This window comes from Dermacentor silvarum, unplaced genomic scaffold, assembly GCF_013339745.2.
Source record: "Dermacentor silvarum isolate Dsil-2018 unplaced genomic scaffold, BIME_Dsil_1.4 Seq435, whole genome shotgun sequence".
Lineage (NCBI taxonomy): Eukaryota > Metazoa > Arthropoda > Arachnida > Ixodida > Ixodidae > Dermacentor > Dermacentor silvarum.
The window spans coordinates 1-60,001 of NW_023606231.1; the positions used below are offsets into that span (position 1 = coordinate 1).

Sequence of the window (60,001 nt, forward strand, 5' to 3'; positions counted from 1 at the left end):
TTCGAGTGAACACCCGCAAAAATCTACTAGTGGTCGATGTCCAACACGCGGGTGCTTTGACCACTCTACGCAGCGTAACCGACCTTGATGGCATTCAGGTGTGCTCCTACATCCCTCTGGGATCTGATATAGTCATTGGCCTTATCTACGACGTCGACGTAGCCATCCTTAACCACGACTTGCCAATTCTTGTCAAGCCAGCTAATGACGAGGTCATTGTTGATGCTATTCGGATAGGCAGCTCACGCTGCGTGAAGGTTGCATTCAAGGGTAACCATCTACCCTCGCATGTTAAGGTGGGACACTTCAGACATGCTGTGCGGCCTTTCAACCGCAGCCTCTTCAATGCCGCAAATGCATGAAACTGGGGCACGTGAGCAGTGTCTGTGAAAACCAGGCAACATGCCCCCGCTGCGCGGAGCCCCACGATGCAGATAAATGTGGCGCCACTGTAATGAAGTGTTCGAACTGCAGCGGGTAACATGAGGCTTCATCGAAGAATTGCCCACATATTAAAAAGGAAATTACCATCTTGAAAGAAATGGTGAGAGATCATTCAACTCATCGAGAAGCCGCCGGTAAGATCAGGAGGCGACGTTCTCGTCGCCGACGTTCTTCAAGGAAGGCTGTTGCCTCTACGGCGCGTTTGCCACTTCCTATGACAACACCTCCTCCTCTGCCGCCCAGACCATACAATGCGGAAAGGACCACGAAGGACAAAACCACTGAGAAGACGACATCTGCCGAATGTTGGCCGGCCCTACCAAAACGACAGCAAGCACCAACAGGAACGCGGCAAACTTCTGAAGGACAACCCTCGGCGTCTACTGTCGGTGATTTGTCCGACCAGGACAGGCAAGTGACTGTAATGCTGCAGTCGCTAATTAATACAATCCGCATGATCCTGAACAAGCTACAAACACCTGCAGCTCGCAAATACTGGATGCACTAAATCCAGTGCTTGCTAGCGTCGTCTAAGCACCATGGCTCGACCAATAGTCGCCTTCCGCACTGAAGTTAAAGGTGCGTCAATCTTCCAGTGGAATGCCAGAGGTCTCAGGACCCGCAAGCAGACTTTCGCCAATTCGTTTTTACAAATCGCTTCCCCATACTGGTCATATGCGAACCAATTACATCGACTCCACTAAGACTGTCTGGTTACGAACCTTTCGCCTCGTCCACGTGCGGAGCATGCAGCAAAGTAATCGTCTACATCCGCACGGATCTTACGTATGTCGCTCACGCGGTAGAGCCACATGACGACAACCAATATGTCTGCCTGCATGTAAAAAAGAAGAATGTGTCATTTACACTTATTGGAGCCTACATATCCCCAGCGGGTCACTTTGATGGCAAAAGGCTCCAGAAAATATTGCAAATGACCAATGGCCCCTGGGTTATCACAGGTGACTTTAACGCGCATCACCAGCTATGGGGAAGCACTAAAATTGATCCCAGAGGCAGGAGTCTTGCCTCCTTTGCTGCCGACCATGATATGTGCTGTGTAAATGATGGCAGCCCTACTTTTCTGCGAGGCACGACCTATAGGGGCTTCACGACGCATACAAAAGAAAGTTCAGCGTCGTATGGATAAATTGGAAGACAAGCGATGGAAGTCTTTCTGTCAGACGCTTGATCCCCGAAGATCGCTCTCACACATATGGAGAACGGTTAGGGGTCTTCGCTCATGCTGCTTAGACTTGACTTTGGTGTCACGACGCTTCGCCTCGAGCGTCCAATGGTTTACTGACATGGAAGCGACCATATTCCAACATACATCATGATTAGTGGAGTTGGGCAATGCTCCTGTACAGTCTTGCGTACAGTTGAGTGGTCAAGGTTTAAGGAGCATATGGATGACGCATGTCGGGAAGGCCTTTCACACAATATAGAAGACGAAATCGCGGACTCAATGAAAGCATTCATGTGCTCGCTCACAAGGTCAGCAAGGCGAACACACTTCGACACAGAACTGGAGAGGCTGCGTGCGGAACGCCGACAGGCGGAAAGAAGGTATCGGTGCACGAAATCGGTTCTAGACCTCAGGGCTTCACGACGCATACAAAAGAAAGTTCAGCGTCGTATGGATAAATTGGAAGACAAGCGATGGAAATCTTTCTTTCAGACGCTTGATCCCCGAAGATCGCTCTCACACATATGGAGAACGGTTAGGGGTCTTCGCTCATGCCCGCATCAAAGGAAGCCCTTTGCTGCTCTGGCCCTCTACCAACACCGCTCGCAGTTTGAAGTGGCTGAAGAGTTCTGTGTGCGGGTTTCTGGATCCGTGATCATCCCTACTGACGCGGCACTGAATGGCGTCCCTGAGGCACGTGTACCAGAACTGAACGTGCTGTTTTCACAAAGAGCTCAACGCTGCGTTAGCGACCTGCAGGCGTTCTTCGTCACCAGGACCAGATGGCATCACGTACGCTGCCCTATGCCACCTTGGACATGATGCACGTAGTGAGCAGCTCAACTACGACAATGAGTCTTGGCGAAACGGCGTTGTTCCTAAACAATGGAAATCGAGCCGCTTGATCCCCATTCTGAAACCTGGGAAGTCTCCGCTTGATTTATCATCATATCGTCCGATTACGCTTTCGAGCTGCGTCAGCAAAGTGATGGAAAGAATGATTCTTGCTCGCTTGGAATGGTACCTCGAGCGATTCAACATCTATCCGGATGCCATGGCTGGCTTTCGTCGAGGTCACTCATCCATCGACAATGTTATTGACCTCGTTACCTGGGTCCAAGAACAGAAAATCCTCAAGCGCCTACCTGTTGCACTTTTTCTCGATGTCAAAGGAGCATACGACAACGTCGCCAATGACGCCATACTGAACTCACTTGAGGCTGTGGGAGTTGGTGGCCGGATGTATCAATGAATTCGGGACTATTTGACCGAGAGGCGGTTTTTCTTACAGACTGAAGACGTCCCAACTTCGGAACATTACATCTGCCGTGGTGTGCCGCAGGGTGGAGTGCTGAGCCCTATATTGTTCAACCTCGTCTTGGTAGGACTTGTGGAGTGTTTACCGCGGCCAGTTCATGTCTCTATATACGCCGACGACATTTGCATCTGCGCCTCTGCCGTGACTCGGCCTCAGGTGCGGGCCAGGCTTAAGCGGGCGGCAACCATGACGGCGTCTTATCTACGAGAACAAGGCCTCAGTATGTCTACAGAAAAGTGCGCATTGGTTGGCTTTACGCGCAAACAAATGTCACTGTATCCAGTTTCACTCAACGGTCAAGCTGTGTCCTATGTTAAGACGCATCGCTTTCTGGGTGTCATCATCGACCGTAACCTCTCGTGGACCCCTCACTGCGTCTACCTGAAGAAGTTATTTGCTATTGCACAGGTATTTAAATTTCTCTGCGGGAAAAACTGGGGTGTACCAGTCCATTCTATGCTGCAGCTGTACAGGGTACTGTTCCTGGGACTCCTTCGTTACAGTCTGCCAGATTTGTCAAATACATGCAAGATGAACATTCGCGCTCTTGAGAGCATACAAGGTCAAGCCCTACGCACGTGTTTAGGGCTGCCTCGGTGCACCTCAACAACAGCAACAATAGCCATCAAGAGAGACCATACGATCCAGACACACGTAGCTACCGACTCCCTCAGAGCGCAAATTCGTCATCTGTCAAGGATCCCCGACCATCACTTAGTTCCCTGCCAGCGCAGGGACGTCAAGCAACCTTTTCAAAAGTGATTAGGGCCTATCAAGAGTGTATACCGTCATCGTTTACACCGGCGTCGAAGCCTTCATCTCCCCTGTGGTGCCTGCGACAGTATCAAGTGAATTTTTCTATTCCCGGAATCACCAAGAAGGCCAATCATCCATCGCTGGCTCTGAAGCAACTGACGCTCCTATTAATGCACCAGACATATCATGACTACATACATATATATACCGACGGCTCGACCTCACCTACCAGCTCAACTGCCGCATTCGTCGTTCCAGCCAAGCAAGTTGCAGGTAAATTCCAATTGACACATATGACTACATCTACGTCGGCAGAACTTGCAGCCCTCCATGCAGCTGTGACCTACGTCACCGAAAAGCCGGCACAGAAATGGGTCATATTCTGTGACTCTAAGGCAGCCCTTCACAGTATCAAGTCAGCCTTACATCACAGAACTTACGAGCAGATGATATCCGACATCAGCGAAGTACACACCATGCTTTGGAAACAGGGCACAGCATAGTCTTCCAGTGGATTCCTGCTCACTGTGGCATCATCGGCAACGACATTGCTGGCAGGGCTGCCCGATCTGCCCACGAAGACACCCAGACGCGTACAATACCTTTGACGAGGACGGACACTGCCAGGGAACTTCGTCTGCTTGCACGCAAAACGTCTCAAGCTTTATGGCGTTCAAGTGCCTCCAATTGCCGATTATATAAGTTGGACCCCTTGCTACGGCTACAACTGCCATCTAGCCTTTCCCGCGGTGAAGCAACCTTGCTGTGCCGCTTGTGGGTGGGAGTGGCGTTTACGAACGCTTACTCACATGGTATGGGAATGGCCGAGAGCCCGATGTGCGACTCCTGTATGTGCGAGGAAACCATCGAGCACCTATTGTGTACCTGTCCTCGCTACGACGTACAACGCCTCTCTCTCAGGACAACTCTAAACCGGCTGGACTCAAGACCGTTCTCTGAGTCAAAGATACTCGGACCGTGGCTACACCCGTCACTGGCGCAAAAAGCGTTGCGTGCATTAGTACTGTATTTGAAGTGCAGCGGTTTAAGAGACCGCCTATAGTGTCCCTTTGCATCGTCGCACGTGTACTCAGTGCTCATTCTCTCCCTATTTTCTCTCTCTATTTCTCCTTTCCCTTACCCCTAGTGCAGGGTAGCAAACCGGATGCTCTTCTGGTTGACCTCCCTGCCTTTCCTCTCCTTGCTCTCTCTCTCTCTCTCTCTGCCCAGTTCCATGTTTAAAGCCTTACCAATCTTACGGTACTCCACGCACTTTTAGACGGTCAACTATGTTTGTCTCAATGTTTGTCTTCATGTATGTTTCTATCTAACCGTTTTCCTGACTACCTGGGTCACTGGGTATATTGTTTTGAATGAGTAGCACATAGAGCTGCTGTGTGGAAAGAACCGGGTTTGGAACCAACCATCGGAGCAAGTTCGATCACTCAGCACATGGCAATGTGTACATACGTGCCGCTCTTCAACTAACTTATTTCACGCCGACGTGGGTCACTGTGGATACGCGACTGGGACGTTCGAAGAAGCTCTTTGACGCCGACTTGGAGCCTGGGTAAGTGCCACTCAGTCGGTGTAAGTCTAGAATGAGCCTATTTGATGCCAACTATGGTCACTGGATGTGTTCCAGTAGGTGTGTACCGCTCTTCGATGAACGTGACTGTCACCAACATGGTTCATTAGGTATGTGCCACTGGCAATCTTCCATTGTAAAATGACGAAAAATACCCCTCCGATTTCTCCTATGCTGAGCGGAAGCGAGCCCACGCCTCAAGGCTTCCTCAAGGATAGCCACGTGACACATCAGAAGTCTGCGTCACCAATGCACTGAGTGCACTGGTGACGTCAACAATGCACTGAACCTCTCCCCGACTTGGGTCAGTGCCACTGAGCGTCTGAAAAGCGAGAAGCAATTCTCAACGTTTGCAGGCACCGGTGCGCCGTGCTTCTCCTCTCAAAGGTCACGCGGCGACTTATCGGCAGTGCGACCAAATGGCGCAGCGTGCCGAGAGAGGAGCCCGATTCCCGCAAGACGAGTTTCTAAGCGTTTGCACGCCCCGGCGCGCCATGCATTTTGAGGCCACTCTCAGGCTTCGCGGCGGCGGTGCTAGATGGCGCCAAGTGTTTTTAACCGGAGCTGTATATTTCTACCCTCCCATAGATTTTTCAATGTCCGCGCCTCAAAACTCCAGCGCCCTGTATGAGGAAGCAGATCAAACCAGTAAGGCATGTGCTGACACCTGGCGTAGCAACAGGGAAGCTAGCAAACGGGCGGCGAGTAGCAACGAACATCGTGCCCGAGAGATTGTCAGTAAGCGATGGGCTCGACAAGAAGACAAGTGCCGCGGAGCGGAGAATGCGGGGAAGCGACGCAGGTACCACGCCAGTAAATTGGACGAGCAAAAGGGTGTGTATGCGCAAGTTTAGAGGCAGTTTATGGACACAGGCATTTTATGGAGAGAATCGATCATTCGGTGGGACAGGTGATTGCTAAAAAGCCATCTGCTGCATTTCTGTGCCTGCGCAAAGAACCGAATAGGCAGTTAGTATATTGCGTCTGCTGGTATGGGGAGGCCGCGTTTAATGCGTACTACCGAAGAACATCTCCTCTGGTAGAATACATTAGAGTGCATAGGCTGCAATTGCAACGGATGCTGAAAGAACGATCGCGCTGCAGTACACACCTTACACATGACCCGTTTCGACGGTAGCAACCCGTTGGTTTGCTATATTGACAACCCGGTGGCAGCACGGTGGCAACACGTGCGCATTACCGGTGGCAGTCTCTGTGAGATGGGTTCCGCCCCTTTTTTCTCCTAATGTCAACTACACTATCACCTCTCCCTATTTGCACTGTGATATACACCACTGTGTTCTTGTCTCTTAAGGTTTTTTGTTCCCTCGCTCTTTGCGCAGTCCTTAATTTGTTCTCGACCTCCCTTCGTTAACATTCAAGTTCCTGTGCTATATAATCATCATCATCATCATCATCAGCCTATATTTATGTCCACTGCAGGACGAAGGCCTCTCCCTGCGATCTCCAATTACCCCTGTCTTGCGCTAGCGTATTCCAACTTGCGCCTGCGAATTTCCTAACCTCATCATCCCACCTGACTTTCTGCCGTCCTCGACTGCGCTTCCCTTCTCTTGGTATCCATTCTGTAACCCTAATTGTCCACCGGTTATCCATCCTACGCATTACATGGCCTGCCCAGCTCCATTTCTTCCGCTTAATGTCAACTAGAATATCGTCTACCCCCGTTTGTTCTCTGATCCACACCGCTCTCTTCCTGTCTCTTAACGTTACTCCTACGATTTTTCGTTCCATCGCTCTTTGTGCGGTCCTTAACTTGTTCTCGAGCTTCTTTGTTAACCTCCAAGTTTCTGCCCCATATGTTAGCACCGGTAGTATGCAATGATTGTACACTTTTCTTTTCAACGACAGTGGTAAGCTCCCAGTCAGGATTTGGCAATGCCTGCCGTATGCACTCCAACCCAATTTTATTCTTCTGTAAATTTCTTTCTCATGATCAGGGTCCCCTGTGAGTAATTGACCTAGATAAACATATTCCTTTACAGACTCTAGAGGCTGACTGGCGATCCTGAATTCTTGTTCCCTTGCCAGGCTATTGAACATTATCTTTGTCTTCTGCATATTCATCTTCAACCCAATTCTTGCACTTTCTCGATGAAGGTCCTCATGAAGGGGTGCTATATAATAGCTACTGTGTAATGCAATGATTTTACGCTTTTCTTTTCAACAACCATGGTAAATTCCCAGTCAGGATTTGGTAATGTCTGCCGTACGCACTCCAACCCATTTTTATGCTTCTGTAAATTTCCTTGTCATGATCAGGGCCCTGTTGAGTAATTGACTTACTAAACGTACGCCTGCAGAAATTAGAGGCTGACTGGCGATCATGCATTCTTGTTTTCTTGACAGGCTTGTGAATGTTACGGTTGTCTTCTGCCTATCATTATTCGACCCTACTCATACAATTTCTTGGTAAACGTCCTCGATCGCTTGTTGCAATTCATACTTAGTGTTCCTGACTAGAGTATTGCCATCTGCAAACCGAAGGCTGATATATTAACGCTTGGTGTCACTCCTAAGCCTTCCTGAGCATGAACACTTCTATGCATGCAGTGAATAACAATGGAGAGATCGTGTATCCTTCCCTCACCCCTAACTTGATAGGTAATGTTGTACTTTTCTTGTGGAGAAGTAAGGTAGCTGTAGAAAATTCGTGTATATTTTCCCAGATACTCACATATGCCTCCTGTACTCTTTGATTACGCAATGCCTGTATAATTGCTGGTATCTTTTCTGATTTAAGTGGCTTTTCATAACTTAGGAAAATTATACAGAGAGGTTTCTTCGCAGATTTCGCAATTATGTGATTGGTGACATGGACGTATTGCATTGAAGGCTATCATTTCCTGAAGCCAGCCGGTTAACTTGATTGACTGAAGTTCTGCATTGAATCTATTGGAAATTATGTTCGTGTATATTTTATACATTAAAGAAAGCGCGAAGCTTACGGCGTATAATTATTCAATTCTTTAACGTCTATATTCTTCTGGATTTGTTTAATGTTGAAATTCTTCCAGTTCTCTGGTACGCTTGAAGTCGTTAGGCATGTCGTGTAAAGGGCTGCAAGCTTTTAAAGCATATTATTTCCCTTATTTTTGGTGAATTTGACTCTTCCATCTTCTGCTGACGCTTTTCCCCGAGACATGTCTTGCAAGGCTCTTCTAACATCATCGATTGGAATAAAAGGAACCTCCCTATCCTGCCCATCATTATGTCCAATGAAGGTTGCGTGGCTGCTCTGGGTAAGGTACAGGTGAGCATAACATTTTTCTGTGAATTTTACTCTATAATCGAAAGTGCCGATGACATTACCCTGATTATTTCTCGCTGTATATATCTTCCCTGTGTAATGTCAAGTTTGGTTACACTATATATATATATATATATATATATATATATATATATATATCAGTAAAGTAAAGGATAACAAGAGCCGGCACACAAGTAGTTCGAAAAATAGAAGCACGTAGGAAAAACATAAAAGGACTTTACTGACGTTTCGGCCGGGGTCCGGCCTTCATCAAGATGAAGGGCGGACCCCATCCGAAACATCCGTAAGGTCCTGTTATGTTTTTCCTACGTGCTTCTATTTTTTTAACTATATATATATATAAATATATATAGAGAGAGAGAGAGAGAGAGACATCAGATAGCCCACCTCTACCTCAGCCACGTGACCAGCTGCTCACACTTCAAACAAATACACCTTTTTTTCCGACTTTGACACTCCCACTGGTCACATGCATTAAAACAGCAAGGTTACACTGAACCGTATCATGTAACCAGAAAATTGACTGTCTAGTACAGAGAATCGCGGCGCCGACGCAGAGAAAAAGCGTCCGCTCAAGCAGTCCCTGTCGATATAGAGCCTCAGTTGTACTCTGGGGGCTTGCAGTAAATGTTCTTGTGAAATTCCTTCATATCAGAACACAAGAATGAAGATGTTAATCATGCTGCTGTTTTAGTAACCAACCTTCACCACACCGTGATTCTTGTCATTGTAATCCTCCATCCCACTTTCTTTGCACTTCTGAAATAGCCGGTTAGAGTGCAATAGTTAACGTTCAGTTCTAATGCTTTTCATAAATAAATGAATTTATCTATCGGGAATAATGCTTTGTTTTTCTTATATATATTTACCTCCTGATGGCCACAGTGCTTGCATGCCTGAAGTTATTGGTTTACTTACCTCGTTTTTCTCACTAGCGCATTTGATCAGTCTTTCGCTTTTGAGCACCACGATTCATAATCAGGACCATGACAATGAATGTTAAACAATCGCAGGAAGCGCAGCACGTTTGTGATAAATAAGTACTAGAAAATAGTTATTAACGCACCTGAATGTCGTCGAAAAGGCAGTTGGGGATTTAGCGAAGCGGAGTGCAGCTGTGAGGCTTTCCTATCGGTATCTACAACTCGCTATATATGACAGAAGGAACAAGTAAACCTTCAACACTAATCGACGACGGAAATTGCTAACAGCTTCAGCTGCCATCGCATGATAAATGCGTTTTTGTAATGTGCGCATTGTCGGTGCGCATTTTTCATTTTCAGTAAAGGTTACTAGGACACTAAGAAGGACGAATACAATTAACTTGCAGCGGCATTCGCTTAAAGAGAACATCCTCATACGTGCATATGGTAAAGAGAACAACCAAGACTTGTACAATTTTTATACATGATTACCTCAGAAAAGCACTCCATTTACAGCCGACGTAGCACAATACATTGCAATGTCGTTGCACACTAGTGCCATACAGCTTTTAGGAATTTGCTTCCCAGATACACACTGGCGTCGCCAAACAATGCGCTGGTAATTCCTTTTTCTGGAGTTCTTAGAATCGGTCGTCTTCCTGCGAGGCAATAGGTATCTGTAAACAATGACCTCGTTGGGGCAACAATCGCAAAGTAAAGCATGTTCCGCAATGATTATCGATGGCGCGCCTGCGCTTTTCTTGCACTTGGGAGCGAAGGTGCGCAAGTTCCTTGAAAGCGCATCGAAATGTGGCGCACATGGGCGTCTTTACAAAACTAGCTTTAGCGGCAGCCAGTCTCTCTAATACTTTGTTGGGTATTTGTGCATGCATACAAGATAACCAATGATTGGCCGTAAAATAATTTGTCAGCGCCACTCACTCCCAATGTGGCGGACGATAGCCTTAAACCACAGGGGCCACGTAGTGCCTACTAGAAACCGCAGGGAACTGGACGAAAAACGAGCCTATCTTACTGGATGAGCGACTGTTTCGTGTGTGTATGTGTGTGTGTGTGTGCCACGTTTTTCACAGAGTGAGTTGGAAATGTTATACAATTAGGGCAGTTAGGTGCTAGTTACAACGTAATCAATTCTCGACGATTTCACACAGAAAAAAAAAAGAAATCTGAAATTGGCAGTGCTTGTTTTTATGTGAACAATTTTTAAAATTGCTCACAGAAAGTCGATTGTTAGAACTACATGCAACTGAAATAAGCGATACACATATTGCTTTATCATTGCGACCGTACTACCCACGCGTCCTACTATAGCATCGCCGTGAAGACGAATAAAGTCTTAACTTCATAATACTCGTTTCCCCTGCCCCGGTGACGCTGTTCTAGCAAAGGAGATATCTCCGGACGTCCTTATGGAATGCGAAGGGGTCCACCAAGTGAGACCCGTGAACACAAGGGTACATAAACTCTCAAAAGGAGAATATTGTTGAAACACCCTTATTGCACACTTACTTTCTCTGAAAACTTCGAAAATGGGTGCATTCGCGAGTAGAACACCTTTACTGCACCCTTTTATTAATTTCAGAGTGCTAAATGGCGTTTTGCTCGAAACACACACGTTCATGAATTTAAGGAAGCTCGCGCACTTCAACATTTCAAACAAGTAACAAGCCTTAAAGCTCAATGGTTTGGGCCATGTCCTTGCTCAAGGACGTTATACGAGAAAAGAAGACTATGAATGTCAACCTGCTTGTAATACTGTGGTGAAATAAACTTCAAACTTCACGTAGATAGCGTTCCCAATGGTTAAGTGGAAATATACGCATTTTTTATTGATCTCTTATGTTTTTGCTTCTTAACGCGAAAGCGTTAATAGCCGCATGCCGGAAAAAGTTCCGGCGTCGGCACTGCCGCTGATGTCGGCGTCCGTGGCGGAGATAATCATGCCAACCACCCAGACCGCATGGCCCCCCGCGTGGCGCAAGGTGTTAGCGAAGGAGAAAATCATCCGGAACCACTTCGAGCGCACAAGCCCTCCATGTGGTGCAAGGTTTTGGTGAACGAAAATTCAATTTCTCACAGTGAAATGCGTCAGCAAAATAGTAAAGTACGACTTAACCACAAATTTACAGACATGGTGGCATCGGATTGTAATTTGATTGTATTTAAATTGGAGCTTCGCCTGCCTCACGTGTTTTGGACAAACGCGCGCGTCGGGGCTATAGCAAACAATTATTAAAATAATAAAAAATTGGCAGCCGATCCACGAAGTGAATGCTGTTGATGGAGCGAAGCTGCTTGGGCGATTACGGCTGCTGCTAGAGCTTTCGCTTCGGGGTCTTGCTGCCGTTGCCGGCGTGCTGCTGCTTCTCGTGCTCGTATCTCGGGGTTAGCTTCGCGGCGTTGCCGTTTGGCTGCCGCCTCTCGTTCTTGAAGTGTAGGATCAGAGTCACGACGTTTGCGCTGACGTTCGCGCTCCTCCATATTGCGCAGGGATAAGTGTAGCGACAGCGGCGCAGCGCCGACGCAACACCTGCGAGCGGTCGGTATGCGCACTGCGCGGGCTCTGCGAACGGTTCTGCGCATGATCTCGTGCGCTTGCTCGGAGAGGAGTTACGGAGAGGCGCCGGCGCAATGCAACACCTGTCTGCAGTCGGTACGCGCGCTGCGTTCGCGACGGGGAGCTACGACGACGACGGCGACAACGGACATCGTGAGAGCCTAAGGAGCTTCGCTCCTAAAAAGATGCTAGGCCCTTCACATTTTATTATAAGACGTCTTATATTACTCTGGAAGCACGTCTTCCCAGCAGTGCATGTCTGTTTAAAAGTGAAGCCACCTTTAAGGCGATATCTTTAAGCTCGGTCTTTGTTAGCTGGCTTTCCCACGTTCGATGTTGCAGTGAAGCCGAATGAAGCGGAATAAAGAAAAAAGCGATCCGAATGGGGCCCGACAACGCTATCCCGTTCCACTCCTAAAGGCGAAGCTTAAGCGCCCTCCAATCTTTACTACTGGCTTCGTTTAGGTTGTATCTGGTGAATGTTGCTTTAAAGATCGGTTGCTAATCATCAGCTCTTCATGACGTGTGGCCCATGATAGTTGTTCAGGTGCACGCTCTCTCTAGTGTAGAAGAAGTATTTGATTGATTGGAAAATGTACAGAGGTCGGCCGGAAAATGGAGCATCTGGCCTGCTACTCGACATAAGAGAAGGGGAAGAGGGGAAGAAAGAGGGTTAGAATGGGGGATGATAAAGGGAGAAACGAGGTGAAAGCTCACATTGCATAAATGTTATTACAAGCGTGAGTCCAGGGCCGTGTCGCCTAAGAACCTTGCGTCTTGCTCAATATAATGGGCAGTGAATCTTGCGCTATTTCCTGCAGTATCGGTTATATATGCTTTCGCAGATACATGCGGAGCAATCCTCTGCAGATAAAAACGTGGCATTTACTGTAGATCTGGAGCACCCTGGAGGTAATGGGGTAAAACACAAATACTTTCTGCTCCTCTTCCTGCCCTTTCACATCTTCTGTTCGCTTCACTGAAATTGTTCATTAGCTAATCAGAGCAGCTAGTTGCGCTACTGCGCTCTCAGATACCTTATTTCTTGCGTTTGTGTCAGTCGCAAGATGATGTGCCATTTTACGCTGTCATGCTTATTGCTCCGTACAGCATTAGGAAGAATCTCTTCACAGGGTTTATGGCAGATGTTGACATTAAACCAATTCGTCGGTGTTTCCGGGAACTTACTCAAAGATTTCTTCAAACATCATCATCATCCAATTTTTGTGTCCACTGCAGGACGAAGGCCTCTCCTACCACTCCAGTTGTTCCTGTCGTGCGCTAGCTGACTCTAATGATGATGATGTATAGTGTTTACTGGCGCAAGGGCCAAGTATGGCCAAAGAGCGCCAAAGCTCATTCTAACTTGCACCTGTAAATTTCCTATTGTCATTACGCCCGCTTAATTTAGCGCTTTTCTTCCATTGGCATCCATTCTGCAACTCAAATTGTACACCAGCCATCTGCAATGCGCATAACATGGCCTGTCGAGCTCAATTTCTTTATCCGTTTTCCCCGCTGAATATTGGGTTTTCCTGTTGGCTCTCTAAAACATACGGCACTTTTCCTGTCTGTTATAGTTATGTCCAACACTTTTCGTTCCAGCGCTCTTTGCGAGGTCCGTAACGTGTTCTCAAGCTTCGTTAATTTACAAGATCTGCCCGCTATGTTATCACCGGTAGAATGCAATAATAGCAGGCTATTTCTTTTCAACGACAGTGCTGAGCTCCCAGTCAAGATTTGTTAATGCTTCTTTCTGGGGTTTTACGTGCCAAAACCAGTTCTGATTATGAGGCACGCCGTAGTGGAGGGCTCCGGATTAATTTTGACCACCTGGGGTTCTTTAACGTGCACTACAACGCAAGCACACGGGCATTTTTGCATTTCGCCTCCATCGAAATGCGGCCGCCGGGGCCGGGATTCGATCCCGCGATCTCGTGTTCAGCAGCGCAACGCCTTAGCTGACTAAGCCACCCCGGCGGGTAAGATTTGTTAATGCGTGCCGTATGCACACCAACCCATATTTATTCTTCTGCACGTTTTCTTATAACGAAGAATAGACACAACAAATGACTGTACCAGAATAGATCAACCAATTGAAACTACTTTGAAACGACCACGAAAGTAAAAAAAAAATTACTTTCGAATCGACGAGTGATTGCCTGGGAATTGTAAATATCTTCTAACATTGTAACTGTGGCTCTATTCTGAGCAAATGGAGACAATGAAAAGCAAAAATAGGCATGGCCAAGTGGTCACGTTTTTGAGTGGCAATCTATAGGTCAGTAGTTTGAATCCAGGCTGCGTGGCTTTTTTTTTTTTATAGGCATGCATTTTTTAAATTGCAAAATTTTGATAAACGCATGCAAATTTTGCAAATTTGCAGTGATAAACCATACCACATTTGTATAAACATATGTTGCTTACAGGACTTATATAAATTGAATTTGGTGCAGATTAGCAGATTCTTAAGTTTCATGCTTCTTTTTTTTGGGAACTTTCAAGTTATAGGGCGTGGAACCGGCGGAACGGCGAAAGCGCTTAGCAACTTTCTGCTGCTGACACCAGCATCAAAAAATCCGATCTGGACCGGACCCGATTGCGATCACAAGTGTAAGTGTGACACCGGTATCAAGAATTCCGATCCGGACTGGCCGCGATCACGATCAGAAGTGTACGTGTGACACCGGTTTCAAGAAAATCGATCCGGATCGGCCCCGATCGCGATCAGGAGTGTACATGGGACGTCGGTATCAAGAAATCCGATCTGGACCGGACGCGATTGCGATCAGAAGTGTGTGACACCGGTATCGAGAATTCCGATCCGGACTGGCCGCGATCGCGATCAGAAGTGTACGTGTGACACCGGTATCATGAAATCCGATCCGGACCGGACCCGATCGCCATTAAAGGTGTAGGTGTGACACCGGCATCAATAAATCCGATCAGGACCGGACCCGATAGCAATCAGAAGTCAACGTGTGACACCGGTATCAAGAAATACGGTCCGGATCGCCCCGATCGCGATCAGAGGTCAACGTGTCACACCGGTATCGAAAAAAGCAAGCCTCGCATAAGGTTGCCCACGGCTAAACTTAACCTTGCCTGAGTTCCATAGCCCGTGAATAAAGAAAAAAAGCTATGGTCGCACTCTTTTGCACCTTCAGTACACTTAAAAGTAATCCCTGACATAAAACGAAGGAATAACAGAGTTCTGCAATGACGCGGGTAAGGCAGGAAACACCGAAAACACATCAAAACTCTTGCGAATGCCTCGCCGCAGCCACTTGACGGTTAACTGTCACGGTGGTGTCGGCACCCAGGCGCGGTAAAGAAAAAGAAAAAAATAGAGAAAAGGGCGCAAAAAATACCACGTGACGGCGCTCAACCAATTGGGAGACGCATACTTTATCTCCTACCACCTTTTATGCTCCTCGCTGCAGCTGCGGCAACAAGATAAAAGAATGTCTCTACCTTTTTTTATTCATGGGGCTTACCGGAAAGAACTGCGCATTTAGCGAGCCGGCGCAAGGGGCCCTGGCGATTCAATCTCAGGCGCACGAAAGGAGGACAGTGGGAAGGCAGTGCGGCGGGGGGGGGGGGGGTGCGGCTTCTACTCTGCCAACAACTGCGCACTTCTACTTCGGGCTGCTGCGAGCGGTCGCGCTCACCGTATCTCGAAAGCGATCTGCACAAGCTCATACCTTTGTATGCGCTGTGCTTTCGCCGCTCATTTACCGTTGACGCGATAGACCACACGAACCTCCGCACGCTGCCGCCACGCTTGCTCACGCCAGCGTTTTGATAGCGGTTCTCTTCGGTCATCGAGTGTGATCTATTCCTGTTTGCTTGTGCGCGCTGACACCGTGCTTCTTAATTCAGTTATAAGCGAATGTGTCCAAGTTCATACAGCCGATAAAACTACTAGCCTTACTACGTATAACTTTCTACTAATTTGCTATCGCAATTGATGCTTCGCCTTTTGGGCGAAATTGCGACTTTTGGTATCGTCTACACAAATGCAAAAAAGGCACACAGACAGCAACTGAAAAGACGAGGACCCGGCGCTTAGAATGATTTTTCTATCGCCGAATTTGTACCTTTTTGCACTTCTGCACATGATGCCATACCAACTTGCCCATCAGGCTGGCCTGTTTAACTGTTTTAGGTGCAGGGATGCGAATTCGTAAGTTTCGTGTATTAGTCTAATTGTTGTTACTTTCCAACGGTCGCCAATTTTCGTTCAGAGATTGAGGCCTTAAATCAAAATTTTGCTTCCTACCGTTGCGAGAATTTATTCTTTCTCTCAAATGCAACTTCATTCATAGTAGCCCAAGATTTCTCTCATCAGAGCATTATTGCATTTGCACCTCTTTAAATAAAAAAATGGAGTTTGTCCCGAGCTACAGTTTCCATTAAGAATTTCGCAAAGACACATGTCGGGCGCAGTCATCGGAATTCTCCTATTCGTACCATTCTTTATTGTACACTTTGTCCCAGTTTTAACGTGCATAAAGGTACAACATGCGAGCTAAAAACTATACGCACACTCACCATTCAATAATCGAGATGCTACAGAAGAATGCACTGGTTTCGTTCACTGTTCGCAACTAAACTTCATCAACAGCCAGAGAAACAGGAAAGGCAGAGTTTCTATGGAACAACTGAAAGGGCAAAACTCGACCGTGTTGATTGCACGAGTGCCATAGTTTCATCCGGGCGGGGGGGGGGGGGGAGGAGAGGCAATGAATGAACGTATCTGCCTTATTTCATGTAACCTAAATGCTTACTTCAAGTGTCAGAAGAAACAGTTGTGCAGGAAATTGGGCTACGATCCTACAGTGTCGTTTCTCATTTTTTCTGTAGTCTGTATAGCTTGCTATTCATGACGTCATCACTTTCTAAGTTTGCCTGCTCGTGTAATGCAGTACAAATCTTTTACAGCGACGTTGTAAAGAGCTAATACCCCAGGATCGTATCCTCGTGCATTTATTTATTCACAAAATACTGTAGGCCCATGCGGGCCCAAGCAGGAGGGGTAAAATTACAACAGAGCATTCAGAATCACAATACAATACAAGCATACAAGCATTAAAAAGAAAAACCAAAATGGTCACATCTCTGTTGTGATATTAACAGATTAAAAATTGATCAGGTCTATTGAGTCAGTGCTGTTTAGCAATGATAATGATACTGCATTCCATTCTTCAATAGTACGGGGGAAAAAGGGAAATTTAAAAGTGTTAGTTCTTGTTTCATAGGGAGTTAAAGATTCAGAGTCTGGTTACTCTTGTAGTTAATGTGCTTACATATGGAGCAGGATCGATCGAGATTTTATTTTTGAGGAGGAAAATAAATTTAGGCCTTAGCATTTTTCGCCGAAGTTGTAGTGTCTGTATACCTTGATAGCGAATGATATTTGCTGGTGAGTCGCTTATACGGTACATAGAAAAAATAAACCTAACTGCTTTCCGCTGAATCATTTCTAGTGCATTAATACTGTGTTTATTATGTGGATCCCAGACTGTGCATGCCTATTCCAATTTCGGCCGAATGAGTGATTTGTATGCATGAAGTTTAGTTTCCGGGGGCGCTTGTTTTAGTTTATGACGCAGAATACAAAGTTTACGAAACGAGGCAGCACATACATCGTAGATAGTGAATTCCAACATAGGTTGTTAGTTATTGTCACACCTAAACATTTATATTCATTCACTTCAACGAGATGATGAGTAGGAAGATTATAGGGAAACTTTCACCTGTCTTTTCTTTGTTATTTGCACGTATACTGTTTTTTCTTCATTCAGCAGCATGTCCCATTGTTTACACCATGAATAAATGCTGTGAGGGTTAGTATTCAAACGTTCCTGATCCTCTCGGCAAGCAATCTTATGGAACAAAATACAGTCATCCGCAAATACACGAACTTGTACTGGTTCAGTATCAACGTTAACAATATCATTATTAAAAATCAAATACAAGGGTGATCCCAGTACGCTACCTTGTGGTACCCAGGAAGCATCTGGCAAACAACGTGAGTGATGACCATTAGCAGAAACGACTGTGCGCGGTTTGCCAAGTATGCGGAAATCTAGTTTATTATGAAGGTGGGAGGCCAATGTATTTTAGCTTGTAAACTAACTTTTGATGTGAAACACGGCCGAATGCTTTCAAAAGTCTAAAAAATTACGTCAGTTGGACCAGACTTGTCCATAACACTTGCAAATTGTGAATTACTGCGGTTAGTTGTGGGACTGTAGAAAAGCCCTTCCTAAAGCCATGTTGAAATGAAGACAGAATGTTATCTGTTAAAAACGTGATTACGTGATTAGCAATAATATGTTCAAGCATCTTACAGCATGAAGAAGTCAGAGATATGGGGCTCTTTCCTTGCCCAGGGGGCGCTGCAAAAATGGTGCTAAAAAGCGCCCTCAATCCGAAACTGGGTAGTACCAAGCTCGGTCGTCTGCTTCGGGAAGCACGTTTACAATATGGACCCGCCACTTTCGGTTGTGTTGTACCACGGCTTGCAGCGAATATCGGGTGCCGAAGATTTTTCCATGGGTGGCATGCTGCGTAAAGGCAAGAAATTATGCAACGCCGAATACGTGTACGCCGTTCAAGAAATAAGCGGCGAAGTTTTAGCGCGGTGTCAATCGCAAGTGAAGCGAGTCACGCACGTATGAAGTTGAACTTCAGGTAAGGTTTGCACGCTGCTAGATTCAGGCGCACAAACGCGAGGAAATACTTTCTATAAATGAATTCACAGCAACGATAAGCAGACATGTGTACGGAACTGCTCGAGCGCACAACGGTACGCGCCGCGACGGCAGCGGTCTTTCAGCATGCCGCGGTGTACGAACTGCTCGAGCGCACGATCGTGCGCGCCGCGACGGCAGCGGTCTCTCGACATGCCGCGAAACGGCGGGCCTCCTGCAATCTTTCTTGACTGCATGCCGCTAGACAAGTAATTATGCCTGCGCTGTAGTAGCGGCCATCTGTCCCTCTAGCAATTGATAATTAACTGATGCAATGCATATAAGCTCGCAGTAACGTACGTACGTGCGAATCACGCTACAGCGCGAGCTCGTGCGCTGCTCACTTGATGTAGTTTTTAATGATAGCGCTCGAACAACGATGTGCTGTAATCAATACTACCTTGCTGTGCTGCCTCAACGTGTTGGCTTGAGGTCAAGGATGAGTACATTCAACTCTAACCTGTGCTGCTCGTAGTGGGGTAGTGAATTGTCACCGAATCAGCCCGACCATTTGTGGTCATTTGCACACACCTGGTCACTTCACCACTTCGCACCGGTCGAATTGTTAATTGTCGCTGTGGCCGGGTCTCGAATCGTGAATCACCAGCCATGCCTGCTGCTATGTCGGTCTTCCATTTCGCTTACCCAGCGCGACGAACTGCAGTTATCCAGCGCGCCCGACGCTCCACTTCGTGAGGCCTTGAAGGAAAACGGTAGAATCTAATGTTGGGATTCAGGCCTTCTTGTTCGTGGCAGCCCACGACGCAGCAGTAACGACGGTGATGCTTTTTCGAGGCTGAGCTAGGTCTCTCCGGATCGGCGTCGCCGATGTCTTCTGCTTCCAGCATTACGTCCCACGGCACACGGAGAGTCCGTTTTCGTATAACTATAGGCTGCGGCCAGCTCGCAGCCTGGTCGCCATGGTCTGTAGGAAGTGACGAGCCTTTTCGCACTCGAAACAGGGCAGAAAGAAGTGCGAATCGACGCAAAACGCGGGCTAGAAACGTGCTTCGCCACAGCCAGGGCTCAATACTATCCAAGCTGGTACTACCCAGATGACGCTTTTCGCCGCCACTAGGCGCCGCTACTATACCTCAAACTCCAGCGCAAGACGCCCATAACCTCCTTGGTCGAGCCTACCTTGCGAATTTTTTTTTATCTCGTCTTTCAACATAACCTTCAGGCGCCACACAGTACATATAATTTTTCATGTACACATCTCTTTCATGATTGATTGTACTAGACATTATAAGTAAATGTATTTTGTGCATCGCTTGGTTTCTTGTGTGTACTACGCAAGATTGACACAGACAAGTTACGTTACATGTTTCTCTACAGCACTAACTAAACCTTATTTTCACATCGCAGTTATTTTTACACCAGCTTAATCCTGTCAGCACATAGCTTTGTGGGCAAAAAAAAAAAGCAAAATTGCGCGTAGATATCGTCAAATAATTGCAACGAACGCGAAGAGCACGCGCAACACAAGGGAAACTAACCGCCGTGCGCGAGTGGCTGGCTACGGTAAAGGAGGCGTGACGGGTAAACGAAAATACAACAGCGAAAAAGAAAAACTTCCACACACAGGAGGTCGCAAACCTTATATACCAAGCATCGAAGCGCAAAAAAAAAAAATAGTGCGTATTTCAAACATACGCACGGCATATTAAATGTAAATTGAATTAGGCAACTTGGGGCATGTTCCCGTCGCCATACATTTACGTCTTGGACCTTTGACGAGTTAACGGCTATTTGTTATAAAGATGTGCAGATGCGATACCGATAAAAAAATCCTCATCAAGGCAAAGCACTTGGAAGTGCGCCGCGAGTAACACTATTTATGAACGCAAGCGTAGCTGAGTCTCAGCTCGTGTGACTCAATATGGCGGCGCCAGCGGGGTTGTCTCCACCCTGGACGGCGGCGCTGGGCATCGAGGCACCCTAGAGTTACTGTATATGCTCCCTATTGGTAGCATATACAGTAACTCTAAGGTACCCTAGAGCAGTCCAGACTTCAGCGCCGACGGCGGAAGTGGCGATAGACGCAAGAGGCAAATAAACAATGGCCTTCGAGACGGCACGACGCGCAATGTGAGCGAGCTCGGAGGCCATTTACAAAGCGAGCTTCCGGCGTTGTCTTCCGCGAGTGCCTCGTCCGCGTCCCAAACAGCCGATCGCTCGCGCGTGCTCCGGCCATTGCAAATGGTGCAGCATTTGTACGGTATCATAGATACTGATGTACTCTTTCCAGACAGGGACATGCAAGGAACGCCGAAGCGCACACCTAAGGCCCGTCCACGTTACCGGCACGCCAACTCGCCGTACGCGGGTCGCCGTTTGACGGCAGTTTGCTCGCGAGCGGCGAGATTTCCTTGCCGTAGACAGGATGGAACCGGTACCCATTTGTGCTGCAGCCGTACAGCGAAGTGGCCAATCAGTGACCGAGGAGTGGTCACCCTAGCACCGACGGCAGCCTCATCGCCGCAGATCGTTCGGCGGCGCAGATACCGTCGCTAGGCCTTCTCCGGCTTACTCGAAAGCTAAAGCTGACGGCGCTTCGGAATGAATCACCGCTCACAAGCCGCGATATTTTCTCACCGTTGTTGTCGCTCTTCGCTATAATTATACACAAACAAGACAATGCGCTGATATTAGCGGTGCCGTCGGCTGCGATTCGGGCACAACCGAGCCGGTCGTCTGCCGCCGGTAGCCGTGCACTGCAGCGGAGCTCGACAAGTATCGGAGCTCTCGTTCGTGTTTAACGTTCGACAGTGGGTATCGTTTTTCATACAATGTAGAATTTACGCGTCACGTTATCTAGCGGAAAGTATTTTGCTAGGAACAGAAGCTGCTGGTGATGCTATCCATGCTATGTGACTGGTGCTACATTCAGCACAGACAACCAGCACTAGAGCTACGGACAATTTTCTTAAGTTTTAAAACTACAAGAAGCCCTTGCTTAGTAAAAACAATTGTTCTGTTAGCGCAACATCTTGCAAAACTGACCGGCTAAATTCGGGGCCACAGATCTGGCCACATTGCGCCACGCTTGAAATACGTCGAAGCCGAGAGTTTCTTGTGGTTGAGAGCCGTCAATAAACCTCGTTGAGCGTCCACGCCGCGTGCCGCCGGCCGGCGCCGACGCCGAAAATCCGTCGGAAATCCGTTCCTTGTGGTTGGGCCTTTAGCTTGCACCACCAGAGGAAGCGTCAGGCGGACATTTCTCCTAAGGCGTACTATTTATTATTTTAAAGGACTCTCAATGCCATTGTGGTGCTACAAAGGCGAGTGGTGCATTAGTAGTACGTGCAATGTTGCAGATGGATACCTTTTAACGCAGCCTCATCCGGGCTGCTGGCGATGGATACGGGAGGTGATTTCTCTCTGATGCCTTCGGCACGAATTAATGAAAGTATAAGTTGGTGCGGCAGCTGGACACTTTTTACTTAAAAACAATTATCAAAACATGATGATATGATGGGATTCTGAACGAGCAAAAGAACACTGTGACAATATTTTGTCGAGCAGACTGGGCCATATTGTCTGCCTACTTGGTCACCTGTTAGCACCTCTAGTTTGTGGGGTCTCAAACGTGCTCTTGGGACAAAAGATGCTCACGTTGGTCCGTGCTCACGTTGGTTTCCACGGGAATTCAGGGCGCAGGCTCCTTTCCCAAGCGTATCACCCCTGAAGGAAGCCGAACGCCAGGCCGGGGTATGCTTGTACCCTGTTGAACCAGTGGGTGCCCGGCGGCGGTGGGAATCGAACCCACAGCCTCCCGCAGCCGAGGCGGGCGTTCTACCACTCCTCAAAAGTGCATTTATTGCACATTTCGTGCACGAATGCCAGCTAGCTGAATCACAATCAATAAAACGTGCCGATGGGTGCGGACGAATCGAGTCCGCGCGCTCTGCCGACCCCAAAGCCTAAGAGGAACAGGCTACTTCCTATTGCGCCCCAGTAACCCCACCGTTAGGTGGTGTCAGCCGCGCAACACTCGCGCCATCTCTCGTACTAATCAGCAACTTCACTGACCGCCGGCAGAGCCCAGCTACGCGGGCAAGCCGGATAACAGAAGATGCGATAGCCATGCGGTGAAAACAACACCAGGGGACGCGTGAGGCTCGAGCGTCCTCGCAAGTTTCACTGTTCCTGCAGCGCCCGCCAGCCTGAGCTTCTGTGGTAACATAGTTTGGTTCAGAAATCGAATAACCCTAAATATTTTTTTGTTCGTAGTGATTTGTGAGGAGATTCCTTTTAATGAAATTCTTATTCCATGCTTTTCATAAAACGGTGTTGCAGGACCCTTTAATTTGCCGGGTGTAAGTCCCCCCCTCCCCCCTTTTTTTTTGCCCTGGCAGCCGTCGATTCCATGGGCCCATCGCAGGAATGCTATTTGTAAAGTAACATAATCCTGTTTATGCAGACAGGCATGAGTGATGGTATTATCAGCTGGATCACAGCGCAAGCAGCGGCGAACGAAGGATGCCGCTAAAAGGACAGCCATATGACTACGGAAGTGCGGGAAATCGCACGCTGCAGGGGAAGCGCGCCCAGCGCGTGGCCTGAGGGGCCAAGAACTTAGGTCTGTTGCCATCTGTCGGAAGAAAGAATTCCCCACCACAGACTGGACTTAACGTCACAGAAGAAGGTCGTGTAGGCGCTTCTGCGCGTCTTGTGAGCCACCGGCCTATCTGAGCGACTGTGATTAGAACGCTCTTCCGGCGTGTGCGCTTTTCTCTCTTTCTCTCTCTGTTCTTTTATTGCGATGGAAATTAAATAGTAATAGATTAGTGCCGTCGACGACGACGGCAGTAATCTGCCGTCGTCGTCGCCGTCGCCGTGAGGTTCCGTATAGATTCCAAGGGCGATAAAATCGTCGCCGCGCGCGCATGCGCGAGCGAAAGCGCGCGGGCGACGCGCGCTATCACGGAGGATGAACTCCCCCGCGCGCTATCACGGAGAGCGAACGCACGGCGGAAAGCAAACGCGACCGTCGCGCGAAAGGCCGTGGGGGTATGGGAGGGAGGGAGGCGGGGCGACGCTGTGCTTCGGTACCAAAGGCGTATATTGCAACCGGGCGTTAGGGGAACTTGCCACTCAATCTCCCACGCGAAAGCAAGAAAGCGGGAAGGCAGCGCGGGAAGGAGGGGGGGGGGCAGCTTCTTCTCTGCCAACAACTTCTCCTCTGCACAACTCCTTGGCCGTGGCGGTGGCGGTCGCCCGCACCGTCTATAGGCCGTTTCACATAGCGCGATTGGGGCGAAAAAAATCGCTCTGTCGCGCACGTCGCAGAGCGATTTTCGCTGGCAGCTTTCACATGCGTCTTTGACCGCGCGATTTCCGTCGCAGCGACGCCCAAGGTTGCTCCCTGCTCACAAAGTATCCATGCCTGCATCGTTAAAGAAAAACAACATGAAAACTAGTCAAATATTACAATTTCATTACATACATTACATTACATTTTTTTGAAAATAGAATAGTAGATAATTTTTCAGCCTTTAAACGCGTTGAGACTGCGATCGCTTAGTTTGCGGCTAGTCAAAATGCTGCACAAACCGCATAAGCGTGCGGCGTGGTGGGTGGTTTTGTTTTGTACACTCTAGTTGTGTTGTTGCGGTACGATGGAAGCCACAACTCTTCTCCTGCAGGAGTATTTGCCTCTCCAAAAGAAGAAGCTACTATTAAGTGTGCAAGTGCCTGGTACAATTTGTAGCAATGAAGAGGTTGATGACGCGACGATCGTGAGGGTACGTGCCGTATGTTGAAGGCGGCGTCAGCTCCCGACCTGGATAGCATGCAGCTTCTCCGTTTAAATGAATTGTGCGAGCTGGAGAAAAAAATTGTTGAAGCTCCTGAGCCACAGGCGCTGGTGGGTACGCTCTGTTAAAACATCATTGAAACTGGTGCGCGACATTGCTCCGCTGAGCTTCCAACACGCGGTAAAACAGGAAAGTGCCTATTTCGACGGCGCTTGCTGTTACGTCACGTTGCTCCGCCCACATAGCGCCGATCGCTGCGACTCAGCGACGGAAATTCCAACATGTTGGAATCCCGTCGCGGAGAGCCTGCGACGTCGCGGCGGTCGCTGAGCGACGGTATTCGCTGTGTCGCTGTGTGAAAATCGCGCCATGTGAAACGGCCTTATCTCCACACGGCTCTGACCTTTGTATGCGCTGTGCATTCGCCGCTCAGTTTCCGTTGAAGCTGACACCGCGCGAACCTTCGCCCGCTGCGGCGGCTGCGCTTGCTGCCAGCGTTTTGACAATCGTTGTCTGCGGTCATTCACTGTGATCTATTCATGTTTGCTTGTGCGCGCTGACACCACGCTTGTTAATTCAGTTAGTAAGCGAATTTGTCCAAGTTTATGCCGCCGATTAAACTACTATCCCTACTCCGAATAGCTCTCTGCTAATTTGCTATCGCAATTGATACTTCGCCTTTCGGGCGAAACTGCGACTATTTTCTAACCCATATTTCCCTACCCCAGTGCAGGGTAGCAAACCGGATTCTAAACTCTGGTTAATCTCTCTACCTTCCTCACCATCTCTCTGTTGCCATAACAAGAACCGAGGGCTGTAGCATAATGAACAAAATACATTGCAATGTATTAGAGAACGAGTACTAATGATTTGAAAGCATTACCACAATACCATGCTGTTGTCACGCGTATTTGCTATGTGATGACATATAAGTGCTGGAATGCCTGCATTATCAACTATTGCTGTCATTTTGGCGATCAACTGAACATGCTCTGTGTCATGCGAGCTTACAGAGATGAAAAACGCACATAGCCCTGGAATAATGAGAGTTTTTCTCTTCCGAATGTGGCTCACAGTTAGGTGCGTGCGAATGCTGGAAATTTCGAAAACAAATAGAATAGTATTCTATTCTTCGTGATGCAATTCGTTTTCGATTCAAGAATTTGCTATCCGAAGTTGTCGAATATTTGTTTCGTTGGAATGTAAGGGGATAACCACATTTATTGAGTCTCGTGGGAGAAAGAGCGACGCGAGTCGAGTCTGTTCAGAATGATTGTTCTGCAGTAAAACCGCAGCTAATGCACAGAGGCACCAGTTCCTGCGTGAATGCGCGGGGCAGATAATTTCTGTTTCATAATTTCCCAATACTTAACAAGAATGCCTCGCTTTTAGGCGCTCTATATACGAATTTATTTCCACCGTTTAGGCAAAGTAATTTGTTATTTGGCCAGTCTCACCACTTTTGCATCTTTTGAAGACAATGTGCTGTAGTACCACACTTCTTTTCTTAAACGAACACAACACTACGTGTATCTGGTGACGTGCTTTCCCCTTGTTTCATTACTGCCATTATCATAGTGCGCATCATAGCTGACATTCGCTCGTGACGGCGTTGGCACGCCTCGACGACCGGCCGCTTTCTGAGCCGACGATATTAGAGTGCCGGCTGATGCGGTCTTCACACCAGAAGGCGATGAGAGCGCTACTGAGGTTCCCCCGGACAAGCGACCTGCTTGAACGACTGTGGCACTCCTGGGTTCCTTTTAAGTGCGAATGCACTTCTTAAGCGATGATGATGATAAGTGGTTCTTGAGGGAAAGGGAAAGGTTGGCGCTATCTTCTGCAGCCCTTGAGGGAGCACGGCTCAGCGCCAAACGACCCCGAAAACTCCGCCGGCATCCGCGCTCCTCCTCCTCTCCCCTAGCAACGGCGCGAGGAGCGGAGAGGAGCGTCTGTAGCAACGGCGCAGCGACGTCACGCCCCACGTGACTGCGCGCGCTCCGCCCTCCGCTCCGTGGCTGCGCGCCGTGACGTCACGGCGCGTTGTACAGCTGGCGCCTCCACGCCGTGGCTGCGCGCGCCGCGCCGGCTCCTCGCACCCTCTCCGCGCCGTGACGTCACGGCGCCATGCAGCTGGTGTGTCTCTCCCCCCCATTAGGTTTGCACTCACACTCGGCCGCCGCCTCTCCCCTCGCGCTGACAGCTCCCTCCTCGCCCGGTAACAGCCCCTCGTGTGCGTACTCTACCCACCGCTCACCCCCTCTCCAACCGCCTGGCGTGTTTCGCTCCGCCGTCACGTGTTGTGTGTGTGGCGCCGGCGCGTCAGTCGTGCTCTCTCGCTGCCGTCTCCTTCGCTCGGCTCTGCAGTTTAGTCGCGCGCGCCCCCTCATAGCATCACCCCGTGCTTCGCACTTCCTCATACTCCCCTTCGGGGAAATGCGGGTTTTTTGTGAGTACGCGTTTTATTGCGATAGCAATTATATGGACACTTCAACCGGATTTCTGCCGTCGGCGTCGCCGTGAGGTTCCGTATAGATAAAATCTTCGCCGCGCGCCGTATGCCCCAGCGGAAGCGTGCGGGGACGCGCGCTATCACGGAGAGCGAACGCACTCAATCTCCCACGCGCAAGCAAGGAAGCGGAAAGCCAGCGCCGGAGGGAGCCGGAGGGGGGGGGGGGGGCAGCTTATCTCTCCCACGCGCAAGCAAGGAAGCGGAAAGCCAGCGCCGGAGGGAGCGGGGGGGGGGGGGGGGGGGGGCAGCGTATGCGCTTGCTGCCAGCGTTTTGACAGTCGTTTTCTGCAGTCATTCAGTGTGATCTATTCATGTTTGTGCGCGCTCACACCACGCTTGTTCATTCAGTTAGTAATAGTCGGGCCACATTTTCCAACGCACGCTACACATGCAATGCTGCCCGGATCGGCAGTGCAGCACTACAGGTGTGTCCCTTCGCACGCGCTGCCCACGGTAAGCGCTTCTCATCAACACCACCGTTTCACACGCGCCTTCTCGTGGTCATCGAGTCTCTCTTCATGTCGGTCTACTTACGCCGCAGCACACCTGCTTACTTAATCAGCTCATGTTTACTACAATTCATATTGCTACCAAGGCCGCTCACCTTACTTCGTATGACATTGCTGTGTTGCTATCGCATTCATTGCTTCGCCCTTAGGGCGAAACTGTGACATTTTTTTTACTTTGATCTCCCTCTCTTTCTATGTGTGTGCATTTTTCTTTATCTTTGTGTCTCCTCTTACCCCTTCCCCAGTGCACGGTAGCAAACTGTATATCAACCTTCCGGTTAACCTCCCTGCCTTTCGCATTTCATTTATATCTCTCTATAGCTGACAGCAGCAGTTTAAGAAATACAAGCTCCTCAGTTGGCCGGACTTCCATTTCTGAACGCCATTACATGCACGTATCAAATAATGTAAGTAAGCCTTTTTTTTAACCGAATGACTTCCCCACAAACTCAATATTACAGTTTGTTTAGATATGGGAAAATATTCGGCATTCGATTCAATATTCCAAGGTAGTTTTTCTCGAATATTCGTATTCGATACGATTAAAAAAAATTTGGCTATTTGGGCACCTCTACCCACGATGTATGTAACGCGATGCACACCTTAAACCGTGATAGATGTACTATCGTGAGCGATATGAGCTCGAACACGCGAGCGCGTGGAGAATAGCCTTGAACCCTACATCGGCCGATTTGCAGCGGCCGCTTTTGGAAACAAATTGGAAAGGGCGCCGCGCTTCCGCTGGCTGTTCACACTCCCGCCTCGATATCATTGCTGCAAAACGGTAGCTTGTAGCATGTCACTGGCCGCTAGCGGTGATATCAATTCACATCAACGCGCACAGCTACATCAAATGACCAATCAGGCTATGCAGCTGCTGAGATATCGGCTGTGACGTAGACTGCCATAATGCACAGGTCATGCTTGTATTAAATCTAGACGGTGTTGGCTGAGCGTTCGGATACGACACTTTTATCATTTTTTGTACGCTAGCGAAGCGGGAGTGCCAACAGTTAGTGGAAGAGCGCCCCTCCTTTCCCCTCCGGTTTCGGCAGCGCCATGCACGTATGACGCTATCTAGGTTTTGAGGCTATTTTCCACGCGCTCCCGTGTTCGAGCTCATATTGCTCACGATAGTACGTGCATCGAGGTTCGCTGGAATGAAGAACACGCAAAAAACCCTTGAACCCAGCTGCTAACCAGCAGGCCGATTCTGCGTCGGATCAGGATTCTTCTTCCGCGCGTCTCCATGATTAACCCGCTAGAGAGCTCCATATCTACAGAAACTTATTACACTGGCAGGGCACACACGTTGTTGTCTTGCGGTGGGTTCAGCGCCTTCTGGTCGTCTTAGTAGGGCAGATGAATATTTGCTCTTAGGCGGGCACCGGGGCAGCATGGCTGTTTCACCTGCTGCAAATTGTATTTTGAACTTGCGACATGTTCTGGAAAACGTGACGTGGCGCTGCTGTTCTCTCGCAGCGATCGGAAGCAAATGCAGGAGAACAAGTTATCGAACTCGATACGGAGTTACCTGAATTCGTCATCGCAAGTCATCTTATCTAAGGCAGTCTTGATTACAGTATTTAATGCAACCACCATCGCTTGTTAAACTACAAGAAATACGACTAAAACACTGCTTGAATTCATATGCAGTAGAGGCGTCGCAGAACTCATATAACACTCCATGACTCATAGTAAGCCTGCTTCGAAAACTTAAAAAAAACCAAAACAAAACAAAATAAGCAACAGATCCAACGAGTTGGAATCTATATACAGCGAAGCTTTGTTGAGTACATAAAGAGTCGAAACACGAGTTTGTGTTTATTGAATGTCCGCACAAAGTGACACGGAAGGATTTATTCAGGCGTTGTAGAGAGGCTAATGAAATGCCGCTGCCGCGGGAGCGCGAAGGCGAGCTTTTTGGTTGTTTTTTTTCCCGCACTGCCACCGCTGCCGCGGATGCGCGGAGGCGAGCGCTATCTGGTGGCGGTGCAAGGAACCCAGCGGCGGTGATGTCGCGCGCCTCCTCCGTTGTGATTGGTTCCTATTCATTTAGAGAACAGCTACACAGCACCCATGATCACGAGAACACGGCGAGGTTCGCAAAGAAAAGCTTCGCTTTTCAAAGAGAAAAAAGAACACGCCAGTTCAACAGGGTAGACCAGCCATGGTAGCTCAGTCAGCTAAGGCGTTGCGCTGCTGAGCATGAGATCGCGGGATCGAATCCCGCCCGCGGCGGCCGCATTTCGAAGGAGGCGAAATGCAAAAACGCCCGTGTGCTTGCGTTGTAGTGCACGGTAAAGAACTCCAGGCGGTCAAAACTAATCCGGAGCCCTCCACTACGGCGCGCCTCATAATGAGAACTGGTTTTGGCACGTAAAACCCCAGAAAGAAGAAGTTTAACAGGGTAGCTGCCTGACGCCTTCACTAACATTCTTCGTGGTGTGATTTAGTACGAAATTCTTGCACTTGCTGTGCTGTATATGTAGGTCCACGGCCGCTGGACAAAAAAAAAAAGGTGCGGCCTGCCGCGTCGGGCGCGCTGCTATGGGAGCGAACGTGACGGCCGTAGTTGAATTGTCGGCCGCTTGGCTGGGCCGAACGGCGCTAGCTGAGGGGGATGGAACGCATCGGCTTGCACGCGCGACGGCGTTCCAAGCGCGTTCCTGACGCATTTGCTATGCCGATGCCTGACAACAGCCCCCGGCCTGTGGCGCCGCGGCGGATCACACCGTTTTCGATGCACGCGGCAGGCCGCACTTTTTTTTTATCCAGCGGCCGTGGTAGGTCCATGATCGTACATGGTACCCCGGCAGACGGGCCAACCAACTGAAACAGCTAGTTGGTTGCTGCATGTTGCCACAGAGGGGCCCGCCAGAAGCTGTATTTCATGGTGCTCTAATGAAGGCTGCCGATTAATGAGTGCCGTACAGGGTCGTGTACTCTAATAGCGGGAGCACCTCAGCAATGTTGTTCGGTGTTGAGTGTGAACAAACAGAAACACCATAGCGGAAAAGAGTTAACAATACAAAGGCGTTTATTGGACAGGGCCTGTGCACCAGCGATGCAAAACAACACATACGACAATGATATCTTCGAGCACGGTCGGCGATCGTCGAATCGAATTCGGATATTTATACGTGTCATCGTACTTTCCATGAGAAGCCGGCGGTGCTCGAGACGGCTCGAGAATACTGTACAGCATTTGCGAAATGCGTACGGTCAAATTGTGATGGACCCATCTCACTATCGAATTGACAACGCTAAAAAATATTCCGATACAGAAACAGCGTTTGTGCGACAGCGATAACACGATAATAGTACGTAATTCTTCAATGAAAGCGATCAGTCGCCAAAAGTGAAAAAAAAAAGAAGAAAAAAGGGGCAGTAGCCCCTCCCCTGTCGAGAAAATGGGGGTAAGCGAAGCTTGTCGTGTGTTTCTTCGGTTTTCCTCCGAATTAATTACACTGACGAGTACCACGTTGTGCTCGAGCCATAACCGGTCATACACGTACTGCAGCTGGCTCCGAAGTTCCGTTTGAGAAACTCGCGTTGAAACATGGCGGTCGCACAGGGGAAGTTGGCGCTAGCGTTGCCGAGGCGTGCACCACCGTTGTCGGGTTTCTGGAGGGCAAGACGACGCTGACGTTTGGCCTCAACATCACGCTCCCTCAACTCGGGGTCCGTGGCTATTCGCTGACGTTTCGCCTGGGCTTCGGAAGCCTTCACGCTAGAATCAGCACGTCGACGATGAGCCCTTTCCCAAGCGCGTTCATTCTGGATTGATTTCCACCAAATTGCTTCAAAATTAAACCTGTCCGTTACGTAAGACAATCAATGGCTCATACCCCCGTAAACGCGGCCTCTCCATTAAGATGACAGAAGAGAAGTGAAATTCTACGCTGGAATGATTATCGGCAACGCAGCCAGCTGTGGAAGCAGACGAAGACGACGAACGCCGGAGCAGTGGCACAAGCGCGTGCCGAACACGAGCCAACGAGCCAGCTGCGGAAGAAGACGATGCTCGAGCAGCTCTGAGAGCAGCTGGCTTTTTTAGCGTTACGTCGCCGGCGCAGGCTAGCGTATACAAGCTTCGCTTAAAAAAAAAAAAATAAAAAGACGCACGCGCATTCAGTCCGATACAACCTAAACAAGTTTAAGAAAATGCGAGCTTTATGGCAGGCCTACATTCCTCCAGGCCTTCATTCTATAACTTTAAGCGTCTATGCGCGTTTGGATACAAATGATGATTTTACCATGACAGGCGAGTACCTTGTACGCATGGCCATGAACACTGAGCTCCTATTATGCCATAAAACACAGTGCTGTCACCAGAGGGCATGGTCTAGGTATAACTGAGAGCATGGTCAGAGTTATTTATGATCGAACTAAATCGTGGTTGTGGCAAAAAAAAAAAAAAAGAATGAAGGGATGTCTTATCGGATCACGAAAGACTTAGTAAGAAAAACCACTTTACTAAAAGTGGCGAAGAATTTGACCCATATTAAAAATAAATTATGGGTGTGGGTATAGCGGCCGCATTTTTACAATCCTTCTTTAACCGCCACTTTTACAGTGGCGGTTAAACCACTGTCACGCGCTAGGCTGCGCAACTGGCTATGCAAGAACAGCCCAGGAGCGCAAGTTTTAGCTTTTTCAGGCTCCGAAGGATGAGCACCAAAGGCTTCCTCATATTGGCAAAACCTTTAGCGCAATTCAAAAAAGACAGGGACGTGACAGAGACACATGATAGCACTGTCCTGTGTCTCTGTCACGTCCCTGTGTTTTTTTAATTGCGCTAAAGGCTTTGCCAGTATGAGGAAACCGTACCAACTATCCCAAGAATCAGCCTTGTTGAACCAAAGGCTTGTCTCGCAGCGAAATCTTCACAGGCTTGGCAAGCCGCTGTACCCTGTTGAGCTGTTTGTGAACTGCACTTCGAGCCGCACTTTATCTTGAGGCATTATGTCCACATGATCGTTGAATCTGAAGTTACAATTCCGAGCGGGACCCCAACGCTTGCTCCTAACGCTTGCTCCACTTTTATATTAAAGGGTAAACAACTCTCACCCGCCGTGGTTCCTTAATGGTTACGGTGTTCGGCTGCTGAGCACGAGGTCGCGGGATCGAATCCCGGCCACGGCGGCCGCATTTCGATGGGGCCAAATGCAGAAAACACCCGGTGTACTTGGATTTGGGTGCACCTTAAAGAACCCCAGGTAGTCCAAATTAATCCGGAGTTCCCCACTACGGCGTGTCTCATAATCAGATGGTCGTTTTGGCACGTATAACCTCATATACTATATTATTGTTAAACAAGTCTCGTGATGAAGCGCGGAGAAAGTCGCACCAACACTTGAAGCTTAGTCGTTTATGAGGGTAATTATACCAAGCCGTTGGACAGTGGTCGACTGAAAAGCGAGCATATTGTGTAAATAAAAGTGCATTGGTGTTCACACAACCTTGTTGTTTATTAATTGTTCATAACTCTACCAGCAAATACACGTAAAGTGCCTCGAGCGGCCAGTCGCGCGGCAATTTTGCGTGTGTTCGCGGGCCTCTACCACGCTCGGAGAAAAAAAAAAACTTTTATGTAGCACGTATTGAGCAACAGAAACTTGTCTCGGGAGTTTTTCATGTTGCTCTTCAATTTTCTCATTGACACTTTTTATCTCATTGTTATATTTGAGAAGTTGATTAATTCAGACTAATTATGTAATTAGGCGGAATGCAAGAAAAATAATCTGGGTATCTCCAGGTGACGGCTAACAACATTACATTGGTTCTGTCGCGCTTCGAGGCACCTGCATATTTTAAAACATTGGTGCATGATAGTTCGAACACCCTGCATATTGCAGTCGGCTATCCAGCTCAGCCGCTCTCGAAAATCGCGGTAAGCTTTCGCAAATACTCATTTTACGCTTTGCATGTTCGTATAAAAATCAGTTTCGATATTAAGCCAGACAAACTGCAGCGAATACCACTGCGAAATGTGAAGTATTGCGGCTATGTCTCTATATACCAGACGATTCCACAACTACAACACGCGCAAGCGACAGTATTTAAATTTTTCCATATGCATAACAAAGCTGCAAAGAATAAAAACCAGAAGCAAAAACATTTGTTCCTTGCTAGTCGTGCATTACTTCGTGGCGGTAAACTTCACCCGCCGAAAACGCCGGACGAAGTGGTTGTTCTAACAGCCCGACGGCCCGAAAGCTGACGCGCTTTCAAGTGCGGCCGACTACAGCGCCGCCGCATCTTTCTTCCCCTCGAGGCCCTCGCCAGCGGAGGCGGTCGTGCCACTAGAAGATATTGTAGTTCACTATAGCGCTGCTGCGGAGGTTAGGCAAGGCGTCGCCAGGTGGCTCTGTGGCGGGAGCGGCGGCGGGGCGAGGAGGTGGCGCTCCGTTGCTAGGCGACGCCCGTGACGTCATCGCCAGGCGGAGGAGTTTGTCTGCGTACACCACCGGACCAAAGGTGCCAAATGCGTTAATGATACCTGCACATCTTTGTATCCTTGCAGGATGCAATCTCTGGATAGGTTTGCTATGTGTTCGCCAGTGAGTGGTCAGCATGGCGGTTCTTCTTGAAGTAGATGTGCTTGACATTGTGATAGTCACACACATATGTGGGAAACATTTATTCGACTTATTGCGGTCGTTAAACAATCGAGATGCAGTGAGACAGTTAACAATGAGTTGACGCATTTGCACAGACAGGAGATGGCATGAGGGTGTACCAATATGGTGGACAAGGTGCGACTCGAAGAATTGTGTTCCTCTCTATTTTTCAACGTTGTCACCGTTCAGTGGCGCACCGACGGGGGGGGAGTCGGGATGTTGTAACCCCCCCCCCCCCTACGTGTTCAGCCCCACCAGTCCAACGTGTAGCTTCAGTGCTCTGTTCACATTGCCATTACAATTCAGGAGGTGGCTTGAGGTCGAATTTTCCTCATTAACAAAAAACACTCGATAACTGTCTCGTATTTATTCATTCACTCTTAATTAAATTACTTTGAGTACGACGCTGAAACATCGTAATCATCCTTGGTGTCATTATGTTATCAGACTTAGTAGGCATTTTATTTGGTGTTGGATTCCTCCGGCTAAAGCAAGGAAGTTGCATATTATGCAAAGTGCTTGCTTCCCCCCCCCCCCCACACACACACACACAAATTCAACCCCCCCCCCCCCCCCCCTGGCAGATATCCTGGGTGCGCTACTGTCACGGTTGAACAACGTCAGCGAGTATTGGCTGACAGTGTCATATTCACGTGTGAAGCCTGCCGTCATCCAGGCCGTCATGCCTGCGTTTAGGTTTCCACCTGTACGCCTTATATTTTAGTCACAACTGCAAAGCGCTGCCAACAGACTAATATTGAAAAAAAAAAAAAAACAGAGTGTATGCATGGTGTACAACGGGCACTATTTTACCATTAACGGAGAAGTATTAAAATATTACCCGTACTAGTGAAATGTGAAAAGGTACCACGTGTGATCTTAGTTAAACTAAATTATGGGGTTTCACGTGCCATAACTTTGATCTGATTATCAAATCAGATCAACAAATATCATAACGGGATAAAATTGTCTCATTAGTTCTGTCAAAACGAAGCTCGTAATTGTTCTCGCTTCTCTAGGACGGCAGGCGTTGGGCGCGTGAAAGGAACGACAAAGAACAAAAGTTCCGGGAGTGCCCCCTTGGCATGTATTTGACTAGCGCAATATCTCTACGTACCGAGCATCAAGCTTAAAGATCAGCGAAGACAATGGACACAGTTCCTTGCTTCTTGCGTAGCAAATAGTTCATTCACGGCTGTTGAGGCTGCCGATTTCACAATACACAATTCAATGTGCAAGTGCACATCTACTTATGGAGAACATAGTTCATGTGGAGGCTCGTTGGTGATTCCAATGATGAAGACAACACCGGTGAAGCAAATGACTCGGAGATGTGTCACTGTTCGCCATTTGGTCTTTAGACGACAAAGGTTGTTGGTCGAGGAACGACGCAAGGAACAACGCAAATGAAAAAAAAAAAAAAAAAAGACAAGCTAGGAGCTTCAACGCAAAATACAACGCCAAGTTCGCGGTGCCGTGAATGCGAACTGTGAATGAAAAGCGTTCCGGGCCCGCTGTCGCTAGAGGCGTTAGAGCACTATACCAGGAGTCCGAAGTTGTAATACGGACGAACAACGCAGGCGGACATATGCTATGTATGGTAATGAGAACAGATGAAAGAAATATGATCAGATTACGGAGTATAAATGCAAGTTTTTTGCACTTCTTAGCACGAAATGCTCCAAGCCGATGCCAGTTTGGCTTTAGGTCCTATTCTTTCGTGTGCAGACGCGGACGGACCGTCATTTTCACAAAAACAAGAGGACAGACCTAAGCATATTTAAGTTTGTAAGTCAACACAACAAATGCAACGATTAATGACATGCCCTTCAGAAAGACTTGACATCTGAGCACTGAGATTTACTGAAAGCGCATGCGTATGCTGAGTTGCCACATATGAGCTCGAAAAAGAAGATGAAATGGTCGAAGCAGAGCGCTGGACTTTCTATTCGGTACATATCTATCCGGAATATTTATCGGGTACACACCCACTTCCTTTATTTTTTATATTACCAAACTATAATAAAACCAGGGATATCCCGAATATATGTACGACGTGCAATGGCTGCGAGGATGCTTAAAACGATTAAAATTATTTGTAAGAACGTTATTAATTGCAACAAATAACAAAATGGAACAGCTTAGCAATCACATAACCTGTACGCGCCCTGGCCTTTGTATATTTTATTCAATGTGCTCTAAGTAGGAGTTAAACTGGCGAGAAGCTATCGAAACAGTCATACTCTCAACAATACTGAATACTGTTTTCTTAAACACAATGGCTATTCGGCACTTTACCACATTATATAGCGCCAACAAAGCCTTTCCAATGGCATCGTTTGACACTGGCACCTTTCTGTGCATTTCCCAGCGCTGGAACAAGATGCTGAACTCTATAAATACGGTCAGCCATGTGATTACTGTAAACCAGAAAAGGCCTTAATTTCTGCTGCGTTTTTCGCAGCTTTTTTTTTTTTTCTTTCTAGTGGTAGTGGTGGGGCTAATACACACGCCTTGTATTGCCTATTATTTTCATGTCGCACTGGCAGAAGCGCGGTACTACAACATATCGCGTATAAAGACGAGCAGCGGTGTTGCAACTTCGAGTTTGGTCTTCCACGCGTCCTCTAATTCGGTCGCCATACTTCATCACTGCGATAGCGGACACTGCTTCAGTCCACAGGCGGATCATCATAGTCTGCCTTTGTGCACAGTGTTCAACACAACCTTGCCGGTGGCGCAGGTATTTCTTTTTGTGACGAGGGCCGCAGCGTTATTCATCGCTTTCCCTTCCTATAGGACGGACTACAGCTTCTGTGCGTCGTGGCCCAAACTTTCTCGTAGGCTAGCGTTCGCCCTCTGGCCTTTGTGACCAGAACTTCAAAAACGTACGTCGTGTCCGGCTGTAGCTTTCTAATCTTCTGCATAATGACGTTCTGGAAGCGGTGCTTGCTGAAGCGGTGGTAGCGGCGACAGCTAACCTTGCCGCTCTTCTCCGCCAACTTGGTCTCATCGCAGAAGTCCTGCGGTCTGGCGAACACGCCCGAATAGCTTCCCCGAACCTCTTGCTTGAAGATGCAGTAGCGAACTTTCTCATCCAGGGCAGCCTTCCATGCCAGAGTGACCGAGTTGCAGGTGGTCAACGAGCCCATTACTTTGACGCCACTGTCATCGGGCAGTGTGGGGAACGGGAACTTGTGGTACTTCTTGCTAACGAGAAGGTGAACTCTGCGTAACTGGGGCACGGTCGACGATATCTTAATAACGTACGTTCCGTTCGATGGGTGGTTCAGGGTCAGCGTCCTGGTGTCCATTACTTCTGCGGTAAGCACCTTGGCTTTGCGCAATGTGACCGAGAGCTGTATCGGACCAGGGCCCGAGCAAGACTGCACGAACATCCACATAGTTGGCACGTTGGCATTCACCGAGTATTTGGCCACGTGTACAAAGTTATCCCTCTGGTCGAGCACAATGCGGACGAGCTGGTTGTCCTGGATTCGCTGGTTCCCCACGCTTCTGGCGACCACGCTGGTGCCCGGGTAAGCCGTACTTGAGTTAGTTTTTGCGTTGATCGCGAACACATCGATGTAGTATCTCTGGTCGACTTCGAGGTCCGCAAAGCTGTGCCAAGTCCTGCGGCCGACACACTCAAAGACGACGTCGCGCTGTGGCCGGACGGCGCGCTGCATCTCGCGCGACCTGAGTGCTAGTTTGCGGCGAGCCGCCTTTTCCCACCAAAAGCCGAAGCCCGAGTCAGGGTGCGGCGGGCTGGGTACGTCGCCTCGCAGGGCGCTGTCCACGGCGCACTTGGTGTGAAAGTTCTCCTTGCGGTTGGCGGCCACACAGTACTGTACGTCCTGGTGCGCTGAGCTCTCGGACGGGCTTGGCTTCCACGTGAATAGCACACGGCCGTTGCGTACCTGCGAACATCGGCACAGTCATTGTTTTGTTGTCAGGCTAAGTTGAGTTGGCTTAGTGATTGAAATGTGTGCCACTCAGAAGTAAGGAGAGTGAGAGAGTGAACCAATAAAGGTATAAATATATTCATGAATATGCACTATCAAATGATATTTTCGTAGAGTTTTCCTTTAACCTCATATAGTATACTGGCACGAAAACACTGCATACAATCCAGGGCACTGTGTAATTAGGCACAGCGAAGTGCGAATTAATGAAACAGAAACACACCAACAGCTCTTTTCATTCCTGTTTAGGCTAAAACACACGATGTGCAAATAAACAGCGATGTGCGGTACGTCATGCATATGTAGAGGGAAGTCAGCGTATTCACCTGGAGCACTTCCACCTTAGGTTTGATGGGCAGCAGCGGGAACGGGTAGTGGGCGTCGGCGTCCGAGGTACCGTACACACGCACTCTGGTGTCGGCTGAGTCCGAGTCGAACTCCAGCATGTAGACTCCTCTGGGTGCATCGCGTCTCGAGAAGCTGAGCCGGCCCCGGCCATAGAACGAACCGCCGACAACTGGCTCTGTCGACGCTCCGTCGTCTCGGTACAGTAGTGCCGATGGGTCCCGTGACTCTGCGCCAAGAAGTGACACCGCGCTCAGACTGCTGCCGGCATGGTAAGAATGGAGGTGCAATATTTTCTGAAGTTTATATCGCAGAAATGACACAGCTATCGTAAAGGAAATACTTGCGGGCATAAAAAAGAAAAAGAGAGAGAGAGAGAGAGAGCTGTAACATGAAAGGGGGTTAGCACAGGGATATGGTGCAGAAGTTGAAAGCACCTGCATCCAGCTATCCCATTTCACTTGTGGGTATACACGGGAATAAAACACACAGTTAGCATGCCACACATGCTAAAGCTGGGAAGATGTAAACAAAGAGATGCCGTGAATGATTCCAATGGAAAAATAAAACAGGAAAAGAAACAGAGTAATTGCGAAAGGCCGCAGGGGAAGAGCACAGTCACACTGATGCTCTATCGCTGAAGCAACAGGGTGAGCGTGGCCTAAGGAACATAGTAAGAAGAAAAGAAGTGCTCACAGCCACAGAAATCTCAAGCTGATTATTGACATTTGTGTGTCTTCTTCAATTTTATTTTTCCCTTGTAATCATTCACGACATCCTTTTGTTTACATCTTGGCATATTTAGCATACGTTGCACGCAGCTATGTGTTAAAAATGAAGCCGTCAATTAACACAATGTAGCTGGTAGAACGAACCAGCAAAGCACTAAGGCCGCTGTCACAGAATGAATAGCCAATAAATTTGTTCTACAATATGCACAGATAGGCCCAATATGCGCTGAGATTTCACCTACTGCTGTGCAAAAAGGCGTAAGGGCTTAACTTCCTCAGTGATTTGAGTTGTGAAAACGAAGACTTGTTCCCTGCCCCCACATCACCTATCAAAAGCCTATAAATATTCTCAGGGTGGAGCATCACAGCAAAACACTCATCGGGACCAGGGTACAAAAATGTGCGAAGAAATCGCTCAGCTAAGACGAGAGGGAGAAGGCAGACAACCGCTGCACTTGTCTTTCTATCTCGAGCATCTCCTGCGTCGCTCGCACGCATCAGCCCGCCTTCGACGTGAAGCGCTACTTAGGGCGCCAGGATGGCGGTTCGACTAGTCATAAAGCGGTGCACGGAACGTCGACTCTTGAAGACCGGGTGACGTATATCTTTAGAATGCTTTGCTATAACGATCCCCTGTCTCTTGCGAGCAGACCCGTCTCTGGTACACTGGCTTTCATTGTACTTTTACACGCGTCACGATGCTCAGAATGGTTTGACCAGATAACGACGAACTGTCACATAAGATTCGGTTACGCGAGCGGGTCGAGTCAAAAATCGAAGCGACCCAGCCCGACCACGCTTTCATGCATCTTCTCAAAGGATTGGTCGAGTCAACCCACCCCTTGCAGGAATGTTGACCGAACTCGCCTCGCCGGCTCGCTCAACCTGTACCCGAAAGCTTTCCACGAGCCGGCGACCGGTTTTCGGCCCTTCATCTCGACTTGAGCCGATTCTATCGAGTTCGTGTAAACGTAGCTATAGATATCCTGAGTCATCTCGACACGCATACACTATACCACTGGCAAAGGCGAACTCTGCGTAGCGGCAGCGTCAACTGGCACTGTAGCTGCGTGGTTACTTTCGCAGTTACTCTGAACCGTTTACATCTAGCCCAGAGTTGCAGTTCATAACTCTACTTTTGACGTTTGCAATATATCGCTTTCGTACACCTGACGTAATGTAATGCTGTGTTTCGTCTTTTCCATATTTTTATTTTGTGGAAGAGGTGTGGCGTTCTATATAGCATTGCCTCTCCTCTCACAGCCTTGTTTTCACGTTCATCTTTTCCTGTCACTTTACCTCCCCCTCCACTCTCTCCCTAGCGTAGGGTAGCAAACCGAATCTTCCCATCTGGTTAACTTCCCTGCCTTTGCCCTTTCTTCTGCCTGTCTCTCTCTCTCTTTCATCTTCATGATCACTAGAAGTACCTCACCAATTTTCTTAAACGGCAGGCGCATTGATTGCAAACTATTATAGGGCGCCTTTTTCGCAAATGCAAGGAGCAATTTTAGGCGGCTGAACTCTCGGTTACGCGAGGCCATGCGGTCCAGGGCACACAGTCACCATGGCCTACTCTAAGCGCAGCAATGGAGCACTTAGCTCAACTATAGTCAGAAGCTACAGATCGAGAACGAGACGCGTCCCGTCAATGATCCTGACTGCAGCTGCGTCTAGGCCGCCGCGTCGTCGCCAGCCGCTCTTCTCGAGCTTCAAGGGCAAGGCTCGCAGTTCGCGTCGCAACCATAATGACGCCGGTGACCGGACGCTGACAAACGCCAAGCTGACGGGAAGTGCGTCGGGGAGGACGCATTTTTCTTCGCCGTACGCGCCTCGTCTCGGCAGTTCCCTGCAGCTCTGTTGGAGCCGAGCCAGGCGCACCCGAGAGGGCCTCCCCGCGGTACGAAATGTAGCGCTGCGCTTGAATGGCTCCCCGGTCGTCGAATCACGGCTTGCCCGGTGCACGCGAAGTGACACACGGGACACTAAGCACTCCGACTGTCAGTGAGTCCTCTCGGAAGGAAGGAAAACCGCACGCGTGACTCGCAAGCAAATGCCAGGGTTAGTGACGGCGTTTGAACGTCTCGATGGCCCTGATTGGATCGTTTGGGGGCCACACGCTAGCTTTTCCGGCTTGCTGCGCGGAAGTGCCGAGGCGGAGTCGCAGTGGCCGCGCGTGACGGCTAAAAGATACGGCCGCGTGGCGCAGCAGCTGGGCTGACAGCGGCAGCGTGCCGTCGCTGCTGTGGCGGGCGGGGGTGCTGAGGAGCACGCTTTGGCGCGTATTCGTCAGCGTCAGGACCAGACGGAGCGTTAAATTAGGAGGAACCCCGAAAGACGACCGAGACACCGGCGTGCCACGCCACTGACGGATGAAAGAGCACCCGGGAGTGGAGGGGGCCGTCCTGCACCGAGCATGTCGTTGGCCCTTGCGTGCTGCCTGAGCGATGGCCGCGGCTGTGCGGCCGGCGGCTACCGCGATACACGTTCTACAGTGCGCCTCCTCGCAGACAGTCGGCGCTCCGCGAGGACGGTCTACTTCCCAGCGGCATGCACAAACGGCCTTGCGAGGCCATCCTTATAACACGGGTTCGTGTGCTGTGTCTTTGGAGAAAGTACGGTGAGATGAGGAAGAAATGTCAGAAAATTTATCCTCAAAAAAAAAAAAAAAAAAAACGCTTACAAGGGGACTTCCTTGGATTCACTAAAGAAGTATATGTTTATACAGCTCAGTTAAGAGCACCGGATTGAATCAGTTCATCTTCAAACGCCCCTGCGCCGTTTGTCACGTCTTAACAGCACTCTGTAAGCTCGCTGAAATGTCAATACTCAGCTGTTACCGAAAAGAACACAGTGTTCCCAGTGACAATGGAATGATTCATCGACGAAAATTTTGATGGCTTAAAAGCAGCCGGAAATCACAATATATGATAGGCAAAAACTGTGAAGCAAACTAAAGAGCGAAGGAGAGATCGTGAAGAAAGTGGTGTGTTCAAACTAAAAAAAAAAAAAAAAATATCATGATACCAAGCGGCGCTAACGTTACAAGTTTCCGAGAACCCGCAAGAAGTGCAAAGATTCCAGGAAGCGGGTGCGAAAATGGCGCCTACGCGTAAAGCTTTGCATGCTAGTATAATAAATGTTGTAAATCAGTTATGCCGCAGCTTATAAGTGACAACGATCAGCACACGAGCTATCGTCTGGGGGAGGCGAAGGCCGCATTCCAACACTGTATAAAAAGCATTTATTTCGTAAAATACTCGCATGATTGCGTTTATAAGCGCCACACTATGACTACGGCCCAAAATTACGTGTCAGGGGGCCTTTTATTTGTGGATGAGGTGGTGAAGGATTGAGTAACGGCTGATGCAGTTGAACGACGTGAGTAGCCTATACACCTTGAATATGAGGGACGCTGAACTGGAAGGACTCCGGATTACTTTCGACTGCTTCGCGCTCTTTACGCTTTTAGTGTCATCGTACGGCTCTACATTAGGCTCCGATAAAAATGTGGATGCTGTGACCGAGAATAGAACCCACTACCTCACTCTGAGTAGAAGAACGCCATAGCCGCTTAGGCATCACCGCGAGTGTTCCACGGTTCATAATATTGCACATGACTACAGCGGGAAACAACCCAATTTTAGCAAATACGTTGTCTATCATATATAGGCGCCACAATCCTCTTAAATTTGTAGTAAAGTGCTATTAGCTGTAACGAATGTTTCTGAATACATTTAGAAAGAAATATTATCTAGGGACTTCAGTTGAAGATACTCTCTTCAAGGAGAAGGTGACAAAGGTGGAAAGCAATCTGAAAGCTCAGCTTCTGGCCTTTACTTCTTGGCAATGGATGTTGAATGAGGGTGTCTCGTAGCGATGACCGAGGAGTTGTCGGCGTGCAATCACTTCGCCTTAATCGATAAAAGCTCTTCATGGCATCTCGTTATAGATGTCGAAAGGCGGAGCCGGAGACAAAGCATGTTCCTAATAAATTAAAGCGAGAACAATGACTAAGCCAATACCGAAATCAGCCTCGTGGACGAATACGCGAGCTACGAGTACCCCTTGAACAAATCTCTAAGAAGTACTGCAGTTATTTTACTTTTGCGTGCTCCAACATATGTCATTTACGCTGATAACTCTATCTACGTTTTGGCTTCAATTTCCCCAAGTGCAGGATAGCAAATCGGACTTTTTACTTGTTAACCCCCTTGCCTCTTCTTTGTTTTATTTCTTTCTCTCTCTTTCGGCTTCCTTCGGCGTCACCGCGCCGAAACTGGTCAAGAAAGTCCGACCTTACGTTGTAAGCAAAGTAACATCAAAAAACAGCGTGAGAAATACGATTTGCCGACAGCAACAAATAAAAATCACAGCTTCAAAGACTTCCCCCTTCTCGTACAACTGATGTAAAGCCTAGTAAAGAGGTGACCAGTCGTGTCAACGTCGTATAAGGCGTATACTATATTTCCCAAGCAAAATACCCAAGTATAGTGTTGCGTTCACGTCACAGTAATGGATTTCACTTTACACCTTGCAGCATGCACTTGGGACAAGAAGTACAGAATATAGGGATCTATGTAATTAACAGCCGTCTCAGAGAAGCCAACTACGCGCTAATACTTGCTATGTTCACGACGTCTCTTTCAGGATTTGTTAGTTACGTGTACAAAGTTAAGCTGAGACGAAGCGGCATCTGTAGCGGCAACGAGTGAAGTGCTGAGTACACGGTGGAAAACTCGGCATGTGGTCCGGTCTTCCAGGCCCGCTGTTTCGTGCGCTAACCTTTCGTCTGTGTTGGGTATCCGTCGTAGCGTGATGCATAGCAGCACTGCCGAAATAAAGCAGTTTAAACACGGGCCTTGCAACCGGCGAACCCAGCGTGAAACCAGAAGCCCGCACGCGATTTCTCTCTGTACTGCTAGTTTGGTGTTGGATGGGATAACGGTTGCGAACAAATGGTGCCAGCCTCTCAGTGTACTCCTCCTAACTGCTGTTTGCTGGGACCTTTACGCGCTCGGAGCGGTCTTTGCGCTTGAGCTCTTCAGAATTTGTTTGCGCCTGCCTTTGCATAAACGTTCGTGTGTGTCGGTGGCGCTTATGAAACGGGAGCGCACTCCACCGATCGAGGCTCGTCCGAAGTTTGTTTGATGAGAGGGCAGAATCTTTACGGCGGGCAGATTGAGCGAAGTGAAGAATGAGAACGACCATTCCTCACTTGACGATGCAGGCGGCACAGCGCGCTGCAAAGCACACAGATGATAAGAGTGCACTGTTGAGAAATCGATGGAAAAGCAGTGTGTCGATACAATGTGAATACTTCACGCAGCAGTGCTTCATTCGATAATACTGTTTGATTCAGCGGTGTTGCTTTTCGCAAACCTGTCCATCATTGTATACTCTGTTCTGGGTAGATTATGCAGGCCGTCTTCTCTGTTCATCGCACGCGATCCTCTCAACATGATAAACGGGCATCGTGTGCGCTGCATCACCACTTACCTATATTTGTGTTCAAAAGGTATAAATTTTTAGTGAGATAGGACAAAAACGGCACTATTTTGCTTTTAGTGCTATAATGAGAGACGTATACTGTAGTGGCAGTTCAGCTCATAGTTTCTAGTTCCGAGCCATAAACAGAGTATTTTATTTTCAATCGGAACGGAAAGTTGCGCAACAGAAGGTCGCGGTGACACACTGCGCTGAAACTCTGCAGCATATTATGTATTCACATAAAAAGCATAATCAAACAGTGCCGTGCTGACTTACAGCGTTTATCTTTCCCAAAATTTCTTTTATGCTGGCACTACTCATCTGGTTAGTCATCAATGGTGCGTTAGCGATACTATAGGGCACCGTGAAAGGGCAACAGCGCAACTGAAACATCCTGCTGCCGCAGCTGCAGACAACTTTTACTGTTGTCCTGAAGGCTTGTAGAAACGTGCAATGCATTATGTTTTGAAAAATACCTTTCACTTAACTTTCTCGAAGTTTTACGCTGTTGTTGTTGTTTGTTTCGGCGGAATTTTGCCGTTCATCAGCAAACTTAATTTCGGACTGTAATATCCAACTTGCCTCGGTTCTGCGAGCAGCTGACTGGCTTGACGAAAACTGCGCTAGGGCACCTGGAGCATCTCCTTGAGTTTCCACTAATACATCAAATTTTTGTCTGCGTGTTGCACTACATATATCTGATACCAAGCTCCCTTACCAAGAAAGCAAGCACACCCCGGTCATTCCTCTCCTCCGACATTGTTTCCTTATACGAAGCTACTTTTTTTTTTCAGGAATGCTCCGTATGTTTTATTGAACCCTGGTTCATGCTTCCAACGTAAATTAATAAAACTGCCGTCATATCACGCCAAGGGGGTGGATGGCATACATGTGATCACGAGGTTGAGGCTTACGTTAAGCGTAGCGCTTACGTACGCGCTCACTGAAATAATAACGAAGCAGAAAGAACGGCCGCTTTCGGGCTTGATCCTCTTTATCGCCACATTTTAGGTTGGCCTTCAGTCACAGGAACGCTCATATTGCCATTTTGCCTTTCTCTGAGGCCCAAAACGATTGACGTGCTGAATTCACAAAGTTCTCTATTTCATCTTTGAAATTATTACTTTTCAAATTTCTTTATGTCTTAGAGTTATCTGTAAAACCTCACCTAATGACTCACTGGAAACTACGTGCACCGTGACTTTAACATACTCCCAGTTGTATTTTAATTTATAATTTCAGTTATTGTTTTTGAAGTAATCTTGACAACGCCTACCTTTGGCTCAATTTCCCCTAATAAGCAAGCATTATTCTACTGGAAACAGAAACAAGCACTCCACCCCCCGGCACTTTAATGCATCTTGCCGTCGCCGACTGATCAAACGTATTTGACGCACAAAGTTGGCACACTGGCTTCGGTTTCTGTCGAAGCAAATTCTAAATCGGTCATATTTGCGTTTGGTCCCCCGCGCGTTTCTTTTTGTAGTGACTGCCCCTTGGTTTGAGAATGGTTTCATCCCTGCCATCAAAGTTATGGGACGAAAATATGACGATAACGTTAGGAAACTTCTCATCAGCTGCCATCACTTGGAAAAATAAATGCGTCGTCCGTGCTAGACGCGGCGACTTTCCTTGCGGAAATGCAATACTTATATTAGATTTACTTCTCTGTCCCACGATTAGCTGCCAACTTTGCCAAAACGCCTAGTACAGACGCGCGAGCACGCGTCTCTTCAACGTCGAGCAGCTGCTCCTTGACGAGATGAAGTTTCCCTGCATAGTGCGTGTGATAAATGCTCTACACGTGTCAGGCGAACACAGCTGCCATTTATCAACATGAATTCGGTTATAGGCAGAGGCCCTGTATCTCCCAATCTCCTTTCCCTCGAACATGAACAAACTCTTCATTTCATTTCTTACTTTTCGTTTTCTGCTACACACACACACACACACACACACACACACACACACACACACACACACACACACACACACACACACACACACACACACACACACACACACACACACACACACACACACACACACACACACACACACACACACACGTACCCTGCTGCGCTATCTTCGGTATAGGTCGAGTGAGGAGAGCCATATGACGCGCCTCCGTTATCTGAACAGCTGCCAAAATCGCGCCCGACGCTTCCTCGTGCGGGGTCTTCTTTTGAAGTACGGAAGCGCGGGAGACGCGGTGGCGGTCGGGATGTTTTACTACATCACTGATTCAATCAGAGAGGTCGCCAGTGGCAGAGCGCCATTATTTCAGCCATTTCACCGAGAGCATCGCGACGCCGCCGGCAGGCCGACTATGATTAGAAGGCCTTATAGCCAGTTCAAACCTAGCCTTGGCGAGCTAAAACAAGCGCGGTTTCTATTTTTTATTTTCGCAAATAAGTAAACACAGAAGCAACAAACAAGCCGAGGAAATAGGTTTTGCGCGTCTAGTTACAGACGTCCTGTGACAGGCACAGGTTTTTTTTTCACCTTTCTTTTCCATTTTCTTCTGTCTTATGCGGCCGAAAATCTTTTTTAAAATTGCATTCGAAGTATGAAATAGTGGGAGTCTACATGAAAGCTCCCAATTTTGACGCATTTTTTGCAGATAAAATCGATTTGCCAAGAAACTTCGGTATCGATTGAAATGTCCCAAGGATTTATACAATGTCCAAGACTGCACTTTGAACCCACAACAAATGACCGCCACTGAGACTCACTTAGCGAGGTATAGAGAAACTTGCCTGCTGTTATATGTAGCTGCAGTTAATGTTATATTCCTACGAAATCAGCAAAAAAGAAAAAAGAAATGCGTTATTTAATAGCATCTCAGCGTATAAGCACGATTTTCAACTGGGTGGGCACTTCTCGTATCTCATAACAATGATACGTCTCATAATAATTACAGATCTTAGAAAAATAAAATTTACATGGAATACAGTGAATGATCTATAGGTATCACATATCTGATACATTATTATGAAACAACAACTAACTTTGCAGAAATAGCTGACCTAAAATTCAGCCATACGAAGTTATTGTTTTTCTTAAAACACCTTTTTACGCACAAGGTGCCTCCTAACTGCGCTCTACAGCAACTGAGGAGCAAATAAAAAAGATTGAAGAGAAAATAAAGAACAATTGAGCTATTCTGCATCATCATCATCATCATCATAATCATCATCATCATCATCATCATCTACGGCTTCTTTCTTCTTCTTTCTGGGGTTTTACGTGCTAAAACCAGTTCTGTTTATGAGGCACGCCGTAGTGGAGGGCTCCGGATTAATTTTTACCACCTGGGGTTCTTTAACGCGCACTACAACGCAAGCACACGGGTGTTTTTGCATTTCGCCTCCATCGAAATGCGACCGCCGCGGCCGGGATTCGGTATCATCATCAGCCTATATTTATGTACACTGCATGACGAAGGCCTCTCCCTGCGATCTCCAATTTCCCTTGTCTTGCGCTAGCTGATTCCAACTTGCGCCTGCAAATTTCCTTACTTCATCACCCCACGTAAAGTTTTTCTGCCGTCCTTCTCAGCATTCTCTATGGTCGACCGGTTATCCATCCTACGCATTACATGGCCTGCCCAGCTCCATTTTCTTCTCTTAATGTCAATCTAACGCTCATTGGACTCGCCGATATCCTTCCATGCACCGTTAGGCTCTCCATTTATGCCGACGACATTTGTATTTGGACGTCGGGTGTGACACGACTTCAGCTACGCGCGTGGCTTCAGAAGGCAGGCGCTTTAACATCAGCCTACCTTCGAGAACAAGGACTTAAAATATGTGAAAAATGTGCAGTGGTAGCATTTACCAGAAAACCAATGTCTCCATACGTGATGTCCGTAGACGGACAGCTTATCTCGTACAGCAGAACTCACAGGTTTTTGGGGGTGATTATTGACAGAAATATCTCCTGGACCCCTCATGTGAATTATGTGAGAAAACGTCTGACGGGAACTTGCCATATTAAGTTCCTAGCAGGAAAGACTTGTGGAGCGTCAGTACAATCTATGCTGCAACTATACAGGGTCCTCTTTATTGGATTTCTGTGGTACAGCCTACCGGTCATCCCCAACACTTGCAGAACTAACCTGAATATAATGCAAGGCATCCAAACCCAAGCCCTCAATATATGCCTTGGTCTACCGCGGAGTGCGTAAACGACAGAAGTTATTGCAGTCGCTCAAGATTACACTATTAGGACGCGCATTGACATTGAAACACTACGTGTGCACATACGACACTTCACCCGGACACCTAACCACCACTTCGCAAGCCTCCCGGTAGAAAGGCCCCACCAGACATTCAGTGCAACTGTCTTCGCGCACCGTGCCTCTCTTACGTCAGGGTGCGCACCTGCGGCAAGACCTTCGATTCATCTATGGTGTCTGAGCCGTACTCAAGTGAACCTCACAATTCCAGGACTCCAGAAAAAGTCGGACATACCGCCATCTGCACTGAAGCAACTTTGTTTACTCCTCTTGTATGAGAAATACAGTGACTGCACACACGTATATACTGACGGCTCAACTACACCAACCAGTTCCGGTGGCGCTGTAGTTATCCCAACAATGGGAATAACTCAACGGTTCAAGACTTCCCATATCGCTACGTCTACAGCTGCAGAGCTCGCGGCTCTCCGCGGTGCGCTTCATGTGATAAATACAGAGAGTCCTGGAAAATTGGCCGCCTTCTGCGATTCAAGGCCGGCCTTACAATGTATACAGTCGTTTCTCCGACATGAAACTCACAATCAGCTGACGTGGGAAACCATGGAACTTATCCATCATTCCATGATATCTCATTTCAATGAATACCAGTCCATTGCGGTATCATTGGAAATGATGACGCAGATAAAGCAGCTCGGGCGTCAAACCAAAAAGACCACCGTGTCCAAATTCCTCTATCAAGGACCGACGATGCGAGACAGCTTCGTATTCTAGCACGCACACTCCCGTTAGCTGAGTGGAATATTGCACATACAAGGCGCAACAGACTGCACAGACTAATCCCTTCGCTGTAACTAGGACCTCCGGCTGGACTGCACCGACGCGAGGCGTCTCTTCTGTGTCGGTTGTGGTTGGGAGTTGCCTTTACGAAACCTTTATTCAGCACTAATTGGAATGGCTGACAGTCCTGCATGTGATGTCTGCGGATGCGAGGAGAACATTGACCACTTATTGTGCCGCTGTCCTCAATTTGAAGCAGAAAGACAATCTATGCTCAAAGCATTCCGGAAACTAGATGATCGTCCTCTGAGTGAACAGACTATACTAGAACACCGTCCCCACTGATCATCGGCTCAGAGGGTAGTGAAGGCACTTTTATGCTTTCTGAGAACGTTTGGTTTGTACGAGAGCGCTCTGTAGTACGGTCCGTGCACGTCTCTATAACCCCTCCCCCCTCTCTCTCCCTTCTTTTTCTTCCCATTCTCCCTTCCCCAAGCGTAGGGTGGCCAACCGGACTCTTGACTGGTTAACATCCCTGCCTTCCTTATATTCCCCCTTTCTCTCTCTTTCTGTTGACTTTCGTTTGTATTCTCACTTACTTAACTGTATATTTCACTAGCATGTGGCATCAACCTCATAAATGGAGCACAAAAGGGAGAAAAACATTTTGTGCTCAAAAATATAGAAGCTACCAAATACCCAATGAAAAATTTGAACAGAGTTTTGCAGAAAAAGCCGACCTAAAATTCAGCCATTTATATCTAACCCAATGCAATAAATTATCGAACCACTACGTCAGGTTAGATAATCTATAGCCTTGTGATAAAAAAAACTCCCCTCTTAAAGGTTTAATGCTGCAAAAGTTCTTGAAGTGGCCCTGAACTGATCGTTTGTTTATTATAAAATAAGAAGCACTCGCACTTGAGCAACACGGCTTTTGACATTGCTTCGCTGACTTCGTCTTTACAGTACAATGTCCCGGCTCGAATACTCTTCTTGTCCATATAATGTATAGAACTACGAGATAGAGAGAGCTCTTTGTTTAAGAACAGAACGGTTCACCAGCAAAAACTCGCCTGCACGCTGCTCGGCAGGGGAAAAGGAAGAGACATATTCCAGAGGATGGTCAGAGGAAGAGTAAAAAAGCAAAACAAATACCGCAATTTTCACTTTGGCATCGTTCTACTACAGTTGATGAAGGTACGTATTTAGTGCGAAACTTGTAATCTGGAAGAATATTCGTGACGAGCTACGGACGCTGAGTCACGACTTCGAAATTACGAATGTTGCATTAAGGTATAAAATAAGAACCGAGCATGACGCTCTTTTCATAGGCGAGAATAGGTACTCAACATCTGCATTATAAGGTCAGTCGGCCGCGGCTGAGCTTGTATATGTTCTGTGTTTATAAGGTAGTGGGTTCGGTCACCCTTATAAACTCTGCACTGAAGTAGACCTCAGTGAGCCAGTACTTGTGCACCTCCTGCTGAAGCCGAAACACCCGGTGTTTTTCTTTCTTTTCATGCGTTAACTCTTTCCCTATGTGTAGGACAGCAAGCCGGACCTGCGTGTGTTTGACCTCCCTGCCTTTTCTTCCATTTTCTCTTTGTCTATAACATGCTCAAGGGACACCACGTTATCGCTGTTCTCGCGAAATGGACTCCCAGTTAAGAAATAACGGTAATCTTAAACGAAAATAAAAGGTCATTAGTTCTGAAGAAGTTACGGTTAACTTGTAGTAGACAAAGACATTCTCTTACAGATATGAAAACGAGCCAACGAACCCTGGCTTATGCACAAAATCATATTTAAAGGCATCGAAGCTTTCACCCCGCAACTAGATATGCAAGCTAAATGCAAGGTCACAGTGAGTGCTCAGAGGTGGTGGCAGATTTTGTGTTAGACCTTTCCAGTGTGACGAATACATCTTCTGTTTTATACTACAAGGACTCTACCAAACGTTAGGCAGCTTTGCTACGTTTAAGCATACTCTAATTTGGGCAAAAGATAGATGTATATTTTATTAGTCTTGCTAGCACATATTGATGTTTTCGCGTCTAAAAGGAAGGTAAAAAAGCGGCTTCGACGACGGGTGGAACCTTCAAAACGGTGCGGTACTCACCATGCACGACTGAGGGCTGGGTTAGTTGATGTGATTCCCATCATGTGAAAAAGAGCCTGAAAAACGCGGGCAAGAAATAGAAGACGACGAACACAAGGGCCGTAATCGTCGTCTTCTAATTCTTGCCCACGTTTCTTGCTCTGTTTTTCACAGCGGTACTCACGCGGTGCTGCGTTTTCTACGTGTCTGGACATATTTCAACATAGCATAACGCACATTGTAGCGTTACAGCTGGCTGTAACGTTGAGTGATAAGTTGAGTGATAAATCACGACGCAACGCCTACATCTAGGAAGGAGATTACTGCGTTCTCTGTCGATTATATTAATTTTGTGGACCATAAGGGCAGCAACACAGAAGCGCCCGAAAAGAAGTGCGCTCCAGTTTGACTGAGAGATAATGAGCGCCGAACATGCAGGCGCGTTTGAAGACACGAACGTTTGGGTTCAGGCGTTGCCTAAGCAGAGCCGCCGTTGTTACTGCGCAGCCTGCTACGGGCCGGGACGTTTAACATTCAAGACAGCGTGTTGCACTTTTGCCAATGCACAGCTTGTCGCTTGACTTTCTGCGTTTTCTTGTTTACAGGATATATCGACGCCTTTTAGGCGCTCGTCCTTCGTTGCTGCCTTGCTACCACTGCTCTAGCCTGCGCTAAAGGACGCTCACATGGCGAAGAGTCGGGACAGCCAACGGACCCTTTTTTATTTTTTTTGTTATGTATACGCGGTTCCTGTCGCAGGCCTGGGACGACGACAAACGTGGCGCCTATTTCGGCGCAGCGTCCCCTGCGCCCAGCCGCAGGGTTCACGGCCGCCACACCGGCGGCAGCAATAGCACCAGCATCGAATGAGCCGCGCCGCACGGAAGACGGGTCGTGCACGCGCCGGGGTTGACCGCCCAAAATAGACGGCGGCCTGCCTCCTCAAACCCCTCTTCGCGTATCCTACCCGTGCGGGCGGGCAAGCGCTCTTCAGCGTCTTCTAATTGCCGTAGAAATGCGCCTACTCGGCACTCGCGGGGCGAACATCAATTCCATCACGACGACGTTACCGCGCGGCTGGGAACATATTTATAGAGTGAAACCACTCCGCGCGCGCTGTTCGTCCGCCCATCAGTCATGTCGAGGCGGCGTCAAGTACGCGGGACATATATTCATCTCTCGATCGGATTCGCGTGCGCGACGCCACCCATCATCGGCGAAATGCGTGTATGCTCTTCGGAAGTGACTGATTTCGCGAACGATACGATGCTTGCTACGACTATGGCAGCGGGTGGCAAAAGTTGACTCAGTGTAACTGCTTCTTCATTCACTCGCACGTCAGATGCCTTCTGCAGCGAGCTCCGCCACTCGACCTGGCGATGCGCAGCAAAACGAAGGATGAGCACGTCTACTAAATGTACTATATGAAGGCCCTGTTCAAACTAAAAAAAAAAAAAACATCCTTAGCACATCGTTTTTGCCAGTGAACGTTTTTCCCACATCGAGGAATGTGTGTCCGTGTTATATGCGGAAAGAGGTAGCCTAAATTTTTTAACTGTGTCTTGGGTTAGCCGGCTGTAATGTAGCCTACCCTTCCGTCCGTCTGCACATCAACATCAACCTATAGCAATTGCTTTGGAAATACGACTAAGACAACTATCCTCGAGTTTTCTCAAGATCTGCTTGCGCATTTTTTATTTTTAGGGATTGTTGGCCAGGCGGCAAGTCAAATGACATTATACCACGTGTCCCACGTAACTTGTGCCACAATTTAAAAATATGAATAGCGCGACAATTTTACGTGTTTTGCGGGCTTTCTCTCATGCAGTAGAGCGGCAAGTTGGGCTAGTTGGTGGAAAGGGGGATGCTGCGCTACAAAAACACGAACAACAGAAGCATAAGTGGTCCTGTCCACGTATACTTGTGTTGACCGTGTTTTTGTAGCACAGTGTACTCCTTTTACAAGATGAGCTTTCTCTCATGCTTGAAAAAAAAAATCTTATGTAGCACGCATTGAGCAGCAGAAAGCTGGATAGGGAATTTTTTAGCATCGTTTACAATTTTCTGATGGACGCTTTTGCTCTGAATATACTATTTAATGAAGGTGAATAATTAATAATAAATAATTGTGTAATTAGGACAAATGACTTGCTCCAAGTGACGGCAAACAACATTCTGTCCAGCCACGTGGCACTTGCATATTTTAAACATTTGGAACAAGTTACGTGGGTCACATGGTATAACGGCACACTGCGCTTCATTTCTGCGCTGTGGCAGACACCAAGACAATGATGTCTCCTCTTTGTCGAATACAGAGATGAAAAGGGGACAACACCAACTTCACACGTCACGAAGGCTGGAACGTCCACGGTGCATGAAGCGGACAAAGCTTTTCAGCTTTCATAGCAGTCTACCTGTGCTTTCCTTTGTGGCTCCATTATCTTGGTGAATGAAAACACCTGAGTGTATCTTAATCACTAATGCAACGAAAGCAAAACTATTTTTTACCACATTTGCTGAGAAAGGCGGCAACAAATTGTGCTCATGAGGCGAACAAAAAGTACACAAGAAATGTTGACGTCTGTAAAGTACACATGTATATTTTATACAATAAAACAACATATGGTACAGACAACACTAATAATGACGAGCAAACTAGCGGCATAATTGTTCAACCGTTACGTTTTCCTACGCATAGATCTCATAGAATGGTACTTCTCCGAAACATCTGTTGCGGTGGCGAGGACATCATGAGTGCCCGGGCACTCGATATCAACCGATTTGAAGCGGCTCAGGAATGTAATCAACTCAATGAGCCATGCTCTTGTTGGTTGGAACCAACCAATTGCAACGTAGAAGTTTTTAGAAAGATTTGACTTTGAAATATAGCAGTATCCTTATATTAAGAAAGTAACCAGCTACTAAAATAACGGAGAACTAGACTCCTCGGTGATAAATACCGCAGATGCTTCCGTCATGAAAGACTAGGCTACGCCGCCATTACATAACGGCGTTTAAGGGCCCATTCACACTTGCGACAAGGCGAGGTCGCGCGACCAAGTTGGTCGCAAAGCGACCAGTCGCAAATGGTCGCTTTTCTCGAAATGCGACCGTTTCGGGCCAGTCGCTCACTGCTCGATTTTTCAGTCGCGCGACTACAGTCGCAGAACAGCTGAACCAATCAGATGCGAAGGAACAGGACGTCCGTATACGCAGACGCTTATTTTACGCGGCGATGACATTTCAAGCAGACGTGAACGGCATATCGTGATATATTTCGGTTTAGCGACTCGTCGGTCGCATTTGTAAGTGTGAACATCGTTCGTCTTGAGTAGTTTTCTGGTCGGCAGTCGCAATTGGTCGCGCGACCTCGCCTAGTCGCAAGTGTGAATGGGCCCTAAGACGTGATTTACGATGATATTGCCATAGGCACCTATAGGTCAAAGAAAGAAGCTATCCTGGGTTTTTGTTATCAAAAGAAGACAGCCTTCTTTTATGTAAGTTCAGGGAAAGTGAACAAATGGAGATTCCCGTGGCTCAGATGAAAGAATTTACGGGTAACTCTGAAATCGGCTGACGCAGAACGATTAGGGTTCCGTGATTTAAACCGGTACAATATAGTGTGCGCCGTAACGGTGGCACATGCTACATACTTTTCCACTGTACAAAGAAACCAAGCCGTTTCTGTCCACTAGTTCCGGGCTCACCGAAACGTAACTGCGTGTCAGCTTTTCGCAACAGCGTTTCCGAAACGCCGTCTTTATTATGTGCTAACTTCATACCTTAAAGGGACACTATAGAGACAAACAATAAATCAGGTCAAGCTTTTGTATTGTTATTCTGCAATTCTCGGCGTTCGATCGGTGGAAAAGGAGACGATTTTCTGTATGGGAAGAAAGCAGCCCAAGGCCGAAAAGAAGGATTTACAGAAAGGGGGATATTTTTTCTCTCGCGCAAACTGCAGCACAAAAGAGGTTACTGCGCTTAGTCACATATATACACTTCACAGACTCCGCGCGAGTTTTCGTTCTTATTTTTTATTTATTTTTGGCAAGTGCGAGAAATTCTTCTGAATGTTAGCAGCTCTAATTTCCTTTTATTTTCACATACGCTGTAGTCTTTCTTAATCAACTACCTATAGTGGCCTCTCCTAGTCATTGCTGTACTGTGTGAATACACAGAGCGCCGTTTCAGGGATTTGGAGGTGGTGTCATCACGGGCATTCGCCTTTTGGGCCTTTCTACATACGTACTTTACTAAACCTCTGTTCTAGATAAAAGTGACCTGTTTGCTATTTTAAAACTGACAGCTCGACTCGACGTCTTCTTTAGAGACGGTTTTACCCACCAGTGCAACAGCAAAGAAAGTTTGAAACGAGTTTTGCCCAAGAAGCAAGAAAGTATTTCCCGTTTTCCGTTGGTAGAATGAGCAGGCAGTCCGAATCAAAGAGAAAAAAAGAAACATTGCGAGGGGCTCATGGCTTCTGTTGAACATGTCCAGGGTTATTTGAGGGAAGCTAGCCGCACCCTGTATACATCGCTCTGACGAGCGCTGGACGTTTCATTAATAAACGCTTCTGTGCGGTCACTGACACATGCGTGCTAGCAGAGCGTGGTTGCTGGGCTCACCGTAAGCTGACATGTTCCATAAGCGACGTCTCAAGAAGCGACTGGGAGATACGTGCGTGTTACAAATTTTTGTTGAAAGTTCTGCGGCCTCATTTCTGCGTTTATTGACTCTACTGCGTACGTGTGATTGCGTTCACGTGGTTTCAAAGCGTCCGAACAATGACTTTGCTTACACATAAGTTATTGATGACCCTACAGTGCCTAGAGGTCAATAATCTAATTATGTAGACGCCGTTCTTTATCTTTCGTCTACACGTCACATTCGAGGTGTAGCGGACAACCTCTCGGATTTATTGCAGTGCTTGCGCCATAACCAACGCAATGATTCCACTAACGTTCACAAACTTGCTTTCGAAACGCTCATTCGCCCACAGCTATAGAATAGGCATTTTCAATCCGGTCTGTTATCACAAATGCCAGTCATCCTAAAATAGGGCCGCACGATTCTCCTGCAGAAATATATTTACCAATCTATCATAAACGAAATTCAAGGCGCTATTTCATCCCCTGATCCACTTAAGTGTTGGACGCAATATTGTGTTTCTATGTTTAGTTCGGAAATAAGTGCATACAGTCAGCCAACCCCGAAATTTAGCCGTTCGCGTCGCGAACATTACGTAATAACCGCGAGGTTATGCACGTCAGTCTACGCTCGCTTTGCATTCATCGGTGCTCCCATGTACCCATTCGCGTCGGGAAAAATCAAACCGTACGAAAAAAAAGAAAACAAACAAACAAACAAACATATGACATGCCCGTTAGAGCTCCGGGATTGCAGTACTCTTAAATGGAGTGCAGTGCTCCCTATGGACCAACAGCGCATTTGGACCCACTGGTGTGCTGCCTGATCTGCTTATCATTATCGTGAACGGCCGCGAGGGAGGCACATCACCGGCGTAAATCGCACGGCCATCGCCTGCGTCGCTGCCCTGTCACTTATTATGCGACAGCACACCAGGGTAAATGCGCTACACGTTTGGGAGCACTGAAATAGCGGCGCACAAGCGGGCATGTCACCTGCTTTTCTTCTTCTTTTTTTTTTTTCATATTTCGCTGGCTCTTTTTAGGGCGTAGAAAAAATGAATACGTGAACAGTGGAAGTTAGAAGTTGCTGAATTAGATGCTTCCTAGAACGATCAACAACTTCATTTTAAATTTTGCCCTGAAGTCGTTTGAAGTCGTTTATTAATCTTTACCAATTCTGAAATTAAGCAGAACACAGAAATTAGCGCGACTTGCTCCATACAATAGCCAGCCACACAGATTTGATCGCATCCTCATAGAGTTCTTCGGCATTCTTTTCAGCCTTGGCTAAATTTAGCTGGGTAGCCTGTAATAAGCACACCCATTAACACATTAAACTCACTACGCAAGGTAGAAGGATTATTCAAGACAACGGCATATGACCCAAATTCTAACAGAATGTGAGCATTATTTCTGTTATTGTGTTCGAGGCTGCAGCACTGTGGGAGAGCCACCGCGCTCTCTTTAAAGATTTGGCGTGAATTACAACAAGCGGAGTAGCTGGCGGCGCCAAACCTTCTTACATACTTAAAAAAAAATTACAAGGGTGTGAATCTCCGTTCTTCCTCAGCGACAGAGGACAATACACAGAAGGTACACTGTCCTCTCGAGAAAGTGTATTGTTCACATGAAGACGGAGCGACGCGTCTGCTTATTTCAGCTTTGAGGTGACGCCGAATAGAGTGACCCGGGCTGAGAATACGCAGCCAGACTGCTGCTCTGCGGTGCCTAGAAGCGCGTATTATAATCTGACAACACGGCCATAAGCGCCATCACCCAGCGACTACAGGTGGATTAGCACTGCTGGACAACTCTCAACTTTCATTTAAAGTAAATGAAAGCTAGTTATAATATGTTTATCACAAGGAAAAATTTTCCAGCATTTTCCAGAAGACTAAGACGAACAGACAGGGAAAGCCTCTTCGTTGTATCTCACTTCACAGAAAAAAAAGAAAAGAAAAAAAGAAAAGAAGAAAACACAAGTGCAGAGAAGTAGAATATACGAGAAAAAGCTGTCCGGTTGCAATAATTATTCCAAGTTTTATCATCCTGTTGCCGCTATCCTGTTCCGTGGTTCGAGACATAAAGCGAACCGACCGCCACTTGAAGAAAGTGACGGTACACCATACCTTGGCACAGCAAATGAGATGCACGAACAAGCACACACATCAATGTTGACCGCTCCTACCACTCTTCTCTCTCCCCTCACACAGGTCAGTGCCATACATACGCAGCGGGATTTGTGAATAGACGTGCACTTTTGCACGTATGTATTTAAGTGCGTCATTTTGGAAGCGCACTATCCTAAGATTTCGTTTATCTTTACACCTGAGAGAACGCCGCGCAGATTGGTCAGCGCGTATTTATTTTAGACGTACGAGAGTGCATGCGCTCGAGTGCTAGTTTTGGGTTTCCTGGTCTCAACAGTCTGCTGGTTGATAGGGATTTCGTGACAGCCAGTGCGCTCCCAACGTCGCCGTGCTTTCTGTTTTTCTTTAAAATTTCATCTCTTCGTGGCATGCAAATATTACGAAGCTACCTCGTGATGGTGGCATCCGATTTACAGAAGGTAAAGCCGTAGCATGCAGGCTGCCTTAAAAGCGAGGCGATCGACCCACGCAGGAAAAAGTCACTCTATGCATGCACCTATATAAGTAGCGGCTCAGTGCAGCCCCTTAAGTTAGTCGCGGTATAACGCTATAGCTGGTCGCGACTATCGGGACAACCGACACGAGTTACAACGCCTGGCGTGCCGTCTACTCCGCAGGCGGGCTTCTGCATGCATTAAGAAACACCGGCAAAACCTCTCCGCGTGCGCGCGTCGTATGCGAGTGCCTACGGTGAGAGGCAGGCACGCGGCGTTGCCGGCGGCGACCCACCGTTGGATTCCTCGGAGTAGTCGGACGGCGCCAGGGGCTTCCTGAAGATGTGCCACTCGATAGGCGCCGAGCAGGGACTCGCCGTCAGAAGCAGCGAATTGCGCTCCTTCTCCACCAGGAAGAACACCCTGCGGTGGGAAGAGAAAAGTCACAAAAGAAAGAGCTTAGCAAATGGATCGTGCACGGTCGGCTGCCGGCATACGCTGTTGGCGTGATGCGACGGCGTAGTTTACTAGCGCTAAAACGCGCATCAGAGCCCATTACTCGGGATGGAGTCCATGATAGGCGCTTCCGAGCAGAGAAGAAAACAAACAGAAAAGGTACAGCAGGCGGGCAAACGCCCACCAGGACCACTGTGCAGCTTCGATAGCGGCGCTGAGACGTGCGTCGCACTTACACACAAGTGCTGTACGGCGCGGCGGGCGGCATCTCAATACAGTGGCTATAGATCAGCTGGAACAAAAACGACATTGGGAAAGAGCGCACGTTGCTACCTTTGAAAGCATCAAATTTTTGCTTTTGCAAGATCCTAAGGTGCAGTGCAGAGTTCGTATATAGCAAGCTCCGTACGTTTACCTCACTACGGGCTCAAGGTAAGTAGGCCGCCA

The 60,001-nt window shown here is 47.9% G+C and overlaps 1 protein-coding gene across 1 annotated transcript; it reads right to left on the bottom strand.

Moving 5' to 3' along the window:
• Positions 1 to 35,664: 35,664 nt before the first annotated feature.
• On the bottom strand, positions 35,665 to 59,535 carry LOC119435083 (protein NDNF; the record flags this gene model as incomplete). Its single annotated transcript, XM_037702039.2, has 3 exons — positions 35,665 to 38,175; positions 38,547 to 38,794; positions 59,394 to 59,535. Coding segments are annotated over 3 exons (1,533 nt in total), but the record flags the coding sequence as incomplete, so codon positions are not given.
• Positions 59,536 to 60,001: the final 466 nt, after the last annotated feature.